Source organism: Stegastes partitus, unplaced genomic scaffold (genome assembly GCF_000690725.1).
Source record: "Stegastes partitus isolate 25-593 unplaced genomic scaffold, Stegastes_partitus-1.0.2 Scaffold70, whole genome shotgun sequence".
In the NCBI taxonomy this organism is placed as follows: Eukaryota; Metazoa; Chordata; class Actinopteri; family Pomacentridae; genus Stegastes; species Stegastes partitus.
In genome coordinates, this window is record NW_007577801.1 from 222,366 (window position 1) to 294,454 (window position 72,089).

A 72,089-nucleotide genomic window follows, 5' to 3' on the forward strand; every position below is an offset into this window, starting at 1 on the left:
GACCATCTGGGGTTGTTTGAGAATGGGTGGAACAGGGCAAATGTAACTGTGTGAAGGGCAAATGAACCAGGTCATGTACAGGGATACTCTTGAAAACAATCTTCTTCCATCAGTTGAAAAAACTCTTTCCTGCCTCAAATGACTGGATTTTCCAACAAGACAATGCCCCTTGCCACACGGCAAGGTCAGTTAAAGCCTGGATAGGGAACCAGAACATTCGAACCATGCCTTTGCCTGCTCAAATACCAGATCTCAATCCAGTTGAAAACCTGTGGAAAATCATCGAACACAGAATGGAGAACCACAAGCCCAAAAACAAAGGAAATTTGTTTGAATTTGTGCAACAGGAATGGGCTGCTGTGACAGCAGAATAATGTCAGAAGTTGGTGGAGAGCATGCCAAGACACATGGTTGCAGTCATCAAAAACAATGGTTATGTAACCAAGTCCTAACGCCTGTGTGTATCATGTGACTAAAACAGAGAGAGAAAAAAAACATGGAATGCCTAAAAGCACTGCTTCTGGCAGTACAATGCATAACTATTGATGTAAGAACAGAAGATTTTGGTTATTATCAAGGAAACCATGGAAAATAGATAGATATCCGCTCTTAAATGAAACTCTTATGAGCTTTTTTGTTGTCATCACTATATTTGTTCAAACAAATGTTTCGTTGTACCAGGCTTTAAGATGAACAAGCAACTGAAGAAAACAAGGGTGGTCTAATAGTTTTTTTCCATAACTGTACAAAATGTGTTGGAATTCTTGCACCATTCACCTAATTTGGATGTATATACCCTTAAGAACAGACTTCTCCCCAAAAGTCATCACCACTCTGAACTTACACATGCACTGACATCACAGTCCACCCCAGCCCCCCCAATCTACCTCACATCCACCTACTGTGAACTCTATTTAAATGTGCAATATCATCAATGACCATGCTGTGCAATATTTTTCTAAATTCATACTGTACATATAACTTATACTGTATATATAACTTATCTTATTTTATATGTAAATCTCTTCTATTTCATTTTTTTGCTCTTTATTTTGTTCTTTATTCTACGTTGCACTGAAGGAGCTGCTCTTAATCTCATTGTACATGTGTATAGTGACAATAAAGGCATTCTATTCTATTCTATTCTAAATTAAAGCAGAAAGTCTGCACTTCAAGCACATCTTTATTGCTTAATTTCAAATCCATTGCGGTGATGTACTGTTGAAATGCTGAAAATTGGGTAAATGTACAAATATTTATGGACCCGACTATATATTTGAATCTGAAATATTCCTGGTCAAGGTCTCCCAAATGACCTGATTAAAAAGATCTGAGTGATGGCCCTGATTTTAAGTCAGTGCAAAATGTCATCTTAAAATTTAGTTCACCCTGTATAATTGTAGTGCGCTACACACTATATGGGACCCTAATATTAAGGAAAATCTGATTTAAATAATTATAGATACACAATAAATAAAGGCCTCCTTCACCACAATCCCTCCCCAGCAGCATTACCCTGACTTTGGAACAATCCAATGTCTTTTACCAAAAACAAGTGTTTATAATGGAAAAGGGTTCTACATAAACACATTCCCTAAATAACAAACATTTATTGCCAAAAGTTTGAACAGCTTTTGTATAACACTAATAATAACCACCATTATTGTTTTAAAAAAAAACCTTTATTGAAACTTGCACACAAGAACAGATTGCAGAACTTAATACATTCATAGATATTTGATATATTTAACGCTTCATACTGCATCTCATTGAGGCAGGCCTGTGTTTTTCCAATCACAATGGTAACAGGTATACAAACATGTGATGCAAACCCCAGTTAAGGTTCTGTATAGTGAACTAAGCAGTGAAATCCATCCACGCAACTCCCTCTATAGAGCAATAGAAACTATGAGAAGCCAACCATTTACATGGGCTATCTGAAAAGGAAAAACCTTTGGCATTAGCACTGTTAGGGAACTTATTGCCAAGAATGACTGCGAGCTGCTCTCTACCCACCTTCATACAGAAACCAAAAGAGGAATTAGGCCACTTAGAGTGTACTTTCCCTTCTTCACTTTTCTTCTCAGTGAGAAACTAAAAATGACAATCAAACAGATTCTAAAAATGCTGCATCTTAGAGTTACTGGGAATTCTTGTGCATACATTTCTACCAAGAGTTCAGTCAACATGAGAGAGGCTGGCCAAGGCTGGCAGCTGATTGGTTGGTTTGTTTAGATGTCTTTCAGGGTTGCAGGAATTGCTTATTGTAATTTCTACATACAGACAGGGTGCAGCAGCACTGCCACAGTCTAAATCTGCATTATACAGTAATGTAGTATACCTTTCATTCTGGGCTTTAGCAGTAAGACATGTATAGTTGTTTTTTGTTTGTTTGTTTTTTTTTTGACATTTTCACATTTAAAGGAAAACAAAGAAGGAACAAAATACAAAAGTACAAATATTCAACAGAGGAAAAAGATATACATGACAAAATAAAGTGGTAAAAAGCGTAAAATGTTTTGGATGTTTATGGAAATGATACAATTTTGTATATACATACATATCACATGGAATTTTGCCTACCAAGTCCAAATGTAGATAGTAGTTAAGTGTCAGAGGTGCTTGCTTTGTAAATTTATCAAACAACACTGGTCTCAAGGACACACACGCACACACGCACACACTACTGTTTGTTGCCAGTCTGAGACATTTTTGGTAGGACTAAGTCCTCACAATGTCAGGATTCAAGCAATTGTTGGTTTTCCCAAAATGGGGCTGATATTTGCTGGTCACTGAAACACTGATGTTAGCCACTTAGTTTGGATACAAATAATAGGTGCTGCTTTACTAATTTACCTGTTGACATATACACCATCAGCCAGGCTCCAATGATGCATGCTAGTTAGCATGCTAGCACAGTGGAAAGTGAAGTATCGAGCTTCTTTTGCTATGTATAATCGATACAGTACCCAGATGGTTGCATACTGCACTGGACTGTATGACGGCTAATGCACCTAGCAAATTATGTCTCTGTATTAGAAATAAATAACGGCTGCCAACCACATTAAAGAAGATTAGGTTTCAGTGAGTTAAGGTGCCGTGAAGGCATGAATACTGTTTCATAAAAATATTCCAAATCTGTCAAAGAAACGTAGCTGTTGATTTTTTTGCCATGAAAATATTGTGATTTCAAGGTACTTCCAAGTCTCAGTAGTTCATAGATCTGACTTTTGGCCTTAAAAACCCTGCATCATTCAAACACCCCATGTCTCTTCCCTTTACCTCCCCCCAGCAAATAGAAAAGAAAACCTGACATTAAGAGCAAGCACCACTGCAAAGGCTCTCCATTAAGTGCAACAGCAATTTCACATCAGAGGAAAAGATGAAGAGTCCACTGAAGCTAGTGGAGAGCTGGAGCCAGCCGGAAGAGTAGCTCAACAAATAAAGGAAAGGTACCGTAGTAATATGTCGGAGGAGACAGGAGGGCTTAGAAACAATTTGACCTTACAGGTATGAAGGATGCGCTGGTCCCAGCACACTCATTTACAAAAGCACTTAAAAAAATAAATATGCACAAAATAACGGTGGTGGAGGGTGGAGAGAAGAACATGGCTCTGGGGTTTCTGTAAAACTTCAAACTTTTCCTGCTGTCCCGATCAATCTTGTTTGTTCATCAAAGTTCTATGAAAAACGATTTCTTTTAAGAAAATAAGAGATTCGTTGGTTTTTGAGCATGTCGCTGTTGAGACAAGTGCAGTTGGATTGGCTGGGGTCAGAATTAGATGACTTTGTAAGTCAGGTAGTCGCGGAGCGGTGTGGGAATGGCCAGAGCCTCAACCTGCTGGGTGGTCATCACCCGGCGGAGAGCCATCCTACACATGTGCTGCAGACTGGCAACGCTACGAGGACACTCCCAGAAGTGCACACTACCATCACGAGTCCTAAAAACAAGAATTATGACAAGTTATACAAGAGAAGGCAGAAAATGTGAGTTATAAATGCATACAGTGCTGACAGCCAGCTGTCATAACACGTGGAGTTTTCTTGGTTTGCCTGTTACAGGGCGGGATGTGATTGAGGAACTGTAATGTGATCTGTTTTGAGGAGGGTGTGTCTCTGAGCACGTGCTAATGTCTTACCCAGCAGCAAGGACACTTCCTTCAGCAGAGAAGGCACAGCAGAGGCCATTAGAGACAGAGGCAATTGCCTGTGGAGCCCTTTCCTCGATGCTCCAAAAACGAACCAGCCTGAGCAGACAAAAAAACACCCGGAAAACGATGTCAGAATCCAAATTGCATGCAAAAAATGGAACTGCCTTGTATTTCTAATGTTAGCATAGACTGAAAACCATTTAAAATGTGTCCAGTATACAATTAAACTACAAACTTGCCAGTGATCTCCTTTGCTACTAAATTGAGGCATTTGCCTTGACACTTCCAACTACACAGACAGTTTCTCCAGATCTGTTATTTTATATCTTTATGTAAAGTGAACATGCGATGTGATCTAATGCTGTCTCCTAATGCTGTCCTGATGTGTCTCATATTGCAATAACTTAAATTATTAGACCACATCATGTATGCAGTTTTACAGATAAATAGTTTTGTGTTTTTGGTCACTGGTTCAGTTGAAATTCCACAAGTGCATCAGGCACCATGCCAGAGATTTCTACTTTTCTCTTGTCAGTACGTACACAGGCAGCAGCTACCTTAGCTGCAAGTGAACTGATTTAAGACTGTTGCCATGTTGTCATTTCAGGAGACTTCCATGGTACAATACAGTTTTTTAAAAAAAGAAGTCATAAACAGACTGTTAAATTATATAATCTACCAGCAGCAAGCAAATTATACTGTAAGATCTAAATTGGCAGTTTCCATAAACTGTACAAACACAGTTGTGAGTTAGAGTATGACTGAAAACATTTGTAAAATAAGCCAGTACTTTGTTTTGAATCCAGAATCATTAAGAATCGGAATAGAAATCAGAATCATTAGAATCAAAATAATACCCAACCCAATACACAAAAAGTCAGTTTACTCCTCATGGCTACTCCTCGGCAGTCTGTGAAAATAATTCTGATATTCTTCTGTGGCTCTAGAAGAGGTTGGTCAAGTGCTAGAAAATGGTTTAACAAGTTTATGACAAACCAAAAAAAAATCTGCATTTGAAGCTTAAATCGTAATGTTTGAAAAACATGGAAATTTACTATGAGGTTAAAATATTTCAACTTGAAGGAGCAACTGACATTCAAATATTTTTCATGAACATGAAGTCACAAGTAAACAGAGTCTGTCCATCTGACAAATACTAGCTGTAGTTGAAACTGGAGGGATGGTCACTGGGCCATTTACACCAAAGGCAATTATTCCCAGGATACATGGCATGAATGTGATCAACAAATGTATAAGCATTCGATTCCTTAGATAATGAGACTTCTTGTGATAACACACTAGAAGATTCAGAGTAATCTACTGTACAATACCAATAATAAACATATTACTTAAACTTTATGACTGACAGTATCTTTGTTTAGTTATTTAAAGCATTCAGTGGAAGGCCTCTGTTAGTCTGCATGTTTTTACAGCCACCATTTTGTTAAGCTTACTCGATGCCTTCCCCTCAAGATAGTTTCTGCCAACAATTTGGTGCTCGGTCAGCCAGCGGTCAGAATGATTAATAGCTACCTTGTGACAGTCATGTGACCCACAAATGGCCAAGCAGACCAATACACAGTAGCTCTGTGCTCACAAGTCCCAAAACACTTATGACTCTGTAAGATTTTTTTTTAAAAACTGCATCTAAGAGTGAAACTTTTCTGCTGCGCTCTGCTGTTTACATACCAGTCCATGTGCACTAACAGGCAGTAAAAAAGCCTTCGTTAAAAACCATGCACAATCATGGGACAAACAGTTGAAAATACATGAGTTTGTCAAGGCTTCTTCTGTTTTGAACACTTAAAAAAAATGTTGCAAATGGTGCACTTGTTAATCTACTGCTAAAATGTGTTCATGCTGACATGTATAAGCCCAAACAGGCACTAAGAGGCAGAGAGTAGGAGAATTATTTTCGAACAGTTCTAAGATTTTACAACAAAAATCTATATGTCAACCATTTATACTTTTTTTTTTAATCTCTTCATTTAATGAAAGATAGTGTTCGACTAAAACAAGAAAGGCAATAAAAACCTAGCAAAAAAAAGGACACTTGAAGTAGATTTAAAAGGCAAACAAAAGTGAGGATGCTACATACAACTAGTTAAGGAATATTACTGTAAGTGACGTCATTCAGCTTCTTACCTGTCATCAGTAACGCTGGCAATGTGGCGGCCATCAGGGCAGAAGCTCACAGAGCGAACCCAGCGGTCATTTGCCCCTCCAGCAAAAATGGGTGAAGGAGGAGGGAAGAGATGGCTAGAAAAAGGAGAGAGCAGGAGTTCAGTAACTTCTCAGGCTAAAAATGAAAACTCACTCTTGGAAAAAGACTAACAGAACAATGGGGCTGACTATATGGGGAAAATACCTAATTGTCAATTTTCAAATATTGCAATTTAATTTTTAAAGTCAAGCCTAATTTCAATATTAACTGTGTAACACGTAGATTAAAAACACAATGGAGTATCACCACTTGAGATACATACCATATACAATAAAATGTAAAAGATATCATAAAAAGCGTTACCGTCACCCAAGAAGGACACCATGAATTTGCAAAACCATTGACACACCAGTTTAAATCCTTGGTCAGATAAAAAGATTTTTATATATTCTCTTTAAAATTTAAAAAAAAAACTGAATTGATAAGAAATTAGAGGTGCAAGGTGTAATCAACAGTGCCGACTAAAATCCACGACCAGATTAGCTGGCAACGAATGTATTTTTAGATTAGTTAGTGACGTCATCATGCCTGTTTTTTGTGTTGACTTGAAATGCTTTGATATGAAGGCATTACAGTTAGCTGGACTGAATAAAATATTTCAAATAGCCAATTATTTGTAATAGTACTTGAAAGAATATTTGACTACAATAATAGTTGTGTGTTACAACCCCATAACCAATAAAGCAACGTTGCTCAATTCAGTACACTCAGGGCCTAGCAGTTAGAGCCAGAATCATAGTAAGCTCAGGGTTCATTTACTAGCTGTGTGGCTTTCTAATATATCTGATTTTCAGCAGATAGAAACCATGGCATGGGCATGACAACCGAGGACACTCCATCCATTGACAACCGCTTTGACACGTGAAGGCTATGGAAACGCTTGTTAGGGGACCTTCAGAATATTTTTTTTTGGTTGACAAATGCAATACCTGTATTTTAACCACTGGCAAATGGAAATGGTCAAGATTCTCCACTCTGAGTTGTTATAAATATTAATGCATTCCAGAGCAGCCAAACCCTCATCCACTAGCCTCCATGTTGTGCGTCATTTACTTACCCCAGTTCCAGCAGAACGGTGGCCTTGTGGTGGTCCCATACGATGACCCGGGTGTCATAAGAGGCGGTGGCCAACAGTGCCCCATCTGGTGAAAACTCACAAGACACCACATCATGGTGGTGTCCCTCCAGCTTCTGGATCAAAGTGTACTTATCCATGTTCCATAAGAACACCTGCAAATTGAAGAAGAGACTGTTATAGCACGTGGAATGATTGGTACAGAGTACAGATGGACTATCTTAGACTATTACTAGATGCAAATTAGACATTAAATTAAGCAACAGGAATTAAAACAGAATTAAACAGTTATGCTCAAGGTCACTGTAATGCTTTTGTAACCTTAAACCAGGCCAACCAAACAAAAGAGCAAATGCTACACAAGCAGCAAGGCTATGTCAAAATCAACACTTGACCTATACTGGTCATTACAATAAAAGTATGAAACATTCTATATAGATAAACTACCACATCATAATTTAAATGTATACATCTTTTAATATATTAATAAATATAACAAAATACAAACTTCTATCACTAGAAAAAAGTCTACACAAAAAAAGTGAAAATAAAACAAGTAGTAACTTAAGGTAACATAAAGTTACTCCACTGGTTTCCCCTTTCAGAGTTTTAGTTCACTGTGTTTACAATAGGCTCGCATCTCCGGCAGAAGCCTACGAAGAGAGACAGATACTGCAAGAGAAAAGAATATTTTATGGCCAAAGGATTGATACCTCTGGCAAAGTACACAAATGCATATACACACACAAGCTCACACACACACACACACACACACACACAAACACACATACCATACATACACACTGGTAGAAAGTAGAAGCTTTTTTCTTGTAACAGTGAGACATGACCTGAATTTTTAGTACTAATATTTTTCCTCCAGGACAATGTATCATCAGAGAAGTATGCAATTACTAAATGCTTTCATCCTGTCATGTTTTGATTGTTAGAAACTGAAAATATTAAAGTGCTGCAGACGCTGCTTGTTAACACATGCAGTTAATGGTTTAAATAAAACTCTTATTTGCATGCAGACAAATGGTTCCGTTTCTTGAAGAGCTTTCTCTCTCTGTATGAGCTAGCTTCCTATTTTCCTATTTTCCCAATTTAACGTAAAAACAACATTTTTTTTCCACTAAATTTCTAATATGTGTTTATCATCACAACTATGCTGATGGAAAACACTGGATGACATAAAGTATTATGTATTGCTGTTATTCTGGTGCTGCCATCAGCAGGAATACTTCAGTGCTCTTTTAAAAAGCAGAAAAAGCCACAGAAGAAAGGCAGATGGAAACGTTACTGCATAACTTGCCAGTTTGCCATCCACTTCTCTCAATACCAGGTTTGCTCTTACACAAGTTTTATGGGAACAGTTAAACTTTATCCAACAGCTCTCATAGAATGCAAGTGCTCAAAGGCACAAACAACTTTTCATGATTGTGTGTAACAATAACAGTCTTAAAGCTACACAGTAATTCCATTACAATGGGGATTGGTGTAACATTTACAAAGCACTCGCAAGTGCCAAGGCTGACATAGAAAGGAGTGAAAGGTTAGTTGTTGGCTGGCTGTTGTTTCAGCTGAGCTAAACTGTTTTCTAAAATTTGCCAGTGGCAGCATTAAAATGTTACACTCTATGCTACAAGAGAAACACTTAAACTGAAAGTAACAAGAATCCCAGTAGCAAAAGGAGAAGCTAGCGTGTGCAGATGGTAGACGAAGCTATTTAAAGATTAAAAAAAGGGAGGTGTGGAAATGGGTTTGAAGGGGTGGGGGTGGGGAGTAGAGGGGGTATTTAACCACCAGTTAAATGACAGTTTTAAACTTAAATGAATAAAAAAAATAGAGGAACTGCAACAGCAGAGGTAGACAGACATGGAGCAGCACCTACGTACAGATTGACCTTGCAGGTCAGGTGCCAGGCTGCCCCTGGCCAGGCCTTTGGGCATTGTGCACTGTGCGTCCACGGTTTACACCGGCTGCTCAAAATGTCAGCGCGGCGCTCCTTTCAAAACCAATCACACACTGAGCTCTGCCACCACCTGTGACAGGGAGAGCAAGACACACACTGTAGGGACACACAGAGCCTAACAAAACTACCACCATGTCTACCATTACCACAAAATTCAGACTAATCTATGTCTCCAGCACTGTAGATAAGGTGAACTAATCGTGGCCAATCCATGGAATTTATTGTCAGAAACATGTCTGCCTTAAGGGCTGCAAAAATATGGGAAGTCAAGTCAACATGTGATACAGGAAGTAATTGCATTTCTTAGCTGACCTTTGAAAATATGGAAGTTTTACATAAGGTCAGAATTATTTTTTCAAACTGCAAAAGAGTTTTTTTGGGGGGGGAAATTACTTGAATTGAAAGATTTCTTTGCAGTAGAAACATCTGTTTGGTCTCCCCAACTTCAACATAAATACTGTATGATGAAACATGTTTACTTCAGCTACAAAACATTAGTGAAACAATTGTCTGCTCTGCATGCAAACTTTAGAACACCAAAAACCTTTTTTTTTTTTCCACAGCAAACAAAAGCCAAACAGAATCTAGATGCAGGTAACTCAACTCATAATGACACCGAGCAACAGTTTGTTCTAAGCTGGAAATGGGAGGGAAGGGCAGATGGGGAATGTTGTAATTTGAAGGTTGATTGAGCATAACTGGTGACAAGCAATTGCACATAGATTAGCTAGCAAACTCATGAAAATAAGTACAAAGGAACTTGTATACATACTGCTTTGCCTGCGCCGACTGAGCATAGGATGGAGGAGTCAGGGGAGAAGGCGCTGCAGTACACCCAGTTCTGATGCCCCCGCAAAACTTTCACCATGTTACCTGCAAGACATAAATGACGTGTCCTTTACTCTCAAAGTTATATTTCTGTCACCAGTCACACAAGTCATACTTGTGAATACTTCGAGGGCTTTTTCACCTTAATTTGACAGCAGACAATACAGAGGCAGACAGAAAAGAAGGGGAAAGATGTTGAGATAGGACATGCAATGAAGATCTCTAGTTCAAGCTGAACCAATGACACCATGCCCATACCACTGAGCTTTTAAAAACGTCACCCTGACTTATACTTACTTTAATTAAATACATTTGTCACCAAAATACTTCAGCTTGATATTTTTTTGGTGTTTGTAGAATAAATATTATGGTTTGCCTTTTACTGTATTTTTTCATTTGGTCAAGAATATTTTAGTCCAGTTTATGCTTTATATAGCTATGTGTTTAGAAAGTCTGAGCAATTTCATAAAACAACTGATCACTGTCATGTTTTTGTAAAAAAAGAAAATTGTGTATTTGTTAGGGGAGTTTTTTTCATGTAACTAATTTGCCATGACTTCATAAAATCATCCAATAGCTGGTTTTGGTCTTTTTATAGACACTTGTAAAAATAAAAATAAAAAATATAGCATATATAGCATATCAGCAAATGTGTATTTATATGCCGAGCTAGTAACTTAGAACAGTAAACCAATTATTACCAGCATACAATGATTTTAACGCATAAACAATTTATGGGAGGAATGTAGGTCACAGGCCAATTCTATGCAACCGGTATAAGGGCAGAGCTCACATGACATGTAAAAGCTTTCTGGAGTGTTCGTGGTTTGAAGCAACATTGAAGAGCTGCATTTGGATGTTGAGACAATATAGTGGATCTATGACTCTCATAATGTCGATGTGATACTGTATATTGTCTGTATAAAAAGGTGAAAAATGCACAACACATCACACTTAACATCAATAGCCTGGCCTAGTCTCTGGATCTTTTGTCTACTTTTCCGGTCTTACAGACGTCTAGTATTTCAACTATCAACATCATGCTCTCGGTTGGAAAAAAAAAAAAAAAAAGAGGTCACAGGGTTCTGTTCCTATAGGAAAGGCTATGAAAAGGAACATAAATGAAAGCTGGGTTGAAATGGCAACTTTCTTTCAAAGACAGTTAAATTACTTACCATCATCTTTAAGGTCCCACACACGAAGTGTTTTATCTCTTGATGCAGACACCAGCATGAGGCTGCCATCAGGAGCAAAAGTCAAGTCTCGCACTACATCAGTATGGTCCATCAGATTCAATAACAGTTTTCCTGCAACAAGTCAGAAAATCAAAACTTATGATTAATGAGAAAGTCATTGCGGTGTCAGTGGTTTAAGACCAGTGTTCAGAGTCCAGAGTGAAAAACACTTGAAGTGTAAAAATACACATTGGACCACCTTTAGGTATGTATGAGGATTGTAAAGTGCAAGTCATTACATGTCCTGTGTAAAACTGGACTGTTTAAAACAAAAGTCTGTTCCAATAAATGCACATTAGAAGACTGATTAATGTGTTGTTGTAGAATCAACCTACAACTTTACACAATTGGCAAACAGACTTATCTTTTGAGAAATTTAGCTTTCTACAGGGTAGAGGTCACAATACTTCAAGCAATAGAGTTATGATTATCCAGATAACACTGGTACTGTAAGCCACACGTTCATTTTTGTGTTTTCAAATGTAAAGCACTTGTTGGGTTTTCCCAAGTTAATAAGGTGGACTGAACCCGTGGACTTAATAAACACATCTGTGTCAAAAGAACAGCACAGCTAGTTTTAACTGTACCCATTTTGTCAACAGAAGTGGTCAAAGATACAACCAGAAGCTTGCCAGAAGCTTGTGAAAGGCTACTAAAAGCACACCACTGGGACAGAGGTGAAAATGGCCAAAGGATGTTTAACCAAATATTAGCCGTATGTACATTTTTGACGAAGCAGATTTTGTCATATTTCCAGAAGACCTACAATAAATCTATGAAAGAACCAAAATGCAATGCTGTTGTTTGTGACAAAGATGCACGTGTTCATCATAGAAGATAAAGAGTCACAGGAGTCATTGTCATGATATGCATAGTCTTTACAAGTGTGTGTGTGAGCTTATGTTCACGACTGTATATGCTGACACAGAATTTAGGTTTCTTTTTCATTATCTAATTTACTAACTTAGTACCTGATCTAATTATCGACTGATAAAGATGAAAAAGGAAACCACTTCTAAATAACAGAAATGTGTTCTCACCAGTGTAAACATCCCAGATCTTGATGCGACCATTGTTCAGGCCTGTTGCCAGTAGCAGCTGGTCCTGGCCAAACCTGAAGCGGTGCCACTCGATATTAACACAGCGGCTCTGCTTTTCTGGCACTGAGGACCCAAAGGCTACGCCCCAGACGATGTCACCGCAGTCTATGATGTGTTCGCGAGGCTCGCCAGCCACCGGGATTATACTGTTCCCATCGCTGTTCTGACGGGACAAGTGCCGGGGGCTTGATGCATTGGTGCCCTCTCCACCATGGCCCGTTGAACTACAGTTACACAGAACAGAGAATGACAGAGAGGGGTCAATAACAGACAGTGGCTAAAGAAAGTACAAGCAAACAAAAACAAGTTATTAAAACTATAAAGCATACTTAACAAAAACACAAATGCAGCATGCAATGTTGTATTAAATTCTATCCATTATTTTAACATAGGGGAATATTTATTTGTTGTTCCAACTCACAGCATTTCTACAACAGAATGCACATCATGAAACAACCATGTACAAATACATTGGAAAGCCGATGGAGAGGATGGTGTCTTAAACCAGAAACCACAAGTCAGTAACAACTGTGTCCTAATATTTGCATTGAGTAATGCCCCACCTCTACAAAACATACAGGCAACACAGTTGTGTACAGTCATGAACAAAAGTTTCTATTCACTTGTAATGATCATGTATATCACGGCAGTCTTAAGTGTTGAATCATTCCTACAATTTTGTATTTTCTTATGATTAAATCATTGAAACTCGTGCATATTTATAAAAAACAGTCACGCATTATGGTTCTTTTATAGATTTATTGTGTTTCTTATGGAAAGATGACAAAATCTGCTGGGTCAAAAATATACATAAAGCAATGTTAATATTTTGTTAAGCGTTCCTTGGTGATTTTCACCTCAACTAGGCACTTTTGGTAGCTGTCCACCAGGTGTTTTGGTGTCTCTCAGAAGCGAGTGATAATTTGTGTTTCCTTCTTGAGCATGACAGTGACACAAGTGCACTAAAATGATTTGGGGATCTGTAGCGGGTTTGAAATGGCTCCAAGTGACTTTCTTGACATGTTCAAGTCAATGATTTGCTTTTTCAGACCTTTGCTGAGCTCCTCAGACTTTCCCATTGTAGAGCTTGTGGCTGAGGTTAATGAGTGTATAAAATGGGCCCCATTTGAACTGGCTCAGAGGAGTCACCAGCTGTAGTCAATCATGATCACTCATAAGCAGTTAACAGGCCATGCCACAAATAAAATTTAATTAGCACAGCTTTCTACATCATCGGGAATGCTATTTCAAGGTGCTTTATGTGTATTTGACACAACAGATTTTGACATTCCTAAAACCAAAATGCATTATTGTTTTTTTTTGAGACATATGACATTTCAAAAATTCCCTCATAGAAAATTCAGTTACTAGAAACAATAGAAACTCAAAACTGCCCTGATATGCATGGTCTTTACAAGTGTATTGTTCACAATTGTATGTTGCACATACTAACAACTTCATCAGTAGTCTCTGTAGCACATTGCAAACAATTTCAGAAGGTTGAGTCAGATGTGATGATTTTAAGCTCTGACACTGGCACGTAGTTTATGGTCAGATGGCTGATTGTCTGTCGTACCATGCTCTCTGAAAAAACTTATCAGAAGACAAAACTTGTGGACATTCAAGTGTCCAGCCACACCTTTACCTAACATGCTATTTATGCATCCAGAATGCCAACAGCCTGTTCTCATCCTCCACTTGTTATATGTGGCATTGTGGAATTTGAATGAAGCTGCATATTTGATGACCATTTATACTCAGTGGTCAAAGGAGTGTCTGTGTAGTAATCACACTGTCTGATCAATATCCTTTAAAGTCACACCTGTCTGGAGTTTGGATTGGTCAAGAATGTGTCACCAGTTAAACAGATCAAAAACATTTTGTGCAAAACAGGTAAAATTGAACCCCCCTCTAATGAAAAACATAGAAATTACATTTGTAAACTTTATCTCTTAATCATAACAAAGACCATGTACATGGTGCATTTACTGTTTAGTTACATTCTTCCAAGTAACTGAAGGGGGAAGGCTGCAGCTAAACAGCCAAAGCCTGCTGCTTTGGAACAACAAAGACTTGTTCTACAGTCAATGTCAATGTGGCTCAAAGTCACAAGGCCCTATTAAGTGGAAAACAACTCTGTTAGGCAGAAAGCAAGCTGCTGAAGTCACGTGTCCTTGGCACTGAGGCGCACCTATGTCATCATTCAGCTTGTCTTAGGCAGAGAAGGATTCTAAGGGTCATAAAATGGCTGAGAATTTCTGGTAGCATACATATTTGCAAAACGTGCGCACTACACTGTATATGTAGATCTGCGACTTATTTGCTTGGTTATCAGATGATATCATAACAAGATTTCAAGCAGCATAAAATGAGGAGTTAAACCTTATCCGTGTTCAGTAGGTTTACAGCTATTTCTTTTGAATGGTAAAACTGCAGAATTAAATTTAGTAACAATCAAATTTTAAGGAAAAACACTCAGTAGTAACATTCTATACCTTCTGTGTTTTTCCTGTGGCTCTGCAACTTTTTTACACTTGTCCTAGTTGGTAAAATATCTAAAGATAAAAGTGTCCATAATCATGTATGAAAAGAAATCCAACCAACCCTCTACTTCCTGTTTGGACCTGTATGTGCATGCCCACTGTACTGAGTGCATTTCAGACTCAAATGATACTTACAAGTTCTTCAGGCATTTTGTCCACGGAATAAGCCTGACGAAGCGATGCCCCTGAGACCAGGCGAAGTAGGAACCATTGGGTGCAAAGGCAACTGTCCAAGCCTCACGCCCAGACTTCTGGTCGAAGGGAGCAACAGGCACCAGGAGTTCACCAATGCACTTAGCCTTACCTGGAAAAATAGCAACAGCGCTGTTACTTAAGCTTTACTGAGTAACACATTACAGCCCTTCTCCTCAGTCAAGCCAACCCACAGGAACTCTGACCATCCCAAAGTAACCTAACACATGAGAGGGCTTGTCACTGTTGCATGCATCTGATTGGTTTGCTGTGCAAACCAAACCGCTTCTACGAAAACAGTGGGTGGAAAAAAAGATTAAATGCTAGGGAATATTACAAATTAAAATAAGTCGCGAGACAAATATAACTTAAATGAAGAAACTGTCTACAAATAAACAAAGGAAAGGGAAAGAAACCACATATATCCACATCTGACCTCTTACTTTCTTCATTAATACATGTCCTTAGTATATTTGAACAGGAAAAGAAAACCTACTTTGCAAAGTAACATTTAGCATAAATTTCCCCCATATATCTTAAAAATCTAAAAAACGCAAACTGCAGATATGAGTGTAGGAAGGTATGAAGGGAGGTTGTCTTTTTTTAAGTGCAGAGTAATAAAGCTAAATAAATCATAAAGTTAAGCATTTGCAGTTAAGCAATGGTTGACTTTGTGTTCATTTGAAGAAAATATTTCTGACTCTGCCAATTAGCAACATGAAAGATAATTATAGATATATAGACAGTAAAGATAAAAGAATGAGCTGAAACACTGAGCAGAAGACCTTATGTTAACATTTAGAGCAGTGCAGCTGTAGTTATTAATACATGGTATTTGAAACAAATGAATAGTTTATGAAATTGTTGGGGCCTAACTAAAATTTCAGACACTAAATAAGTCAAGTAATTTGTTCGTTTACTGTAAATTAAACCTCGGTAGACTCCACAGCCATGCAGCGTTAGGAGTGCAAGTCTGCACGTACGTCAGTACTGAGCTATGAATCAGCCAGTGTGAGTCTGTGGGGGAGGGAAGGCCCAAGACCAGGTCTACATGAGCAAGCTACAAGGAAATGTCTTCAATAATTAACAAAACGAAAAGGGGTTTGGCGTGCAATGAAAACAAGCTGACTAACCACAACATACAATAATATAACTGGCTGTCGTTTACAAGTTTGTAAATACCAAAGAACACACGACGTTAACTCACACAAACATTGCAACATGTAGTGAAACTCTGACGCCACCTGTACTGCTTCATGTACAAAGCACGTAGATTGTAAGCAACGTTAATGGATCTGCGTATATTAGCTTACACTTATTTAGATGATTCGCTTCGCTACGGAACTGGTACAACAGATATATGTCGCTCAGCGTATTATAAAAAAAGACCCTTACAGCTAGAGGGTATGTTACACAAGCAATATAGCGTTCTGTGATCTTTCAGGTTATTACTGCAGCTTCAGAGGCGAACACAAAATGCCTGCAAACATTTAACGTTCTCACACCGCTCTGGTCCCAGGATAAAGCACTTACCTATATCATTTTCGTTTACAGAGTCTGGGAAGCTTGCCATCTAAATAAGGGCACAGACCTGAGAGAAAAGCCGAGCACAGACTGTAAAAAGAAGATATCTAAAGGAAAGAAGCAGTAGGTGCGAAATCAGACGGCGCCTCTGCCCTTTTCGGTGTCTGCTTCAGGGTCGGTTGAATCCCTCCGCCAAGCTGAACGTCTCGGGCGGATAATACAGTCCTCGCTAGGTTTTTTCCCTTTACTTTCTCGACGGTAGACTTTAATTACCGTACAGATGTATAGATATAATACTCAGATATTACCACGCTCAGTGACTAAAACCTGCCTTACGCGTAATTACAGTATCTAGTTCCGTAGACCTGACTACGATCCTATATCACAATGGCTGCTGTGTGCCTTGTATCCACTTATTTTCTCCCAAAGGTGGGCGGACCCTAACACCGAGGGAGGGGTTTCAGGATACGTCAGCACAGTTGCCTTGGTAACAGTGGCACCACCTCCCCCACTCCCTTCATTTTGCTTTAGCAACAATCAGCCAAATAGCGCACTGCTGCCACCAGCTGGTGGACAGTGTGTACTGCTATCCTGGCACGGTGTGTTTGTGTTATTGTAGCTCGTGTTGGCTCATCGCTGCAGCTCACTTTGAATTACGCCGCTACGCAGGAAAACAATAGGAAGGCTATTTTTAAAAAAAACAAAAAAACTTTCACCTCTCTTTCACGAGTTCTGTGGTTTCTTCTTTTCACCATTATATTTTTACTTTTATGCCGTTGTCAAGCGTGATAGTTGGAAAAGTAGACACAGCAGGAGGACTGAAGAAACTGGCCATGAACCGCACTCACGCCACCGCAGCAGCGGCTCCAGCCCGAGAGGCGGGCGTGCCTCTTGAAAACTTCTGAAGCATTTGGGAGTGCCATGACCTTGATAATAAAGATTTTTGCAGACAAAGGAATGTACTTTGAATGAGTAAACAAACAACAATCAGCCCCAGTTGGCAGTGGATGAGAGGCTTGGCAGTTTGATGGCCCATCTCAGATGAAAGCGAAAGAGACACACAACCACGCATGCTCACACCCACGACCAGTTTACCAATGAACCTACGATGCACGTTTTGGGATCTGGGAGGGAGCTCACCAAACATAAAAATTACATATATTAATAACTACAGTAATTTATAGAAAATTCTGACAGATTGCACAAAAAGCAGCTTAAAAAGTGTAGGTAAGTTAATAAAAACAAAGTCAGATTTGGAAGAAAATAATCTTGTCTGCCAAAAAACGTGCAGCCATACAATGTAAAAAAAAAGATGAAAAACCATCTGCAGTTGCCAGATGGACTAAGGGAATCCCATCATGTTCACCAAATGAAAAGATAATGTACCACATAAAGGGGAAGCCTGGAGAATCTAAGAAGATTTGGCGTAGTTTTCTAACATTTTTGGTCAATTAGCCTCTTGGCCAGACTTTGTAAGCCAGCAACAATGTTCTTTGATTAAGGAGGTGTCCAAGAATCAAACACAAATGTTGAAACAGCCACAGCAGTCCCCTGCAGAGATGGAAAAACCGGCCATAAGGACAATCATCTTAGAAGCACTTCATCAATCTGTTTTTATTGAACTGAAGTCGCTATTGAGTAAAAACATGTGGCAGCCTGCTTGGAGTTTGTCCAACTACATTTAAGCACTGAATCTGGTGAACATCAGCCAGGTTTAGCTGCCACCACCATTCTTAATGCAGGATGGTATATACTAATGCAATCCTGCATAAAGCACGGTAGCGGCAGCATCATTCTATGGGGCTGTTTCTCAGTAGCAGGGACACAGAATGCTCAGAAGTAGGGAAGGATGACTGCACCAAAATAAAGAGAGTTTCTTTAAAAAACTGTTTCAGATGATGATGACCTTTCAGCACAATAAGCCAAAGCACACAGTCCAGGAAAAAGTGTTACTTTATAGAAAAAACTTTAATAGTCATGTTAGTATATTTACAAACATAATTCACGAACAAATCAGATGGTACAACACAATTACTGTGATGACTAAGAAATGTTCTTGCATACAATAATACTTTAATGGAAAAAAGAACCACATTCATGAACAACCATGACACAACTGTGGGGTGAAACAAATCTTCTATTCTTTACCGTCTTTAAAAATGAAGTTGAGCCAAAAGTGTAAAGTTCCTTAAAAAACAATTTTAAATGCAACAATTCCATTTATTTATTTTTTAGTTAGTGTGTGTCGTGTTTAAATGGTCGGTAATTGCAACACACAGACTTTAGTTCCATATGAAACAGCTGGAAAGTCAAACCCAGGATGTGGTTCTGCTCTGTGGATATGGCATACAATCTTACAGAGGAGCAGAGCCCAAAGCTCATGTGCACTGTAAACAACGTACTGTTGCTAAATGGCTTGATCTCAGTTCATTTACATTCATGACACACACCACCAAATCTGCACAACATCTTTGTGTTTTGTTCATTTGCTCAGATGATTTAGCTGCTCAGTGGCACACAAGAAATTCAAGCATTGCTGCTGACCAGCTCAAATGACTGATGTGAGCTAGTCACACTGTGGGTATTTAAAAAGAAAATCGTGCCCCACATCATAATGCACCACTCAGTACATTGCAGGGATGACTTCTTGCACACTTTTCTCAGTCTGCCTCATTTATACATAGTCTCACCAATGCAGAAATTACTTATACATGGTTAAATTCCAATCAAATAATACACTAATGATATAAGTTGCACTTTAGTTGCATATCTTATACAAATTTAAGTTTTCATTTTGATTTAATCCAACACTGATGTCAACTGAAGAAAATGTTTCATTGCTCCAGTTGTTTAGATCTGAATGCTTTCCTACATTTTCCAGCACCTGTGACAAATTGCAAAGACAAACTCTATTCAAACCACAACACAATGTATGCCTGTAACACACATGATCGATGATGTGATCGACAATATGTTTGATCAATTCCACAAAATAAGAACCTCACATCAAAATGACTAAACAAACTTTTGGACATAAAGCACATCAATATCTGTGTTTGAGCTGTTGCTCAGACACTTTACAGTGGATTTTTCCTACAGTGCTGCATCAGTAGCGGAGGTTTGTGAGATGACAACACAAGCTAGTTTTTTGGAAGACTTATCATTATTGAGTATGGCAGAGCAAATGTTGAGGAGAAAAATCTGAACGTGGTGAAATAATCAGTCCAACATTTCAGAAGTCTAATTGGCCACCAGAGACAAACCCAAAGAGCAATTTTAGCTTTTCTCAAATTGTTAGCTGCTCACTTTAGATTATTTTACATGTAAAAAACGCACCTCTCTGTAAGTACTAAGACTTCTGAATGGTTCTAAATGTTAATAACAATATGTCATTTTAAGCTTAAGGAAATAACCTGTACGGTATCCTGTGTGGACAATTTGTGCTTGTAACGTGTGTCAAAAAATCTAAATGGAAGAGATTAATTGCGGTAGATTTCCCTGAGCGGAGAAACATTAACAAGTTTCCTAAAAATTAATCAAACATCAACCACTTACAGATCACAGCAAAGCCAGACAGAAAAAGGTTGCCCAAAACTGCTCTGGAAGCCAGCTCATCAAGGTCCACTTTAACAGACAACAAGGTAGTATGAACTAAGACATGCAACAGTGTACTGATAATATGACTCTGGAATCAAAACAGTGAACGATTAGGAAGTGGGTAAAAGGTCATTGACTAAACATAAAAGCGACCCATCTATTCTGACTTCCTGTGACTAACATTGACTGGGTTCTCAGATTGTTTTGAACATTTTGCCTTCGATGTAAAATCATGAAACTGAACAAAATAATGATTTTATTGCCATTTTCACTGCATATGCTTGTGCCATTTCTAGCGATTTAAATGTGTATATTTTTGAGGCCAGTTATACAAATCAAATCTCCAAAAGGCCAATAAAAGTAATTCATTTATAAACACATTTAGGTCTGACCTTAAAGTTCAATGTTAAAACAAGCATGTGCAAACTTGACTTTACAGTCAACGTCAATAAATAATCTTTAAAAAATGAGACAAAGCACACAGTCAAAGTGAGTTAACATTTCACTGTTTTCTGATGAGATTACAAATGTGGCCCTTGAAGAAACACCACTCCATCATTCACATAACCTGCTGACTTTACAACCCAGCAACATGACATCTAACCTTTAAGAAACAACGTTTTGCTTGTTTATTTCCATTTATTTCAGTTTTGATGACAGCAGCCACATTGGCATTCATTTTGGAGTTTGTGTCCACCTGATGAATCCAAGTTAAGTCTGATATTTTCCATCTTTTAACTTCTTTTTGGTCTCCACCAACTCCTGAGAAAAATATGATATTTTAGCTGCTAAATGCTCTCCTGTGTTCCCCTCCCGTCTCCTGTGTCTGTGTGTCGTTAGCTGCTGAGCTGGCAGTGAACCGTGGCTTTATTTAATATGTTTCGATAATACAGCTGCTCCATAAAGACTAAAATGCAGAATATCTAAATAATAATAAGGGCTTTGAGGTGAACTAAAGAGTTGGTAGTTTCATCATTACGAGTGGTGCTCTTTCCACAGCCATTTGATCAACGTCCATGTAAGAAGATTGGTAAATTGAGCTTTAAATTTAATATATGCGTCAATGGTCTGGACATGCATTTAACACTGAAATGGTCCTTTAACAAATTACCTATCAAATTACTGACATTCAGTCTTTGCTCATCACAAAATAAGCAAAAAAAAAAAAAAAAATCACATTTAAGTATTTTAATTAATGGGGATAAATAACACACAAAATGCAAATCCAGAAAAGTTCATTTGGGGAGATTTTCTGAACCCTTTGATGCACAAAGGGAGGAAACTAGTTGATTTCACTTTTTGTAAGTTAATTAGAGTTTCAAATCAGGGTGTTTTCTTGGAAGCCTTGCCTTGTAAAGTTTCGCATACACACAGCACACATTTCCTGCTCACAAAGGCTACATTAGACTATGACTACTTTTTACATCTATGCTAGTTTTACATGTACACATAGAATTAAAAACAACAAGGAAAAAGAGGCAGATCCAAACCTCGCAAGCATCTTTTGTGTTGTTTTGTCAATCAATCACAATTCACACATGTTGTCATCCCATTATTCATGTGGAAATCACAACCATTAATACTCTCGCGCCTACACATGATGCCAGGGTTCAAGTCATTACACACTGGCATTTAAAAATGTCGAATTGGGGAAAGACAGGATAACAAAGGTGTGATTTGCACAAAGACATTGCAACGTAATCTGAGTGATATCATTTTCATAACATCTCAAAAATGTCATTTTGGTTCATTGCAAGAATTCTGGAAACCTGACAAAAATATATGCGACATGGTAAGTGAAGCAGTGAATAAAACTCTGTGGACGTGTCTAGAGCAGTGAATTTGAGACTCCTAGTTTGGTTCAATAGGCGAGGTCAGAACAGAAAAAACATACAGAGAAGGTCAAAAATGCACACCAACATAATTCCAACCAATAAGACACGTTTTTAAAAATACAAAGGTGTATCTTTGTCGGCATTTATTGAGAAGGGTACCCAATTTGATGCTACACTTATTTTCAGCAAGCACTGTAATGCTGTCCCAAGGACGGCTGCTGTGTGAGATACTGTCTCAAGTCCAATTTTTTCTTCTGCAAAGTAACAGCAACAGGCTTTACCATAGGGTGGGGGGCTGTGTCTCTATGGTGCAAGAACCATCGACAACCAGCAGGAGTCACTGCTGCAGCAGCACAGCTGAGAACCTTCACTGGCTTCTTACCATGCCAGCACATACTGAAGAGTTTCTTCCCTCCCAGGCAGCCACAGGTTTGCAGTCATTACAGAACGTAGCCACCACAATAGGAAAATAGCAGGCAGCTAATTCAGCTAAACTGGGCATCATGCTCATTTTATTTCATCAAAGTAGGATTACTGTTGTGGATGTGAGCACCTGAAAGAGGAAACCATATGCAACTACTATTCTGAAGGCCGAACTATGCTTTACACAAAGCACTTGTTGAATATTCACCCAGCGTCTGACACTGCAACCAATTGCACCTTTGTAATGATAGCACTGGGCGGGCTGCATGTGACAGTATTTGAAACTCTCTGAACTAACAATCTTATGGTCACACTCACTTGACACAGTGATTAGTCAGCTATGTGGAGGAGAGGTCTTCACCAAAACAGACCCATGGAAAACCTACCCAGACCTGACATGCATGCATTCATTTATATAAAAAAAAAAAGAGAGAGAGAGACCTCATCTGAGAAGAACCTGAACACAGCCAAACCCAGAGAGAGAACATAAACAGCAGCAATATAATATTAATAATCATGAGCCATTATAAAGTAATAGAAATTCAGTTCTGTTTCCACCTCTTGTAAAAACAAGACCAGATATTAATGAATGATGATGATATTGAGCAAGCTCTGGTACATTCAGATGAACTCGGGTATTGGACATACTCACAGACCCATGGCAGTAAAATGAGACGCTACTTAACCTAATAAGAGTAAGAATGATTTGGACCGAGTCCAACTGAGGCACCAGGTTGGGACTTCTCTCTTCCTCAGCAATGAGCAGACCCAAAAAGACCTTTAAAGTGGAGGTGTTTTAAGCCCTCTCTCCAGCTTTCTCTTCTCAGACAACTACTTCTGTCCTTGTGCGTCAATGCAAACATAGATGCACAGGTCATCTCTTGAACAAAAACTTTTTCACTTCCACACTTTCAAGAAAACAACTACACACACGTTTGCCTTTAGACTTGGTCGGACAACTACCATTTCCTTGTGTACCAGGGCTTTAAAGTTATCCACTTTAATTCGGTTGCCTTTTGAAGTCAGAAAGTTCATATTGTCCTTGGCATGATAACCATGCTTGCTCAGTCTGTAATTCTGGTTCAACGTTATGACACACAGCTCATAACTGTGCAACTGTACTTCTAGTGCTGCTACAATAACAAACAATACAAATAGGATTTTTTTTTTTCACCTTGCCAAACAAATCAAACTAGTACACTACTCTAAACAACGCAGCATTCATGCTTTCTAAGTACACAGTCCATTAAATGTGACCAAATGGTTATAAGGGTCACGGTGAAGTGTTGACATTTGGGCAGCGACAGCTTTAATGGCCTCATTATTCATACATATAAGAAATTCAGTTACATAACCCCTAACATTCAAAAACAGCAAAATATTCCAATCTGATTAAGAAAACATGGTAAAAAAGCTCTACATGGTTTAGTGTATATAAAGGGGCATGTGCACACTTTGGATTTGAAATGCCCTGCCTGAGGGACCCCATTCAGAAACATGTAGTCTGCTACTGTACAGGTCTGGAAAAGTAACACAGGTTAATATGGAAAGATTATTACTATGCTAGTGTTTCTCTCAGTTGATTAAGGGAAGCAGTTACCAAATACTGTAGGGACTAATGCATTTTCCTTTACATTTAAAACTATATATCCACAAAGTGTTATAATACAGAGATAATGCATTTACAGACAATTAGCCCAATGCGGAGAACAGTCCAGTTCCTCTCCCCAGGAAGGAGGGTGGGGGGGTGTGAGTCTCAACTCATTGCTGAGCCTTACATCAGCTGGCTGGATTAGGGTGGGGTGAGCAGGTGGGGACAGGAAGAGCTGCAAAGCCACCACCCATGGGTCATGCTGTCGTGGCCATGGTAACCCTGATATGGTGCAGCAAGAGAGGATCTGAAATGCAGATGAGAGTCTAGATGATTATGGTTTTCATCCCAAAATAAAACAATGAATGAAGATAATGTCTGTGCTTTATTTAGAAGCTGCAAGAACTACAGACAGCACTGTGTTCAGGTGCTTGAAACACTGGAAAGGAACATTTTATTTTTAGTTTTGTTGAGAGGAAGATAGAGAAGTCTGTATACATTTAGTATAGACACAGCCTCTATCAGACACAGGGCACATGCTTGTTCATTTCATTAGTTTTTAGTCTCCTGGAATTAAGTTGTGCAAGTGACCTTTAGATAAGATGGAATCATGGTGAGTGGCACTTTCACTTGTACCCTTAAGTTCCCTAAATTTCTTTTACCTTATTGCAACTGCCATAACTCGATTTAAGTTTAGAACCTGCCTGTGGAAACTGGGGGCTGTAACATGTGCTGTGCCTCTAAGTGGTTCCTTCTGAGAGAGGATACAGAGGACAACAGAGAACTAGAACATCACGAGAGTTAATCGTATCAGCACCCTTCACAGATCAACACACAGCTGTACAACTTTTGTTTTTAAGCTGCTGTACATCACAGGTTGAGACCAGATTCTACAGGATTTCTGCTCATATCTTTTCAAACCTAATGTCATAAACTTTATTTGCTCAGATGACAACAGACAGAATATCAGGCTTCCAAGCCTTCCTCCTCTATGCAGTGACATTAAATCTGGCTCAGGGATCTTCAAAACACAATGTGCAAAAGTTTTAGGCACTTTAACCTTGGCCTACAAAGGCCTATTCCAGAAGCTTGTAGCCAGGCCCTGTGATTCTCTCAAGGATAGGCAGGGACGGTTAATAGATGGTTTGGGCTGCTATCTGCTACCTGCATGTAATAATATGCCATGTTGTTTTAAAAGAACTTAATGTGTTGTAGCCGCAGCATCATTCCACTCTAAACTAAACTAAACTAAACTAAACTAAACTAATCAACTTAATCATCTTAGAAGGTTTTGGAGGTAAAGATGGTAATTTTTCTTTAATTAACAAATTTCTCTCTGCCTCCGCCCAAAATGATTTGATTCCAATTTATATTCCAGATTCCACTTACAAGGCAAATAGCAGAATGTCTAATATGTAAAATTAGGACAAACTATTTTAATGGCAGCAAACCCAGTAATTATCAGCTCTATATATCTGAGAAAACAACAAATCAGACTGTGGCTTCCTGATAATTTGCCAGGAAATCAGTTTGGAATTCAGCAAATATTCCACTAACCTTTATTCTGGGATTTTGGCTCACTAAGTCACATATAACATTGCAGTTTTAGGGCTTTCAAAAATCCAAAACTTAAAAAAGCAACCAGAAACCCCCCAAAAAGGTAAATCACCCAGTTGGGATGGTATTGTGACTGAGCTTTATTTGAAATTCTAGGTTGAATTGAGGCAGTCTATGTTAGCTATAGCCATAAAAATGACAGTGCTTTCTGTTGAGAAGGGCTGTTTTGATTAAACTTAAGACAGTCCTCATTGTCCTTCCTAAGCCAAATGGCGACACAAAGGATTTTAAATGCAGAAATTAAAAATATATAACGCATGTCAGTTTGGGGATAGATTCTGCATCTGTGTGTAAATAAATAGTAATTGTTTTTAATTTGTTTGCATTTACATCCATTCTAAATATAGAGCTGTGTTCTTGGACAAGCTTCCCTAACTGCTTTAATGTGTATGAGAACAGTATCATCGATGGAGGTCATCACACACTGACCTGTAACCGGAGTGATGGGCATTGTGTTTGCAGAGCAACTTTAACTTTGCTCTCATATTGATGTATGTGCACTAATTCCAACATGGTCTTTATAACTTGACAAATTTGAAGCACATCTTTCAAATGACTGAGCAGTATTTTACCATGATACTGGCTCGTTACGTTGTTCAGTCTCTTCCTGAGTGTTTGCTCTTCTGGGTTGACCATCCTCCTCTGGACACACACAAGAGCACAAAAGTCCCATTTATTTTTATTTGTTGAAAATATTTTCAACAGTGGGTGGTTCACCTTAACAGTATCACCACACATTGACAGTGGAACAAATCTCTAAATCATCACTACAGTAGACTGTACCTTCTAGTATTACTGTTTGATTTTCTATTAAATAGCCTTTTGAGGTCAGTGTCCATGTCAAAATACTTGTCTTTATCTAGATACAGTATGTACATATTTATACTATGTACATAGAACAACAATTACAATATGACAAAATTAAAACTGTACACAACTAAATACCCATGTGAATTATCACTTAATGTGTTGTGTTGGATGAAAAATTGTATCAGCCCTCAATAACTGCATTATTTCCAACTTGAACAGCAGAATATTTCCTTTTATGAAGCATCAGAAACAAATACTTTAGATGGGCTATGTTGAAAATACAGACCTCAAAATAGACTCTCAATGCAACTCAAGTGATTACTGACACATAAGTGAAACTGAGTACATCTGATTTCCAGTGAGCCTGACTACATGAACAGGGCTATAAAGTGAGCTGTGAACACCAGAACTTTCTTAGTTTTGGACCTATTGGCTACATATGCAAATGACTTGCATTTGTATGGCTCCACATGGAGAAGAAAAATCAGATTGTGAAACTTCTGTGTTTGGTGTGGGTCTGATCAGGACTACCTCAGTAAATGCATAGTCCCAAGAGAAAAGTTGTAAGGTTGACGTGTGATGATATGGGACTGTATGTGTGCAAAAGATGTTGGGGAGATGACTTTTATAGATGGCACCATTAATGCCTGTGGATAAACCAAAACACTAGCACTGACAAGATGACTCCCAGTCTGCAGAAGCTTGGTAGAAAAGAAATATTCCAGCATTCTAAGCATCCAAGACACACTGCCAAAATCACTAAACAAAAAAACAAAAACAAAAAAACAACTATGACCTGGACAAGTATGTTAAAATTTAGAAAATGACAGAAATTAGTCTTCAAGGAATGGCAGGACATCTCACCAGAAACTTGTGCAACACTGGCCTCCTTCACGCAGAGGAGGACTGAGTCTGTTAGCAAAAAAAAAAAAAAAAAGGGTGGACATACGAAGTGATGAAAAACTAACATTTTCAGTTTCAGTAATTACTTTTGTTGCACTGAGATCAGTTACTACTGTGGGGCTTATATTTCTATCATAGTAAATTGAATAATTTGATAAGGGTGTGCTACTATATAACTAAGTAGTAATACAATTACTGCAAGGTGGTCCTTAATCTGGTCTTGGGCAGCACTCAGTTAATAGGACTGTGCTTAGCTCTGATCTTCAACATTACGCTAGCATGTAGTTGCTTGTGTGAACAAAGTTTTGTGCCTTTGGCAGTTCAAAATCTGTGCTTGAAGATACTGACAAATATTCAAGTACCGGTACACAAGTGAACAAAACATATAACATGGTTATATGGTCAGTTTTAGACATTCTAATGTAGAAATGTTACATATTATGTCTTACAATTATTTTATTCTTGATTAGGTTCTATGATTTTTTTTCTTTTCTACATCAAAACTGATGTGTAGCTCAGTGGTCAGCTCTTTCTTCATTGACTGAATGGATGGATAAGTGCTGACAGGGTGTTCGGTCTATGTGTGGAGTGTCACTTGACATCTGTGGGAACAGCCAGACCAGTAGGCCACTGCTGAATAAAATATAAAAACAAAACCAAAATGTTTGACATTGTGTAGTTGACATATCTTTCTTACCACAAGGGTTTCCCTCGACATCGTCTAGGAGATTGGCTGTAGAATTGGCTGTGCCCAATCTGGAAACAAGCTCAGTTAAGAACACTAGACGTCCAGCTTTGCCAGCCAGATCATTCTCACAAATCACAGACTCATGAATGTGGACAAATAAATCCCAGTTATGAATGCCATGGCTGGTGATGTATGCAAGCTTTAAAAAATCTCAGCAATAATGCTGTTGAGTATGGAAGTCCTTATGGAGATAATGATAATAATGGCGTTGCATCCTTTCATATGGATTTCATTTGTCCACCAGCAGTAAACAAACAAACCACACTAAGGCAAAGCAGGAAGGATTTTATATCGCCTGTTGTTGTGCAAGTGGAAGACTAGAATGTGTAAAGTTAGGTGTTAGAGCTGATTCACAAGTTGTTACTGAAGTGAATGGCTTTATTTGCCGAGTTAAAGGTAAAGTTAGTGATTATAACCTGATAGAGGTTTTTGCCAAATTCTGTGAATATCTTATTCCAGGCCATGAGCAGTCTGTTTTGCGTGTGCACTGATATAAAATCTTTTGTTTGTATAGCTGTAAATTGGCAGTTGCATTATTTCAGCGTGTCCCATGCAAATTCGAGCTTATGCATGTTAATGCACAGGAGAGATGGGAGGAGAACAAGCAATGGGAGCGAGAGGGACAGCAAATCTGATGCATGCCAACTATCGAAAAACATAGAAATCATCAAGTTTTTTGGAAAGAATTCTGGTTAACCATCTGATTTGCCTGAATATTTCTTAAAATACTGTAACCATCTGATTTGCCTGAACATTTCTTAATTCTAATCTATGGATACGTAAAATTGTATTTGTGAAATTTTAATTTGATATATCATACACCTTCTGAGATTAAAATTTTTAAAAACTGCCGGTTGACCCACTTTCGGCATGCTTTATTGCGCATTAAAATTTGAGGCAATGTTTAAACGACAATATCTCACATCATTTTTTTTTCCATATTTAAATTCACCCAAAATCAGAGACAATTTAATATGGTTGTTAAATATTGGAGCTGCATGGCGGCTCTTGTGGCTCGGTGGTTAGCACCGTCGCCTCGCAGCTAATCCCCGGTTCACATCCTGGTAGGACATCCAGGATCTCTCTGCGTGGAGTTTGCATGTTCTCCCTCTGCTGTGTAAGTTCTCTCCAGGTTCTCCAGCTTCCTCCCACAGTCCAAAAACATACTGAGGTTAATTGGTTATTCTAAATTGTCCGTAGGTGTGAATGGGAGTGTGCTTGTTTGTCTGAATGTGTAGCCCTGTGATAGACTGGTGACCTGTCCAGTTTGTCCCCTGCCTTCGCCCTGAGTTGGCTGGGATAGACTCCAGCCCCCAGAATCAGTGTGTGCTGCACGATTGTAAGTCTGATGGCCTCTTGCACCATCTTTTTGCCGACTTTACAACCTTAGACGAAAAAAAGACCCAAGTTGCATCAAGGATACGAATGATGCTTCAGGAGCGTCCTCCTTTTTGTCTTTCTCCTCTTCGTCTTTTCTGAAAACGTTCTGGCAATTTCAAACAGCTTCTTTCTTGTTGCTGAAAGTGAGAAGACATTACAGGCCTTTAACTACACTCGGCAGGCAATGGCCTTAAAAGCTAATGCAGTTATTTTTGAAATACCAGCAGCATCACAAATTAAAAAACTTACATTTCCCCATGTGTTTGAGTTTGTCTCTGAACAACGCGTCATCTGAGATGGCTTCCATTGAAGTGGCAGAGTACTGTTCTCCTGCACAAAGACACAACAGCACTGCCACACTGTACACTTACGTACATGCACATGTCAAACACATCAAGCACAAGTATTTATCGTGTGATGTCTGTAGCACAGATGCTTGACACAACCAACAAGTATCACAGTGAATGCATAGACGTACAGACCAGTATTCAGTAGAAATCAATGTGCAAAGACACAGTTGCAAATAGGTTGGCAGAGGAAGCTTGATGAGTGATATCTACCTGTGGAACTCTCCATGCTAGATGAATGATTGGACTTTGATTTCTTTGATTCATACTTCAAGCGATCTAAAAACAGAGAGCAGATGTTATGACCACTGATGTGTGGAACCAAGATGTGAGGAGCTCTGGCAATAAGGGTGTAATGACCAAACTTCTAAACCTCCACACCAGATCGTCTTTACCAGTTTCTGCTGAGAGGGGGCAAAAGTTAAAAGCTTTGGTTCATTGCACCTACATTTGAGTTTCAGAATAGCTAAAATGTAGCATTTTGACCATTGACACATTTCGTGGTAATTGAACGTTCTTTCATCAAATATCTAGTGTCTTGGTAGTGAAATGTAAATTGACTCACTGACAAATTACATTTGTCGTACTGTTCATGTTGTTAAATTTTTGTGCAAGTGGCACATCCACGTAGGAGTCAGTTATGTTCTTATAATTCTGGCGTTTTAATCCCAGAAATAAAAAAATCTTAAATTTCCATCCTTATGTTCCTCCTTTGTAAAATGAAATGGTTCAGGACCCCGAAATATACCTACTGAACAATGAAAGCAAGTGCCTTGATCATAGGGTGAGAGATGTAAGACTATGGCAAATGGAGACATACAGAATTAGGTTTGTCCAAGTAAAGAACAGCAAAGATATGCACAAGAACGAAAGAAAGAAAAAAAACAAAGCTTTACAGAGCTAGGAGCATTTCTAAATGTGCCAAGAATAGAATGTGAAAGGCAAAGAAAACACCTGAAAGTGGTACAGCAAAATTAATTTTCATGTCTCTGGTGACACAGACAAGTACCAGGTAATTTTTATTCAAACTACTGTTCAAAAGCGGGATTACGCATTCTATCTGTAAGGATCTGCATATATTCAGAATTGACAGTGTACCAGCACAACTGAGCACTGCCAATTCCAGCCAGGGGTGTTTCCAAAGTGTTCCATCCTTGTGCAATAATGGGTCCACTTACCCTCCATCCAAAAGTGTGCTCAACTTGTTTTGATAACTAGATAAACAAATACACAATGCATGATTTTGTTGTCTTGTTTTTGTGTGAACTCAAAAAAACTAATATTATGTATTTTCTGTTTTCACATTCCAATTATCAACTAGAAAAAAAGTTGAACCAAAACCAGAAAGCAACTTCTATGTTGTTTTATAGTTACAGGTCTATCTATGTTACTGGGGTTTCACTTAGGGACCATCAATAAATTACTCCTTATTCTTGATTGCTAATGTGTTATTAATTTATATAGTTATTTGAATAGTATGTAACTGCAGTCCATACGACTAGTCTACGCGACGTACTAACCCACTGGAAAAATAAGACACTTCTTTTTATTGGATTTTGCAATGTCTTCTATTTCAGATAAACACTTTTGTGGAAAACAGTTTTTCCCAATAGCTGCCATGTAATATGATCCAGTGACTTCAAATCCTTACTAAAATGTATCACCCTACAGGCCACAGAGGACACATCTCTGCTTCCTGGATTTACTCTTCATGTATTCTTGCAACTTAAATGAAGGAGAGTGCTATGTTGCCTTTCCTATATGTTTCACCGCCCTTTTATTTCAGTCATAGGAATACAAGACACAGTACAATCCAGTAGACTTGTGTTCTCATAATAACAGAAAAGACACAATAATCCAATAAAAAGATGAGTGCTTTATGTGTCCAGTATAGCAATAACAACTGGTACGGATTTAGTGACTAACAACATTGAACAAAAAGTGAAAGAAACTTTTTTTTTTTGTTTTGGTTTGTTTTAATTTTGAACTTCAGAAATTTAGTATCTCAAATTATTAGAATATTTCCTCTTTAAAAAAAATAAATAAATCCAAAGTTCAACCTCTGAAAAGTATGCTTTGAAAGCAGCCTTCAGCTTGTTTGTGTTTTGGTGTTGGGTGTTTCTCATCTTCCTCTTGACAGTACCCCTTATGGGATTCTATGAGGTTCAGGTCTGGTGAGTCGGCTGGCCAATCAAGCACAGTAATATCATGGTCAGTAAATCCTTTGGTAGTCGTTTTGGCCCTGTGGGCAGGTGCTAAGTCCTGCTGGAAAAGGAAATCGGCATCTTCACAAAGCTTGTCAGTGAATGGAAGAATGAAGTTCTCTAAAATCATCTGGTAGATGCTGCGTTGACTTTGGACTTAATAAAACTCATTGGACCAACACCAGCACATGACATGACACCACAAATCATCACATACTGCAAAAACTTCACACTGGACTACAAACGCCTTAGAGTTTGTGCCTCCCCACTTTACTTTCAGAGTGTAGGACCTTGATTTTCAAATAAAATGCTAAATTGACTTTTATCTGAAAAGAGGATTTTGGACCACGGCGCAACAGTCCAGTTTTTCTTCTCCTTTGCCCAGGTAAAAAGCTACTGATGTTGTCTCTGGTGATTCTTGATATTAAGAATGTGACAGCTATAGGCCCAGCAGCAGTTTTACTTTATGAAAAGACTGAGGAAGTTCAGCATGCCAACCAAAATTCTGTGTAATTTCTACAGCAGTACAATCAAGAGCGTCCTGAGCAGCTCCATCACTGTGTGGTACGGCAACTGCACAGCTCAGGACAGCAAGGCTCTCCAGCAAGTGATTAAAACAGCCCAGCTCATCTCTGGTGCAGCCTTTCCCCCCTATACACACTAAATTGGAATCATCTTACCAAACGCTATACACACATAATGTACAAGCGTTTACCTCAATGCAGTATCCACTTTATAATCCATACTGTAATAACTTTACCACTGCCACAGTCGCTTCATTCAAACCAGTGTTTACTAATGCTTTGGTTTTTCTGCATTGTGTATGTTTGATTAAGGACGATCAGCAAAGTAAGAATTTCATTGTACAGTGTAACTGTCTAGTTTTCTGTACACATGAAAATAAACGTCTTGAATCTTTTCTGAAGACATCTGTGCTTGGTGGCTCTTGATGCACCCACACCAGCCTCAGTCCTTGTGAGGCTCTCCCAAGTTCTTAAATCAACTTTTCTTTATCCTCCCAAAGACTGTTGCTTGTGCACCTTTTCCTACCACACCTTTCCCTTCCAGTCAGCTTTTTATGTTTTGATACAGCACACTGCCAATGGCCAGCCTTTTCATCTATTCTGTGGCCTCAACTCCTTGTGGAAGGTGTTGATGTTCATCTTGTGGACAACACTGACTGGACAAACTGAATAATCTAATATTTTAAAATTATTTTCAAGTGTAAGCCATAATTATCAAAATTGAAATAGAATAAATTTTTACTTTACACTTTCCTAAATAACTGTGGTGTTATACAAGTGAAACTATTATATTCTATCTAACACCTTGTCAGCATCTTAGCAGCTCTGGAAATACTTGACATCACATCCAAAATTCCACAGATTTTGTCAACTATGTGCAATAACTGAAGCTGTCTCTAGATGAAACCACGGTAACATTTGATGTCACTTCATTTTTTACATGTATATCTACGTCTGAGGCAATGGAAACCATTTGAAAACAACTGCAAGTCATCTCTATAAACAGGTGAACTATTACTTCACCCCAAACAGACATGCGTCCTGCTGAACCTCTCCCTGTCTACCACCTATTTCAAGTACAATGACGGTTTTTATAGACAAAAGCACGGCTGTGCCCCAGGCTTTCCAGTGTCATCCACTGTGGCCAATCGCTACATGGAGGAATTACAAAGCAGAGCCCCGAGCCTTCTCAAGTATTCAACTCCCAATTGCTGGTTTAGATATGTGGACGACACCCAGGTCAAAACCAAAACCCAAGAAGTAGATGAATTCACAGAATATGTCAACTCTGTGGACAGCAATATCCACCACCACCACCAACTGGAACGTGAGTTTGAGGTTATCTGAACATTCGGTACACATTACACCCAGCAACACTTTGAGACAAAAACTAGTTCACCCTAAGGATGAAACACACAAACTGAGCAATGTTGTATATACAGTGGAATGCACAGAACTTTATACAGGGATGAGTATCATTAAGATTTGAATAGTACTACTACTTTCACTGATAAATGCTTATTGATGCAGCACTTTGATAGTACTTGTATTAGTTAATTTTGTTTGTTTAAAATAACAAAGAATTAACATTGCTTTATTTTCTCTTGTTAAGCTCACATTTTTAAAAAAAAAAATATGTTGACTGTGTTGATAGTTTAATTTAAGAAAAAAAAAAAAACTGATTTTGAGTACTTCATCTATCACTGCCAACACCAACGCTTTGTTAGAGGGTGAAAAAAGCAAGATAGATTTTACCTGCAGCTTTTAATACCTAAATCCCCCTTGTTCTGAGCACTTTGAAACTGGAACTATATTTTTTTAACTACAGTTAAAAATGATGCCCTGACCATTTCAGATTAAATTTATGAACACATCTATTGCTAAATAAAACCAGCTGGCTAATGATTATTTTTAAACAATAAATCCATGTTCGTATAACTCTAGTGTTCAGGCTCCAGCTTACATAACACACGTGAGGCAATGAGAGATTAACTATGAATCAGGCAATGGAAAACTTAGCATGTCTCAGTCTGTATGTGACAAGCTTTCTGAGAGAGAGACAGATGTGAGATAACATTTATGTGGCAATAATATATAAGAAATCAATTTTCTGATCTTCTCCAGTACAGATCGTAGAAATGATCCTATCGCAGCTTAATGGCTCTCTCTCAGTTCTCAGTTTTGTTCGCCAGAACAGGTTGCCACAGTAACTGAGCCTCAACTATATTTAATTTGCTTTATGGAACCGAAATAACTTGAATGAATAATTGAGACTAACTGAAATAAGTCTGACTCATATTCTAAGCTCATTTTAGGGAACAGGCCACTAGATGATCAGGAATCTACACAAACAAAAACTGTTTGAAATTTGTGTATCTTATCAAACAAGTTGAACACAGCTTTGGATGGAAGGTACACAGACCCCATTGCAGTCATGTTGCTCAGGCTATTGTAAATGAGTTCTACTGAAATTAACTGACTGATCTGCCGTCTCACCTCTATAAATACAGGTGTGACCACACCTTATGACAGTAAGGAAGGTACTTCAAAAAGTTCTCCGCCTCACTTGGAAACAACGGCCATAGCTCCCTTTTCGGGGCATAACTGTAAAACTCTAAAGCCTTATATCACTGTCCACAAAAACATAAATGTTTGACGCAATCAAAGAATGAAGGAGATGAAAGCTTTGAGCTGGCATCCAGGACAATGCACCCGTCCACACAGCACAGGTGACAGTGGAAGAAGCAGCAAATGTGTTTTTGACCTGTTGCCCCATCTTACTCATCCGACCTGTGCTGCGTGAACGGCTGCACTGTCCTGCAGCAACATCACACCAGCTCAAAGCTTTCCTCTCCTTGTAAAGAAACAACGACAAACATTTGAGTTTTTGTGATAGTGATATAACACTTTATAGCATACAGTTATGCTACAAAATGGGAGTTACAGCCCTTGTTTCTGGGGGAGGTCGAGAACCTTTTGAAGTACTCTCGTATATCTGTCCTTTGAAACCTCCACTCCCAAAATATTTGTCCAATAAAGTTAAAATCACAAGCAAAAGTCAGAAACCTAAAACAAATGGGAAGCAATGCAGTCACACCCGGACCATGACTTTAAAAGACCAGCGTCTTCATTATTTACTTTTTAGTGTCAACATTCTCCAGTGGTAGTAGCTTTGTATGTGCTCACATTGTTTGGTGTGTGATTAAACAATCAAGTTTCATTACTTAGACAAAAGTAATTCCAAAGAGACAAGCATAGGACTTCAGCATCAAGGCAAATTATGGAAACAATAGCACAAAAAAAAAAGTTTTTTAAAGCTGCCCTGTGGAGTTTTCTTGTCAAAAAACAAGTCATTTTTACACAGTGTTACTCACCAAGACACACTGTGTGTATACTTTAGATCCTCTCACAACTGTGTTGAATACATTTCCTTCCTCACAAAACACCAGCAGCCAGTGTTTTAAAAAGCATTTCATCTATTTACATTCAGACTGGCAATCTATCCAGGGTGTACCTTGACCTTCACCCTAAGTCAGCTGGGACAGGCTCCAGCCCCCATGACCCTGTACAGGGTAAAGCGGTAACAGAAAATGGATTGATTCTTGATTACAAACTTGCAGTCATCTTCCCTGCCTTTGTTCGTACATGAATCATATTAAAACAAGTTACCACCCCCTGTAGTCCTGGCAAGAATGTGTAGTACCTTGGCCACATTTAAGCCCACATGCATGTGAAACAAATGAAACAGGACTAATAGAAAAGTAGCTCCATAGCAGTGCTGTAGCTGAAAAACTCCACAGGGAACCTTAAATGACAGCAACCTTAAAACGGCTTGACAGTTTCTCCATATCAACTGTAAACTAAAGCATGTCACAGCTGAAATAACATTTTAACATTGGGGTTTTTGGGCAGCTAATATTTCGTGAACAATATGATAACGCTAGAAACAATACAGTTAGTAACCTCCTCACAGCATTAGAAGCAGAATTTCTCTTTAAACTGGTGTACGTAATCATACCTCTCTCTAAGGCGATGAGGAACTCGCGGTTGCGCTGCAGCTCTCTCATAAACTCCTCGTTCTGCAGGAACAGGGCGATGCGCTCATCCTCAAGATACTGCTTCAGTTTCTTGTCTTGCTCTGTAGCTCCTGTTGACAAACCTGAACCTCCAGTGGTCCCTGCAGCTACTGACCCAGAACCAGACTGAGCTGTCCATTGGCTTATTGAAGAAACTGAGGAGGATGAGGATGATGAAGGCTGAGAGAGACTGGTCTGAGAGCTCTGCTAAGATAAAGACAAGAGAGCATTTTTAGGCGTCATGTGTTTTATCTACATCTGCTACCAGCTCCACATTCATTTCAATTGATACTGGTGATCTTAATTTTTTAAAACAAGTCAGGCATGTTCAGGCATTGTTCAACATTTGAAATATACACCAAGGTCATATAAAGATGAAGTTAACCTTACGACTAATAAATGCAGATCTTGAGTGAGTTAGTTTACAATAGCATTCAGATTGTTCACAGGGGAAAACAGCTAACGTGGATTTGATTTACAAAAAACCACAACAAAGGTCTGAATATCCACCAGCATCACTACAGCCTACTAAATACCATCAATTCCATTCTTTTTCACAGGTAGCACTGCGTTAGCCATTGTAATTGAGTGTAGTGAGCTACTTTTTCAGTTTACCTGACTTAGTTGAGATCTGCCTGCCGGCACTCTTCATCATCAAGTATGTCGAAGTCTGATCTTTCTCTCTCTACATTTTTCTTTTTTAAAAAGACCCCCTACATATTTTTCATGTTTAGCACAGTAACGAAATGGACTGTTTCACATGTCAGGCAGGGAGAGACTGACTGAGCCCATGAAAAAGAATTACTTTCAACCACAAACGCTAACACAGTAGTTGCCCGTGACAGCTGGAGCATTTCAAAACCAGCCTGACCATCATCACACATGCACAAATGCAGCCATGTGAAAGTTTGCACACCCTTGATTAATTCAGACTTGATGTTCACTATGATGGACTATGCCACTAAAACATGATTTAAGAGTTGACAGCTCTTTCAAACAGGCATTTTGTTCACTGTCCTTACACCAATCTTAGCATGCCGGAGCAAGTAACATTTCTATACCACATTCAGCTCAGAACAAGTCTGAATTTATGCAGTAACATTGATGGACAGATAGGCGCATAATAATTTATTGATGATGGTTATCTTAACAGTAATAAGGGAGCCAAAATTTGCAAAAGCACAAATGATCCCATTTAATAGTTATATAAAAAGGAGCCACCTAGAAACTCTTGGAAAAGATGCATAAATCACATTTTCACCTTAATGCTGTCTAACTGTTGTGGCAGGATCCGCAGAAAATCGTCTGGGAGATTTCCAAGCAAAGGTGGGTTCCAGTTCCGGTAGCTTCTGACTTGTTGCAGACCTGGAGGCGCTTGGGCTTCAAATCTTTGAAAGGCCATGGAGTAATAGGACACATTAGTAAATCTACCAACTGCATTATCAATTAATCTGTAGCTATGTCAAACTACTGTTAATTATTTATATGCTTTAAACTGCATACTAGTAAAGTCAGATGGGGGAGTCAGATGCAGGAATAATGTATTTGTTTCCCATATTTTATTGAGTGAAGAAATGCCTGATGAGTGTTTGCGAATAAAAGGCAGCCATTTTAAAAAAGGCAGAATGGTTATTTTTCATGAACAGTCGCATTTTTATTTATTTTTTTTCATGAACAGTCGCATTTTTATTTATTTTTATTTTTTTTTTTTTTTGGGGGGGGGGGGTTGTTTATGTTTTGGAAACACTGTCAGTGTGTGTGTGTGTGCGCGTGAATGCACTATCGGCTGCAATGCCACTCCAAAATGCCCTCAACAACAGTGGTGAACAAAAGTTTACATACACTTGTAAAGACCATGTATATTATGATAGTCTTGAGTTCCCAGTGACTCCAACAACTCAGAGTTTTTCTATGATGGAATAATTCAAAACAGGTTTCGTAGAAAAAAAAATCTAACCAAAAAAAATAAATAAACTACACAAAAATTTAATAAAATGTAAAAAGTGGCTTTTAGTCTGATAATTGCATTATCGAGTCCTCAGCTTTTCCTAGTCGAGAGATCAGTCCCTCTTACCTTGGAGGAGGGTTTAGTGGGGCCTCTGGATATTTCCTGTCATAAATGTGCATATCATACGTTGGTGGAGAGTAAACTGGAGGTGGTTCTTCATCTGAACTGTCAGGTTCCAGGGTACGCTCCAGAATCTAGAAAGAAACACAAGCTTTGTTTGATTGACAGTTTTCAATGTCTTACCCTTGTGCATTTTTACAAGAATCGCATTTTGATTCAACTTAGAGTTACGAGTTTGATCTTTTATTTATTCTGGTACAAAGCTTTAAGTTACAGTTCTTTGGGGCCCCACTCAGGAGTGGCATCCTTTCAGTTACTTAATTTAGATGTGTTAATACAAACAGTCACTGAATAGCCTGCATCTCCAAACAAGCAGGTTTCCACTGCTAAACCTTTGTGTGTGTGTTTTTTTTTTAGTAAAATTCAGACATATTCACTCCTTCACTCCTAATACTACAGACCCTGTCCTTTCATTTAACCATAAACTCCACAACACACACATGAACAAAACCATGGAGTCCATACAAACAAGTGACAAGTGCAGTCATGCAGTTGGAAAAAAAACAGAATTGCAAATTTAGTTGATACTCCATTAGTCTGACTAACCTGATGTAGGTATGAGCCTGCCATTGGCTGATCATTTCAGTCAGCATTCTATCCCGCTTCCACTATCTCTGTGTTACCATTTTCTTCACCCAGCAAAGAAATAACAGCAACGTCTGGGCAGCAACCTACCACACTGCTTATCTCTCTGCATGCAAATGTTTAACCACAAGAATTACATCCATCTCTGTTTTTGAGGGAACACTAGACCCACACGCTTAGCTTAGTCCTGCTGACAATTACTGTGATTGGTTTAAAGCAATACAAACAGGGCAGAGCACTTTCCCCCCCATAGCAGAAAGATTGTGTGGTGCAACCAGATCATTAGGTCCTCCAGAATGGGCTGCCAAAGTGAGACTAACACTCTGTTGTCAAAAGGGTAGTTTAAACGATTGCTTGAGCAATACATTTATTTCAGGGCCTATGTCAGTATATATTATTGGTGATTGAGAAAGGCCAATAACCAACATTTGGAATTAGGGACTGACCAATATGTTTTTTTAGGGCCAATATAATTACCAATGATTGGTGATCAAGGTCGATAACCTATACTTGGAACCAATACACACTAAAAGATATTTGTTAACAGCATGTTATAGCAGGGAGCAGGTCATTCATAACTAGGTTTGTTTATTAAAAAGGATTACTATTACTAGGCTCACTAGGAATGATTGTGGAAGATTGCGGTTTCTATTACAACTTCAGCAACAACTGCTACCTCACATTCAATGCATAGTGCCACTAATTTACCGGAGCATCTCCCTTCAGTAAATGTGCTCAATAGTCAAGGTCTATTCAATTGCTTTTAGTGACTGGCTGTTGCTTGTGCCATGTAATAGCCGATAGTGCAGTGGGTGGGTCATTGCTTGAGACCACAAAGTGATTGCGGAGAGCAAGGGCTGGCTGCATTAGAGCCAAGGTAAAACATTTACCTAATTTTTTAATAGTCAGTCAAGTAAAATAACAATACCTATAATGGTAAAAATGCCAAATATCAGCCTCAACAATCATTCAGGCCAATAATTAGTCGAATATTGGTTAAAACAAAGATTGTTGGGGTGAGCCTGTGAGTATATTGTATTAAGCAAAAGAAAATGTATTCTACAAAACTGGCTTTTGAGGGTAATTTGTTTAGTGTCATGGTAATGTTGAAGATCATCTGAAAAATACCGGCTCTGATTCCGCCTCTTAAATATTCCATTTTCTCGTTTTCACAAGTATCCTGGTTTACCCTCTTTTTAAACATGTTTGGGATATCCTGTTTAAATAGAAAATAACAAACCTGGTTATTCTCACATCTATGGATACATGTTAATAACAGTAACCAGGATTCTGATAATGTTGTCTAGTATGCATTGTTCCAACAAAGAACATTCAAAAATCTGGATAAAAGTGTTCACATGTCGTAGTGTTTGGAGTAGTCCAAGTAGCCTGTGAATGCTTCTTACAGCCAGAATGATGAAGTCTTATCCAGGTTTCCAAAACAAAGATAAAGTGTTTACAACCACCAATCATACCAGGATAAGCCAAAAACCTAGTCATAACCAGGATACTAGTGTGCATTTAAATGGACTTGCTGACACTAATGGTCATGATTATAATAAAAGAGGCGGCTTTGCTTCATGCTGTCAATAGCCAAAGCCATCAGGCCGAGCTTGTACTGGTGTTGGAGGCACTGGACCCTTTTTACTGACCTCTGGTGGGATGCTGTCATCCGAGTCGGAGCTGTCATCTGATCCCTGTCCATCAATGCTCATCTGGAGCAGCTGGTCGATGGTGGCGTCCACTGCTCCATTGTTTGAACGTAGCACACACTCAATCACCTCGTAGTCCATAGAGGGGAACATGGTCTTAAAGTCTTCCATGGCCTGGTTGAACTCAAGGCGTCTGACCTGCCGGTTGGGTCTGCTGTTGTTGAGCTGCCCCTGTCCACTGCCACTGCCACCTCCACCTCCACTTCCACTGCTTCTGGAGCCTCCATTGCTGCTGCTGCGCCTAAACAGGCTCGTCATCCTCAGGGCCTGACTGTCTCTAGCGCTGCCAACCTACTGACAGGATGGCTCTTCTTTTCTGTCGCACTTTGGCCCCCTCAGTCTTACTTACTATTACTACTTATCCTCTCAGTTTCTCATTGTAACACAAACATGTCAGTCTTCTGATAGGAGCTTAGAAAAACTAGAGTTTCCCACCCAGTGCTACTCACTATTGAGCTGCATCCAGCATGGCCAACTGTGTTACAGAGTGTGCACAGACTAGAATACTTAGATCCAAGGTCCTGTCACCGGGTTGAGATTAGGGTTAAACTCCGCCAGGGAACACGCATAGCTACATCAGTCATCACCTAAAGAGAGAGCATACAGTCAGTGTGTTAGGAAGAGCTCGTAACAGAAACTTTATTTCTACAATTCTTTAACAAGTTCAACAATTAAAGTACATCACTGTATTTCAACTGACACTCTAGAGTGCTGTTTTATTCTCTACAAAAAGCTCAATCAATGTGGCAAGACATTAGATGCAGTACCACTAATATCCACTAGACTCTGACTAAAATATTCAGCAGCACCAGAGAAAAAGAAACCCGTAGTGATGATTCAGGGCTGTGTAGTGATTTTGGCAACATTTGGCCAAACTGTGCCTCTCCAACTATTTTATTATTATATTCATCTTGTATATTATATAATATAATACTGGGATACTGTATAGGCCATGACATATAGAAATCAACATTATTTACTATGCATCAATATTAATTATAAAGAGTTATTCTCAGACAAGAAAAATTGAAGCCAATGTGTTAGTGCTAAAGCTGCAGTTCCTTTAAAGGCCGTTAGAGGTTGGCTCCAACAGTGATACCGATATACCACCATGACAAAACGGCCAACTTGACAGCAAAAACATGTTTATAACCAGGTACAAAAAAAAACAAAAGAAAAAACGGCTTTGGTCTCTAAAACTCATTTCCTTGTTCATGATAATTGTACAGGGAGTGAATTTTTATATAACTTGTCAATTTAAATTATATTAAGGCTCAAAGTTATGCTGGGTGGGAGTGTTTTGAGTGACAGGTGGGTACAGTCACAGAATAGTCCATGGTCCAGCAGTGTTTGCATGCTCCACCTCTTTGCTCATTTTTGGATTAACCGTGAGTTTGGAGGAGTCAGGTACTGCCTAGGTGGCCTGAGCCACCACACTGATGTTAAAAACCGCTGTCCAGGAGGCCTGTAGGTTACTTTATGGAGGGTTCTTTCATCTTTATGTAAAGTCAATGATTGACAATGGAACAGTTACACATGAGAAGCTTCTAAGTTACAAATAGGAAAGCAAGATGTCGCAAAAGACACAATAACACCCCAAAAGTCAAGTGCCAAATATGCCAAAGGCATATCACAAATCTACAACAAGTTTAGAAAATCACTTCAAAACTGCCAAAATTGAAAATAAATTGCACCCTGTCTACTATAAGCGGTTATCTTAACAGGATGCACTGTTCTTTGTGCTGTCTGGCTCCTCTCTCCACCCATGGACCTGGTGTCTGTTAGGAAAGAATTAACCAGATAGCTGGTTATTGTGGATGTTAAGCAGATGTTACTTGATGGCTATGCCTGTCAAAGGCACTCCTGCATCCTGTTAGCACATTCTGTACGTGTCAGTCATTGGTGCAGCACTCTGTCAGTCAGACCTACCCTGATATACAACATGAGACTGGATTGCACTTCAGAGAAAAATAACAGTCAAAAGCAAACTTTTGTCTTTCCCAGACATGTTTTGTAGTTTTAAGCTGGTAACCGTGTGGGCAGATCTCTGAAAAGCAGGTGTAATTCATCTCTAACAGAACAGTACAATCCAAGTGCATATGCACAGCTGCAAAAGTTTTAAAATAAAGAATTATGAAAGGGCCTCTGGCTGACAAACACAACCCCAGCACATGTGTAATAAAGGCACACCCCAGTACCACTGCCCGTTTATATCCTGACTCTCAATACAAGGAAGAAACATCAAAACCTCTTTAATTGCTTAATCTTAGGTTTTAAAAAGCCCTGGGGAATGTTTTTTTTCACATTATGCATTAGAAAAATGCCATTACAGTCTGTGGATATTGTTTTGTTATATGGCATTGCAAAAATGTAGACATATGGAGGAACAGCATAGTTGTAGTGTTCTTTTAATCTATGTGTGATCCCTGTCTCTCTTTTCCTCACCTCCCTTTCCCTTCTGCTTCACTGGGGGTTTATTGTGGCTGGTGATTGCCCAGTGCCACATGGCAGTGCCAGGCCCCATCCACAGCCTATAAACAGGCCCTCTTAGTTTCCCATTTACTAAGAGCCTGTCTTGGATGTAAACAAGATGTCGGTCCAAGCAGTCTTGATGCCACACTGTAACTTTATGCGAGTGAAAAACAAGAGTCATTGCAAGAGTATGGTACAGAAATAAGAGATCAGTCACAATATACAGCTGTGTGCAAACACATGAACATGAGAAGAAGGCCAGACAGACAGAAAGGGTGTGATTACACTAAGGTAATTTATAAAATGACTTGGAATTCAACCCAAGTCTGAAAGGCACTGGGGGCCCCAGCCACAGATTTTGTTACAGCTTTTGCACCAGATCACCCACATTGTTTAAGTGCAAAACTAACTGCTAATGTCCACCAGACGCTAAAACATTGTATTCTATCTGAACCACTGCTGCAAAGATCCCTTTTCCGAGTTCCACTAACTTCATAAACTTTACCAACTTTATAATACTGTTAAATATATTTTTGTAATAACTTATACATTCAAAAGGTAATCATAGGTATCTAATCATAGTTGAAACATACAAACTAGAGGATTGTCTTGTTATTTTGTCAGAACAAATATTTCTTGTGGTCAGTGTGACCACTGGGCTGTCGAGGCTGAAAGAACACTGTTGTCACTGTTCTTCTGAAGCAAAACTTCTAAAGTGCGAGCGGTTGCTACTTTGTGAAATACTTGGTTTGACTCCTGATCGGTTGACCAAAGTATTCAGAGTTGAAGAATGTATTTGTTTAAATCAGTATTCTGAATGCAACAGTTATTAATTTAGTTGAACAGCCGCATAATGAGTGGCACATCATGTGAATCACACAGTACCTATGACTTGGAACTAAACTTCTTGTCAATGTGCCCTACAAAAAAATCTCCTTACCCCAGTCATGCAGATCAGCCATGCTGCTTAGCCCTGCAGTCTTGTTTAGTCACTCTGTGCACTCTTTTCCAAGTCATTTTTCACATGTCAATCACATATCTGAGTGGCCTCATTGCAGTAACTGAGTGGCGAGCACAGACGCTTTTCTGCAAACAGCCTGGTAGCTAGGGTTTACCCTAACCTGCATGTGAGGTGTTGAGGGAACATCAGTAAAACGTAAAGTTTATTGTTGAGCAGATGCTAAGTGACCAAGTGGCATGCTATTGCAACCAGCTAAGAAAGTTGGTATCACCAGTGCAACCACTGAAAAAGCCCTGATTTACTTTTCTGATAACTGTGCCACTGTATAACTCATAAATGATGAGACAGGCTTATTAGTGGTCGTTTGTGATGCTATAGATCTAGCATATAGATATAGCATCGGCAAGTGCAGGTTGATCAACAGGTCTGCTCAGCCTTGTTTGAAAAATAAAATTAAAAAAAAAATTCACACATCATGTCTATAGACCAGGGACCAGTTATAGACGACTAAAAGCAAACAATATCTCCTTTAGAACAAACAGAGGAAACAGCTCAAACTGATTTAATTTCAATTCAATTCAATTTAATTTTATTTGTATAGCGCATATTTACAACAACAAGTCATCTCATAGGTTGTGGTTTTAAGTAGCTCAAAGATCCAGATCTGTTCACAGAATATAAGCTAAGAGAGTTTGGCTTCATATTATTGTTACCGTTTGTGAACTGTAAGTGTGGACTGTATGTTTTCACATTGTTCACCAAGCCCAACTTGGTCACATTTATAAAAATTGGATTGTCACAGTGCAGAGCCAGAAGTGACTGCTGCTTAACATGCAGTCTTAATGAGCTGTGTTTCAGTCTCCATTTCAGAACCATTACACAGTCTGATAACAATAGCAGAAAAATATGTTGTTGTGCTGTATGCTATTGAAACTTTTCATCATGTAAAAACCTCCTTTTTGTTTTGTGGTAATGTGAAGTACTTTTTTGAACTAAGTTTCAGACTGAACGAAATTGGCCTTAGGGGTCCGCCGCCATTGTCTAAAACTGTTGCACTGGTTACAGCTGACTAATGACTGGAGCCAAAGATGACATCATGATGCAGCAGTCACACAGTGACATGGAAGAAAAACATTTGTTACAATGAAGTATTTCAGAAAAATATTAAAACACATTTAAATATTTAAGTCAATGCATTTCTAGTGTTGATGTCATTGACAATTTTAAATTTCTTTTACAGGTAATTTTGTTTGAAGAAAACTCCCAGTATTCGGGCGAATATCTGAATATCAAAATTGCTACCCAGATACCACTACCACGACCAAATATTGGGATATTTGGGTCCAGCCCTAGATGGCCTCCTACTTTCTTGTGGGTGTTTACAATTGACTATCGCTGCTGACCCCAATGAGCCACTTTAAATAGGGCACATTTGATACTCTCCATTCCACCATAAACACCACAGTGGGAAAGTCTCAGCACTTGGCACAGATCTAAAAAAGAAAATCTTTGACTTGAGCAAGTCAGGAAAGTAACTTGGAGACATGTCAAAGATGCTTCAGATCCCAAAATCAACTATGCAAACCATAGTTTGTAAGTATTAAGTGCATGGCACAGGTGTGTCACTGCCACAATCAGGAAGAAAACACAAACTATCACCGGCTGCTAAGAGACAATTGGTCGGATGGTCAGAGTCAACCAAACATCACCAAAAAGCAGGTCTGCAATGAATTAAAAGCTGCTGCAACACTGACGTTAATAATTAAATTTTGGTGTAGTCCTACTAAGCCTGGGCCTTAAAACAATAACAACATATATCAGTTATAGACACTTTATCAATAGCACTAAGAAAATTGTTTGATAGAATGTTTAATACACATAAACACATCAGTTGTAAATTGCAATGAAAGCACATAACGAAACAAAGTTCAGCCGCATGAACAAAACCCAAACACACTCCCTCTGTGGCTCACAGCCGAGCATAGCTGATGGTAATGGGGACACTTCGCCCTTTGTTACTGTCCATGTGGCTTCTGTGCAGCTCAAGAGGCGCACGAGTCCAAGGCCACCTTGACCTCAATTCACACCCACAGACCTCCAATTTGTGTGGTTTTATTATTGTTACCTTTAAAATCATTATCTGTTTACCCTGATAAATATGCAAAAGTGGATTAACTCAAAGTTTACTGTCTCGTTAAAAATAGGTCAGAAAAAATTATGACGTTTGCACGCATTTACCGGCACGCAAATGATGACATCTAACTACGTCGTGAAGCGTGTAAACAAGTGTGACTGCAGTCACGAATTTATATCGTATCGGTTGATATCGGAATCGAAAATTAAGAGTTAGACAATATCGGCATATCAGATATTGGCCAAAAAGCCAATATCGGACATCCCTAAATACCATGTACAATAATGTAAAATTTACATCACATTGCAGAATGTACAAGTTCCAGCAAAGCAGGAAATATCAAATAACATAGTATAAACCTAGTCAGAGATGCATTTCATGTGCAGTACCATTCAAAACGTGCCTGTGTTGAAGGGCCATTTGATTGTCCTCCACTATTGCTGCTTACAGCTTCCTCAATCTGAACGACCAACAAAAAGCAAACAGACACGTCAGGTAAACCTCCCCCATGCCTTAATGGTTCATTCACAACCAGTAGGGATGAGATTGTTAATATTTTAACAGTACTTCTTGTTTTATCAATATTGCTTATCGATCCGGTACTTTAAAGATATTGGTATCGGTACTTTTTGATTGTTTTTGTTCATTCGTTTTGTTTTTAAAGAGAAAAAACTAAACAACTTAAGAGCAGAATAAAGATTGCTTTATTTCCTCATACGCACTGTATTTAAATTTAAATGTATATTGACACTAATGTTGTGTTGATAGGAATGATCAGAGCACTGTGGACAGTGTTAAAGGTTTCACTCACAAAATAAAACATGTGCAATGTGCTTCATTAAGCTAACCAACATTATATCAGAATTAAAAGCTCCATCTTTAACAGATAGAAAATATCAGCACATTGTGAATAAAACCTCTTTCTCTCTTATTTTTTGAATATAAAATTAATGCAGTTAATAATAGTTTAGTTTAAAAAAAACAAAAAAATGGTTTCAGTTCTTCTTCTACCACCAACGCCAACATTCAGTTGGAGAAACAGTGAAAATAAAGTAAGACAGTTTGTCTGCAGCCTCCAAATCACTAAACCCTGCTGCACTGTGCTGTGAAAGTGAAACTAAAATTCTGATTATTCACTGAATTTCAGAGCAAATTGATGAACTCAGCCACAGTGAAACAAACATCTTGCGGATACTTACTTTATTCAGTAGTCTATGTTTGAATAATTTAGCTAACTCTGTGTATGGGCTGCTACCAGACATAACATACCTGGTTAGTGAGGGATGAACTAAGAGCTCAGCGGTCAAACATTTCTGAGGCACCGGCTGCAGTTTTGCACTTAGAAAGCAGTGACGGAGGACACCATCAGTCTGTAAGTGCAGAGAGTACCAACAGTTTCAAAGGGAGGGACTCGTATACATTAACATGCTTGCATGGCCAAACAGACGACCAAATATAGAAGACAGAAGCTCAGATTACAACACACACAGCTTGACTACATTGTCTGCTAAGGATGCCATTATAGCCCTATATCTTTACAGAGCAGATACTTGTTTGGGGATATATTTTTGCTATTTTTATGCTTAAAATTGTACATATTCCATGTTTGATATAAAAATTAATTTATATAAAAATGTAATTAAAATGAAACATGATTAATTTTAATCACCGTATGTCATAGCAAGTCTTTCCTTGAACTTGAGAATCAGTGTTTTTTCTGAAGTACTTACAGAAAATCCTTAAGACATGGGTTCACCTAATCACTGGAGTAATATGCAGTAATGACAGTCGGTCAGTGGCAAATGTAAGTTGCATCAGTGTAGTGCAAAATAACTATTGAAATGATTTTGACTCTAACAATAGTCTGCAATATTTATTTAAGTCATGTTTTCATTTATACAAGGCTGGTAAAATAAACAAAATACATAAAATGTCTGAATAACTATGTGAGGTTCCACATGATGTAGCGAGAAGTCAGGGGTGATAGAGGCGGGGATTTGCTGATGTGCAAAACAGAGTGGAGTTACATCTACACTATTTTGATACTGAATTAAAAAAAAACTTCTAAATATGTAACTTTGATTTATGGGGATTCATTTTTGGGGTTAAATCAACGGCCGGAGTGCGCATTTGTATCAAAGTCTACATCAACTGTGCCATGTATATGACCAAAAGCAATGAAAGCAACATAAACATTCAAGCTGGTCACATAACAGCACAAGGAGCCATCTGGCACATGAACCTGAGCACTTACACTGGCACATGAACCGGTCACACATACAGATGGGGAAAGCTAGATTAGGACAGACAAATGCAGACTTGATCCTTATGCTGTATAGCTGCACAAGATGTAAATTAAAAAAGGGATCATATCCTGCTGCAAGGACAGCCAGATGTTCCATGCTCATATAAACAAAAAAGGCTTGTAATGACGGCCTAAATAATGATTAAACAAATACAATTATATCGGAAATTTTAAGAAATACTTTTGTGCAAGTGTTTTCTCTAATTGTTGCAACATCATGTAAACTCCACCAACAACCGAGACCATAAACTTGTTAGGAATTTCTTATTATCATTTTATTTTTTTTAATCAAGGGAGAGCTCGGGTCACTGTCTCATAGATTTTTTTACAATCTGATGTTTGTTGCAGAGGAGCTACTTCCTGCTGGTTGTTAGAGAGAATGCAGGTTTAAAGTTGCAGTGGGCAGAAATATTGAAAAGACCATCAAGATAAATAAAGATGCACCAGAATTTGAAAATATACAGCCCTCTTCCTGTTGCTCTTCCTTTTGCCCTCTCTGTTTGAAGCTACTTCCACTAGAGGGCAGTAGTGTGAAACAAGTTTGACATAGCCAGGCTTTCTTTGTGTGAGTCTGCTTGACAAAAACTAAAACCAGTGAAATCAATGTTACTGATTGCTTATTTTACTGCTATTTATTACATAGAATACTCAATGTTCTTATCTGTGTTCTATCAGCTACAGTACCAGCAGTGTAAACAGACATGACAGCAAATCAGGACCAAACATAAAAACCTATTTATGTGATTTCTGCATCGCTAACTTCATACATGTCGGGTTCCCATAGCAACGCCATACAGTGTGCGGTACCGTAACTACACGGCTTCATTCACGGATATATTCATAGGGCACAACTCAGCATTTTTGAAGATAAAACATGTTCTCTCAGCTGAAAATCTGTATCGCTCATTAGGAATCACCAGGAAATGATTTGGTTAAAGGAAGACGCTTCTTACAGCCGATTTAAATCCAAAACTCTGAACATAACCTGCTCCCGACCAGCTGAGCTCCACAGCACAAGTTGCCATGGAGATCTAGTAGGTTAAAGAGACCCACCTTCATGACACTGAAAACTCTGACTTCAGGCTTAACATACCTCGCTAACCCTCTAATCTCGCTTCATAGTACCGCCCTCTGGTCTGCATCTTTACAGGCTCACTAAGAACCGCAGTTGTTTATTGAAATGCTCCAACCATCATGCATTAGCAGCTCAAGCTGTGATCTCATCTGATATCTTCTTCTGTGGATTTTTTTCTGTGACCTGTTTAGGAATTATGGCTATTTTAGTTTTATTACACAAGCATCAAGTTTCTTTTTCAAATCACAGTCATCTCTTATATTTTGATGTTTGTGACCAAAAGAAGTTCCGACAAATAGATCACAAAGCATCACAAATGTTGACGGTAATTAACAATGACAGAAACTAGTGACCACTAGTATTCTTTAAAAAAAAAAAAAAGACAACAATGAACTAGTTTACATTTGAAGCAGCTGCACTGAGAAGCTGCAATAGTTTGTGCCGATCATAGACAATACTGCAGTATTATTATGGTATTTTTCTGTGTGTAGTGTCTCTAATATATACATATATATATTTGGAGACAGGCTGGACCATGTTAGCATGTTAGTGTGTCTGTTTCATGGCGTGTGGCTCAGCTGACAGCGGACAGCAGAAGGTTCTTCTGTGCATGTGCTGTTATCGGACTATATCGTTGCTAACTGGCTAACGGTACTCTTCAGCTCTTCAGCGACTCAAAACTGTGAAAATTTCCTCTAAATATCTGGGTTCGTCACCGGAACTAAAAAAAACAATACCGTGGTCTTTATGACAGATAACAGTAGCAGCAGCGGCCTTTGGTTAAACTAGGTTACGCACCGATAGGTTAGCTGTTCGGCTAACTAATCACAACCAGGCACATCAGGTCCCCCGGGCAGAATAGTCAAGGCCTCGGTCAGTGATAGTCAGTCGCAGCATTCAGTCTGACATCGCTTTGTCTAAATGTCAGCAAAATTTCACACACTACTGACACAAACTGTGCGTTTTTCGTACTAGAAAACATAACAATGAAAACACTCGAAGTGGGTAAACTGGGGTACAATTATCACCGAATCCAGCAGCTCAGGCTGTGTTTTGTTAAACTCGTCATTCGACCTGGAAAAAACAACGGAGCACTGCTCCGATACTCACTGAGAGAGGCAGCCAGGCTCCGGCTGAGCTGATAACATCCACACGGTGCTCAAATGTTGGGAAGAAGCAGAGCTGAGCAGCGGGACGGTTGATGCCAGCATTGTACAGACAATCAGAGGGAAAGAGTCGCTCCACAGCAGCAGCAGAAATAGCACAGAAGTGAGCAGGCAGGGTCAGGACAGCCACAACACACAGCTTCACAATAAGACACAATCATATACACTCAAAACATTTCTAAACTAACAATTTATTCATAATGAAATAATAATAAATAACTGGAACATTAATGTTCATGGAAGATGTACCACAGATACATACGTTTAGTGATAATAAATACATATAATCTGAGGACCAAGTGCAGTTTTCAGTAACTAAAATGAATATATGTGAAAGACAAAATCATGTTATTGTATAGAGAGCAGTCCAGTAGCAACTATTTATTATATGCAGAATAATAACATATAACAACAGTGTAGAGTGTGTAGACCTTTAAAGCCTTTAAAAATGAGGGCAAGTCAAGATTAAGGTAAGGCCAGTCACTGACTAAAAAACACACACACACACACACAAACAGAATAATATGTGAAGTTTAAATTGTATTTAATATATTAGTGATTATTTGAACTTAGGCATAAGCAACATTTTAAAATGTTTTTATTTTTTGTGGCATGCACCTTTTCAGTGGAATTACATTTCAAAATATCCAGAATAGAAACAAAAACTGTGGAAATGGAGATTCTGAAGTTTCTAAAACATATGTGAAACTGATGTAATACAAAAAAAAAGGAATATCTTAATTTTATGAAATGGTAATGCCACAAAACGTGGCATCGTTAGGCTGAAATGAGTGTAAGCACAGCAGTATAGTCACTTGAAGAGGAGGAAAACATTTTTGGGATCATCTGCTGTCATAGAGTGTAGAAGGATTTAAATGTTTAAGCAGTAGATAGTACATTTGCTTTGTTCACTAGATCACTGTAGAGATTGTCCAACATTTATTTTGAAGAGCAGAATAAGTGACTTCCTGCGTGGCTCCATGACCGTCTGAGCTGAATGAAGGCAAAGCACACTAGTGTGACAGCATCACAAACACAGCAGCTGTGTGAAGCTCCTCACACCTCTACTTATTGCATTTCAGGGTGACACCTACAAATACCAAGTATGTAGTTTTTGCAAGTTCTTGAAACTTCAAAGTCCAATGTGGAGAAAATCTATGACTGTTGTGATTTAGTTGTGGTTGTTAAGAACCTGGATTTGTAAAATAGAACCTGTTAAGGTATGAAGACGTTTACTTCTGCCATTCCTCAAGCCCTCCTACAAGTTTAGCTCCAATGGTAATCTAGCTCAGAATTTGTATAATCCTTCCCCCTCACAGCTGTCACACCCCTTTCATGTAATGGCCATGGAAAAAACTTTGTAGACCAGAAAGCAAGGATCAATCTGTGCATCCTCACTCATAACACCTCCACCAAGACTCCTCAATCTGTTCCCCTCAAAATGCATTTTAAGAATTGAGATATCCCCAATGATAGTGCGCCAAGATTGATTTCTAGGTCATGGGCATGAGGACAGAGGAGAGGAGGAGGCTGAAGTTAGTGAGGTGAGATAAGCTTTTCCTAGAACTGCCTCTGCTAACTCTAAAATGTCTGAACAACAACCTAAACCCAGCCAGAGTCTCTGTGCTCACATATAGTGTCTTTTAATACAGCTGAATTCCAAATAATATGTTTTGTCATAGCATCGAGTATGAAATGATGACTGAAACGCAGCCCATCCAGACGACACATTAGTCCCTTCAGAGTGTTTCCTAATCTGCAGCTGACATGTGGATTTAAACCGCAACATTGTCTGACTAACTCTCCATATACATTAGTTTAAAACAACAGCTATGCTGTGAATTCTGAAACATTTCCATGTTGAACAGGCACTCAGAGATAAAGTTAGAAGCAATAGAAAGTCTTCATCTCACACACTTCTTTGGGTGTTAGCAGTTGTATGGTCAACTGTTTATCTTGGTGCTGTCAATGACAGGTGTAGAGGGAGTGTTATTCAGGACGGGGGCGTGGACAACAGCAGCTCAGCTGTTTCAGCTTTAAACACTGAAACAGCCTGTTTAGAAAGATTACAACCAGTTATAGTCATTGTGAAAATAGCAATCTTTGGGATATTTTGAGCTGAAAAGTTGAAAGACAAATTCTGCAGACATGTGAGACACTATTCAGCTGAAAAGGCGCACAATATGGGACCTTTACAATATAAATGTCAGGTATTCAGTTCTAAAAGAACATTTACTGAAGAGGAGTAGCAGATTTTTCCTGGAGCTTTAGCAAGTAAACGTATGTGGAATGTTCCATTGCTTGCTCGGTAGGATTTATTAAAGCAAGATTTATCTGAGGGCTGTTAAACCGGACGGGAACATACAACAACAGTAATATATGTAAATGATACAACAATTGCTGAAGTACAGGATTTAAATGTTCCTTGGAGAGCTGTGCTTTAAGCTTCGGTAACTTGACGCCACGATTTGTCACTAACTGAAATGGGAAGAAGATATATCACCCTTAAAATACGAAAGCCTGCCAGAGACCTTTCCACCTGCAGCAATGAAAGGTTTGCTGTATCTTTGGTGATCTGTTCTGTAATTACATGGTTTTAACTAGAAGAAGAAGAAGTTGTTTGCCTATATTTACATGCCTAACTGGAATGGTTTTGGTTTGCTTGAAACAGGGTACAAAGTTGATGTGGTAAAATCTGTGCAACTTTGGTGACCACAGAAAAAACAGGTTTAATGTGGTGCAACATGAAGAAGAGTCTGAAGAAAACTAATGATGGTAGGGATACAGAATAAGCAGGTGGCATCTACATGAGCTTCAGTAACAACTGATGAAGTACGTTTTCTCATCCGCTGTGAAAGTAAATGGCTATCAGGTGAAACAGAGGAAGAGACTGAGGCCTAAAATAAAATGAGAGGAAAAGAAAAAGTAAATCAACATGTAGGCATCTGCAGCTGAATGAAGGCTGCACACTGTTAACTTTAGTGATCACCCAACTAATCCTCCTGAGCTACCAGTAGTGTTACACAAAAACTACCACGGCAAGTTTCATGAATTTTGGTGGAGAGATAACGTGGACAGAGGGAGAAAACAATAGATTTTGGTATGAATCCAGATCACTTTATTTACAATTAGAAGACAGAACATTGGCCTTGGCTTTGCGCTCTCCCAGTGCACCTCTAGTTACTTAAATGTCTCATCAACATTGTTTACTATAAAATTTGGTACCAATGTCAGTGGCGCTCCGTGGATAAACTTTATTGACTGCAGCAACCCCTTAACTTGAGTTGACATTTGTGATTCTGGGTTAAAATGTTAGTTGGACGACTGTGAAATTTGGCTCAGACAGTGTTTCCTTTGCCATATATCGTAATGTCTTACTACAACTACCAATTGAATGTATGACAAAATCTGTCTTGCATTTTCCACTTTTGGTATCCTCATGGTATACTTTGTCAGTGTAAGGTTACAAACACTCCAAACGTGCTCATGTAGGGAACTGGGGCACAGCTATGGTGCTGCACAGTGGGAGCCCCCTGTCATCTGCTGTTATGCCCCACTCACGGAAGAAAATATTCTGAAATACTTTGTATCAGTCACTTCAAGGTCAGATTACAGCGTGAACTTTAGACTCCATAAAGGGTGATAAAAGCTCTGAACTGTCTATCAATCGATTTGCTATTCAACACAATTGGGAAAAAAGTACCAGAAACACTTTCAATAACTTTTATTTTTTCCTAATAGATCTGTACAATCAACAAATCAAACTTAAGATGAGCCTAGCAAAAACTGATCTGTACATGTTAAATGCTTTTGGGCACAATAGCTCAACACCCATTTAAATAATCAAATGATGACTTGTCTAGCTATGCAAACACTTAACACTCAGTCCAACAGCTCGAGAACACCGAGTGGCTGAAAGAGGTGAGGCAGGATGAGCCAGAACAAACCAAACAAAAAAATGTTCCCTTTATATCTCTTTCTCTCCAGTGTTATAGAAAAGTACAGTCAAATATCTTATTTACAGAGAAATGAACAAAACTCTAGTTTGAATTTTTAAGGTGTGGTGAACGTTTCTGGGCAGCAGGGATTGTTGTTAGAAGGGGGAGAAAAAATACTAGCATAGCATATGTAATCTGAGTTTGTTTTTTGTTTTGCTTTTCTTTTTTTAAAAAAAAGGAGGAACAGACTAGAGCAGACATTAGGTGAAACAAAGCGGAAAGATGCACACAAACCAGCAACAGACAATATGGCTACTGCTCCAATTCCAGCATCAACATGTGGATACCTCCTTCAAGAGCTCATACATGTCTTGTAGGTTCATCAGTCAAAATGTGTAATTTCCTATAGCACAGTTTTATATATATATATGTTTTAGCACAATCATGTCCTTTTCCTCCATCAGCTGCCCTCAGGCAGGTTGATTAACAAATCAACCACCAAATTACCCATTCCTGAGACACATTCTTGAAGGTCTGCATTATTGTGGTTTTTTAAAAGTGTTGTTTGACAACAATTATATAGTTAACTTTCCTGGTTCTTAATCGTGTTGAATGTAACACTTAAAGCCCCCCTTTTCCCATTGTCCTTCAGTTTGTCAAAAATAAAGCTGCCTTATTGCTAGAGTAACAGTGATTTCATTTCCACTGAAAATAAATCCCTCACAGGGTTCATTCAGCCCCTTCAGGCTGAATCTAACATTGCAATACAAGAAGTGCAAACACAGGAAAGTTGGACTTCAACAACATTACGAATCAATGTCTGAAAAAAAAAAAAAAAAAATCCATACCATGATGACAAGACACATTCTGATGCAAACTTAAATGAAAACCCACTGTAAATGCTGTTGCAGCCTATCGCACAACTGCTCAGCAGGACTCTGCCCTCCAAATGTTGTTTAACTAGCCCAGAAAGCAAGACTGCTCGGTAAAAACAGAACAAAGTGTTCCACGTTCTTAAATCATGTTTCAACATATGAGTTGAGTTCATGAGCTCAGATCCACGCTAACCATTAGCCAGCTAAAACAAATCTTGCTATTTCTCATCCAGTAGACTCTGTCAAGCATTGTTCAAGTAGTAATAAAGACAACAGATTTTTGTGTATCCTCCAGCTGGCACGTTCCCATAGAAACATTTACTGCATAGCTACTTGAGAGAATCAGTCTAGAGTCTGTCTACAGCCCTTCTTTGCCCAATTAGCATTTAGATTATGTAAAGTCTTTCACTGTACAGAATTCTTGCCAGTGTTGTTATTCCATCAGTGCCAATCAGTGATGCAAGTTTAGTGAGAATTGGTAACAAAAACATATACTGTTGTCTTAAACTACAGTTGTAAATGTAATTTATGGCCACAATTCTACTATTATTCTGTCCTCCAGTTTCTTTGGCTGCATAAGTCTTACGATTAAAATTGTTATACGTGTGTGTGTTTAACATCTGATTTTAGATGGCTTTGGGAGTGAAAAAAAAAGAAAACATTTAGGGCATATGGTTTTTACACTTATAACCTGTTTTGCATTTACCTTTTTCTATTGTTTTATATTCCATTCAAGTTGTGTTTATATTATATAAATCTCCCCTTGCAGAAAATCATACTTTGCTGCTCCTGTAACACACTGGGGTGTCACAATTTCATAACATCTTAAGATTTCCACTCCTGACTCTGACAATTCTGAACTAAACCAAAACTAAGAGAGCAGCAATTGCTAGCTTCAAGATACCACCTACTCAGGCTCCGTGAAGGCATGGACACATGTGGCTTCAATCAGACTAGAGGACAGATCATATCCAAATAAACTTATAGCCAGCTTTGAGTTAGTGGGAAGCCCAGGCTTATGCCAACTCATCAACAAATCAACTCCAGTATTTACATGTAAAGAACAAGGTCCTGCTTTGTATCACAGTGTACTTTGACAGGCTGATGGTAATCTATATACTACAGTATACAGATTGCCAATGCAAACTCATGACACAAACTGAATTTAGTTTAATAATTAACATTGGGTCTGCATTAAAGGGCAGCACATGAAATCTTGTGTAGTGTCTCTTTGCCATGTCAGTCTAAGTTTTTAGTAGTTCACTCATTGCAGAGCTCAGAGCTTTGAATTAATAGCAGCACTCTGCATTGAAACATTGAAATTCTCTCTTGATCAACTCTATCACAAACATAGTGTATTAATCGCAGCTCCAAACATCCTGTTTTCTTTGGAATTACTATTAAACCAAAGGACATGCATCAGACATACAGTAATCTCACCAACAAACAGGTCAACACACTACTAGCAGCTTTGTTTCCCTTCAGATTTAGATGTTCAACCATTTGTTAACAAGTGTTTCTATGGTTTGAAAATGCACTCCAACTCTGTTATAGGGGCTGTAAATTAATAAATCTTTTATAGAGTTCCCACAGTCCACAGTTCCTTCTTTTATTATTTTTTATCTTGAGAGCAGATGACCTATATTGTGGACAAAACAAAAAAAATAAATAAAAAATACAGTTTTCAGGACAGTGGGAAGACTAGATTCTGGGATTTGGTGTGCTATAACAAAATCAGAGTGGATCTATACAGTTATATCAGTCTTTAGAAACCTAACATATGTCATTGAGGATTACAAACAAATGATTTTCCCTACAGTTATAAGACTTAGGTGCAGCGCCATGCCAAATCAATGGGAAAAAGCTATGCAGAGAGTTCTTATTTTGGTGTCAATATGGTGGTGCTGCAGCCCACACATAGTGGACAGCCAAGAGGACACAGTGGAGACCGTGAACCCAGGTGAAGTGAACACTTGACTCAAGTTGACAAAAACTATGCTAGTTGCAATTAAATATGAAATTAATTCAGGACATGTAGCAATTGCTTAATTCACCACCGTTGTCTTCATCATAACCAGTTTGTTTGGCCTATTTCCTTGTTAAAATCTGACTGTGCTGTGAAAAATCTGAACTTATGTTGTCTTTATATAAATGTTTTCATGATGGTCCAAAATGATGACTAAAAATACATGATTTTTTGTCAGATAACACCTAACCACATGTGAGCCCAACTGCTGCAAACACAGCACCGAAGCCCTTCAGACCCCCAGGGAAAAAATTCGCAAACGGGACCCACAAAAGGACTTGTCTCCTCAGTTGTATGTGGCCTGGCAGACATGCTTTAGGGCACAGGGCTGAGTAGACCAGCTGAGTGCTCGGTGCTCCACCAGGGACCACCATCTGACCTCCTCTGCTCTTTCCAGTGCTATGGCCTTTCGGCTTCCCACCTGCTATCCAGACAACAACCCAGTCGACTCTGAAAAGAACCGACCAACACATGATTATATCCAAGGTGTCACGAAAACGCAAAACGGTTGCGTCTACAGTCTGGTAGAGATGACTGTCCTTCAATGCAGCATGACGATCCTCAGTCAGTGTGCAAAGGCCCAGAGCAAAAATTAAGGTAGGATGGGGGGGAGGGGGGGTGATGAAAAAAATATTGAACCTTTATTTAGTTACAATATAGATTTTCTTTTTTAAAAAAAAAAAATTACAAGTACCTTTGTCTTCCTTCTTGATGTTCTTTTTGTGTTCAAGAACTACAAGGAAAAGTTGTCTTATTTTGAAGCAGTGTTCTCGTAGATTATGCCTGCAAACAAATTTTAATTTCTTTTCAAATGAAATGGAGGAGGGGAAGAGCACATCTGAAAAAAAAACTAACCCCCCCCAAAAAACAAACAAAAAACAAACAAAAAAACCCAAAGGAAAAACAATCTTCTTAGATCCAGTGTTGTGCCTGGTGGGGTTGGGACCGTCAGGATGATCCAGGTCCCAGACTGCTGACAACATTAAAAGAAGGGGGGAGGGTGGCATGTGTGGAAGTCAGAGCATATAATAGGTTCAAAATCCATCCACCCAAACACCCAGGCCCCTCTCTGCCAGCGTACGGTTCACTGAAATCACCTACAAGAAGAAAACCAACACTTAGATGATGGCAACAAAAACAAACTAGCAGTTTACATACTCTGCACTGTGCAACTTTACGCTCTCCTAAAAGAATTAGGTTTTCATTCAACGATTATTTTCTGTTCCCTCTACATTCTCCATGTCAAGTCACTATTAATGAAGTCACCTGCAGATGTTTAACATGAACAATCTGGCATGAAAGAAGGAATTTATGTTCTCTGAGGCACTCAACGTTTAGTTTTCTTTAGCTGTTTTATCTTTCACACCATCATCAGCATTAAGATTCCTTAGCAAGCCTCAACATTTAACACTTCAAGAGGGAAATCCTAATATTGCAAGAAAGAAGAAACAAAAGTCAAGAAAAGGAAAGAAAACAGAAACTGAGAATATAAATAAAAACATAATATAATAATAATATAATAAAAAAGAATTTTAAATAATGGAACATGTGAATGCAAATTAGTGCAAACACTCAACAGGTAGCGTTCTTCTTTCTGGTAGAGTTCCTAATGGCCAAAACTAAACTAAAGAAAGAGTGCCTGGGTTTTACTGGGCCAAATTACCTTTGACAGGATGGTGTGTTGACTGGGGTGCATAATCACAGAGATCCCATTTTCATTCATAACTGTCTGTCACGTTTTTCATAATACATTGTCCTGGAATGCAGTATTTTGAAAAACAATCCAAATATTTTGACCTCTCATGTATGTTTGTGGATGGATAATGTATTAAGAACCCTGGTGAACCTTGTTTGGTAAATCCAATACAATGCTCTAAATTCAGTTGTATTTTTTTCACTCTCCATAGTATCATGTGATCTAACAGCACCACATATATTCAACTAGTCTAGGCTGTCACTTGCTTGTATCTTACATGACCGTAACATAACTCATGCAGTAAGAGGTCTGAGGCAGCAGTAATGAAAGCAGAGGCTAACAGATCAGAAAGTTTAAACTACAGCACACAGAACTCGGAAAATACACATCACATGCAGTATGAAGTACTGTGTTGTCAAAGTCATTGGTAAACCTGGTGAATCCAAGCATCATACCTCCTCTCCGACCATATTCCACAGGTGGACCAACGGGAGGCCTGTGTTGTTATCATAATTTGAGACCTATATAGAAAAACAAATGGTTGGTAAGTAATAGATATTGTCAACCTGGATAAGTTTAGAAAAGAAGGTGCTCGTACCTGTGCAAGCAATGCCACTCCTCTGGTCATCTCCTCCAATGCTGATGTGGCCTCAGCTGAAAAACGATCCTCTCCTAATGCAACATCACAACAACGTTGCAGGTATTATTTCAGCCAAACAGTGTTTTAATCAAGCTGCCACTGAACAAACTGGCACTAAATCAGCTAGATACACTCCACACACAAGTGGAAGAACTGACACTTCTTGGAAAGAAGTTGTAAAAAAGGGTCTAAAATCATGTGTTAATACAAACAATGTTGTACCTGGAAGTGGGGCGATGTTGTCAAGCAATACCTCAGCGCCTTGGAAAGGTAGTGTTACAAAATCAGACCTGAGAGAGAGAAAAAAGGGAGCAATTTGTTACGCATATGGACATTTTGTATGCTGCATAATGTATACAGTTTTATGTATATACAGAAGACACATGAAAGGAAAAGTCCAACATAAAGTGCCTTTAGTGAGGTGTTGGGCCACCACATGCTGCCAGAACAGCCTCAACCTGCTGCACTATTGATACTTCAAGCCTGTACTCTACTGGAGGGATGAAACATCATTCTTCCAAAAGATATTCTCTCATTTAACACCTCAGCATAAAACACCCATGACTCATCACATTTTCATTCTTATCAAACCATTCAATGACCCCTTGTGCCATGATGAGAGCACTGTCAACCTGCACAGAACCACTCCTATCTGGACAGAAATTTGTATTGATTTGTAGTGACCGCTCCAGTTAAGTTGACAGATGGACTCAAACTACACCAGCAAATTGCTCCCCACCGCATAACAGTCACCTCATCTACTCACTATAGGAGTCAAGGGTTCAGGTTTTTCTTTGAATTTGTCACCCATCTATATGTAATCCATAATGGCAAGTAAAAACACTTTTTATAACCAGATTCACAATCATTTACACTGCCTCTATATTCAGTACTTCGTTGATACATCACAGCATAAACTACTGCTACAAGTCTGCCCGGGTCTGCCTTGGTTAATTGAATAGAATGTGAACTGAACCATTTAACCTGATGTCATCCCTACCAGTATAACCACAGATTAATTCTCTGGAAACATTAAATATCCACTGCTCATTTATTAGAACCTGATCCAGTGCTAAACTAGCAGGTACAATATGATGAAGTCCTTCTGGTACCATGCATAAGCCAAAAACAAATGTTTGTTACGACATTTTCATCAACTTCTAAAACTAAACCTTACATTTCAGTTTTGAAGTGTAGTGTCTGAGTCACTATGTTACTGCTCTTTAGTTTTAAGGAAACATTAAACATAAACATGCAATATATGAGATTTTAACATAAACATAGAGGGCAAACAACTTGCTGCTGTATGTAGTCTTCCAAGCAAACTACAGGGATGATAATCAAGGCTTTAGTCCTGCCCTGACAAACACTTCTTTTTATCAGCGATTAGCACTTGGCCATTTTCAAATCTTTACTCTGGTTGCTTTAATCCAGACTTAGGCATTATAAACATAATTAATATGGCTATAAGTCTGAAACCACTGATTCATAGGCAGCAGAAAACAAAGGCGTCTTGTACAGACATCTTGGGGTGTTACTGTGGGATTGCTCTTTCCTTTTATCAGGCTTAATGACCTAACAAGTCCATGGAGCACACAAATACAGCAGTTTTCAGTTGAAATTGCTTTAGGCTGATCTGGAAGTGCTTTGTTTAGAAGTGCTGTTGTGATCTGTTCTAAAAGGCCCTGCTGTAATACACAGACAGTTATAATACAGCAAGACTTTGTCACTCACCTTATTTGCCGTAATGAATCGATTTTAACTCTGTCATAGCCTCCATAGTCAACGTATCTAATCTCCACTTCCTTAGTCTCTTTATAGAAGGTGATGACCTGAGCTCTCCACCAGGCTCCTTCCACTGCTGGAGCAGCACAGATTACACCAACTGGACAGACAAAAGACAGACAAAGTCTTTCTCTTTCATCGTGACAAGATATAGTCCTGCTGACTTTAATGCAAGTATAATATTTCCAAGCTTTACAAGAAAGTTTAAATCCAATAACAATCTACGGGTTACAAAATGATGCTGCTCCAAGAAGTCAAGTAATTCCACACCAAAATACTTAGCCTCAGGGTACAAGACAAAAAAAGACTAAAATCCTGCGATTTTCTGCTTGAGAAATGCATTTTAATGCATATTGTGGGATCTCTCTTGTTACAGTGAGGACAGGGCCACTGATCCCCGTCTAATACAGGAAACCCACTTATGTTAAAAGACTGCTTACCAGATACAATGACAAAAATATGGTTATATAGATCAAAGCGAAAAAAGCAATCTGGATAAGTGCGAAGTTTTGATTTTGCTTTCTTATTTTCAGAGTTGATGAGAAATAAAAATCTAAATTCAAAAACAAACATTTTAAATTTTCCCCACCAACCAAAGGTCAGTACGCCCTGTAAGAAACCTCTGTTGTGGTTGCTCATTTAATCAAAGGTTTACAAGATGAAGGATGACAGAAACTGCAGCCATTTTTAGTCATGTTTGCAGAGCGAACAAGGTTACCTTCAGCCGGTGAGGGCAGGGCAGGTGTGCCCGGCTGGGAGTAGCACAGGAACATCTGCTGGTCAAGGCTTCGCAGAGCGTGGTAGGTGGGGTGAGTGTGCTGCTGGACAAAGATGTGACCGGCTGACACAATGTTCACCACTATCACTTCAACGGTCACTCCACTGGGGAGCAAGAGCTGTGAAAACAAGTACAAGATAATGTATTAGTCTTATGATCTTGAGTCAAATTACCTAAAGATAGTATCACATGTCTTGGGTAATTCATAGCCCAATATCATTAACTGTGCCCAGACATCATATCACATATTTTCTCATTTTCAAACATTTCCAAAATTCATGAGTGTACCCTGCATTTTTCTTACCACACATCCTCCAGAATTAGATATGAAGATGAATATCTACTTCGTAGGAATAAGCACCATATTTTCCAAATTTTCATACAGCAGCCAACTGTATATTGTCGCATCTATAAACCATTCTCAAGATACCAAGCCCATCCTTACCCAGGAGGTCATGGGAAGTGATGGCAATGTGAGTGGGGGAGGTGGAGGTGCATATAGATTGGTCAAGTCCAGGTCTTTAAACTTCTTCCCAATCAGTGACAGCGCTTTGTCAACCTGCTGCTGCGTACCTGGATAGAGATCAAACACAAGTCAAAGTTTTACCTGTGGTCCAAGTCAGCATTAGTGTGCTCTGATGTTTCTCTTGCAGTAAGCATCTGGAATCTCACATCAATCAGTCCCATCTCTAAACCCTTTCAAAAGATGTTAAACAGGACTGTTTAGTCCCTGTCACATTCAACTAAACATTTTCATTGGTCGCAGCAGTGCACCTGACATTATGCAGGTCTGTGTGGTTAGCATTTTTCCACCCGCAGGCATTTTACACTACATTGCAGATCAGTACTCGCTGCCTTTGTGACTTGCTGCAACTGATTCCTCTGCTCCTGTGGACACTGAGTTCCTGCTGGCAGTTCCATTCCTCTGGATTACTATTGCCGGCATATTCACTTGGAGGCCCATTGGACTGAGTCAGTGCAGTTCTGGTGTTCCATTATACCATTGTGATATTTTGGGGAACAGCGGAGAACTGCACCTTTTAGTGATACTTGATCCATCATATGATAATAGTGAATTATAAAGTGTCATTTTGGATGTTTTCTTATCTTTTATACACATTACATTATGGTAATGGTGTTTATTTTTATTGACTGAATTGCCGTGTTATGGCTGCTGTCCCACAGTATCATCACTGATGGGTAAGCAAAACCATGTGGGTCATCTAGGCACTTTTAGTTTGGCAAGGGGTCAGTGTATTGTTTAATTAAGAAGTGGTAGGCAGGTAGCCCCTAGTAATTATGAATGCACTGTTGACCAGTCATTAATAAACCCACCACTAGTCCCTGCTGCCAGCTCCACAGCCGCTGTTCGTACACATTCTCCACCCTTTGTACTTTCCTCCTGTGGGAGTGGAACTGGAGCTGAGCAGCATATTGCATTGCATGTTTGGTTTTTTTTAAAACACTTGTTATTCATCACTGTGCATCCACAGCAAAGTGCTGATACTTACTGCAGTATTAAGAAGTGCAGTGAATAACTTTTGGGTGCACTTAATGTGCTGGTGCACGAGAGGAAACAATGTCAAAACTTAGTCTAGAATCCTGTTGAGAGATGTGGGGACATGCATATCTGGACTCACCCTCTATGTGACAGATCTGAAACTCCTGTGTATAAGGCAGGGTGGAGATGTAGATCTTTGCACCAGAGTTTTGCTTCAGGAAGCTCACGTATCTCCCCTGCTTTCCTATCAGCCGCCCTACAAGATGCTGGTATAGGAAGACACACAGAAAAGACAATATGTCAACAGGACAGTTCTTTGAAAGGAATGCGATCCAGACCCACAATCTAGACTTTTCAAATGGACAGACACACACAAATACAGATCGATATGTTTCTGTATACAATGGCAGCTACATGGTTATGACGCTCCATGTATGCCGTTATGTGCTGTACTGTCTCAGAGGCATTTTTGCACGGCCAGCACCTGGGGTGTGGTTGATCCTGGGCTTTACTGATCTTGTGGGGCTTGTCCTCCCATTATGGTCCTTCTTCCTCTTCCTCATTATTAGGTTTCTGCAGCCCGAGGTATTCACGTAGCAGGTCATCGCTGGCGGCCATCTTCCTTATGGTTTCCTGGATCTTTGTTGTTTTATCCTGGATAGTGGCTGTTATGCTCATTAGTTGTTGGCCTCCCTTCCGCTTTGTGTACAGTCTCAGGGTACTGAACCTGGGGTGAAACACTCTATGCATTGTGAGGAGCTTCCTTGTCTTAATATCAGTGGTCTCTATCTTTTCCTTTGACCAGATTATTATACAAACGGGGTATCTGATCACCAGCAGGGCATGTGTGTTGATGGCTTGCATCTTGTTCTGTCTGTTCAGCTTACTTTTCAGGAACTGCCTCACTCTATGTAGGTATTTAGCCGTGACCGACTTCCTTGCAGTCACCTCATGGTTTCCATTTGCCTGTGGGACACAAAGGGATCTGTAGCTGTCCTGAACATCTACAATGTTACCTTGCGGTAGTTGAACCACCTCAGTGGTGATCATCTTGCTCCTCTTTGACATCATCTGACCACATTTGTCCAGTCCAAATGATATTTCGATGTTGTTGCTATAGATCTTGTTGACATGGATCAGTGGGTCAATGTCTCGTTCATTTCTGGCATAAAGCTTGAGGTCATCCATGAAGAGGTGGTGGATGATGGTCGTTCCACTTGGGTACATATTTTCACTTAACCATGTCAAATGGAGTTACAGGTATTTAGCTTAGTTATGATCTTCAATCTCAGGTCAGCTGCCCTTGTGTTAAGGTTATATGGGCTTGAATCCCGATCTCAGAGTGTGGGGATGATGATGATGATGATGATGATGATGATGATACATCTCCCCGTACCTGTCATCCTGGCTCCCCCTTGCTGTCGCATCTTGTTTTTGTCCCTAGTCAATCTCCAGTTGAGATAGAAGTTTGCTATTATGGACATTGGAACACTGAGCGTAGTGCTAAAAGTATCCGTAGATCCCACATTCTCTACATCTATCCCCCCATCACTGTTTAATGATTAAAGGCATGGATGTTCTCAGATGAGGCCATATATTCAAATCATATTTTAGAACTATTATGAATGCATCACTAACAACAGAAAACCTTCTGAGCAGACTTTTCATGCTCTAGATTTTCCTTTTAACCGATGCGATTGATTAATGGTACAAAAACAATTCCCTTATCAGCAGTCTCAGCTACATTTCCTTCTGCAGAGCTGCTCTCTTCAAAAGTATATTCACTCATTCCAAAGAGCAAGACACTAGTTCCACCATAAAGTCAAAATGAAAATGATACAATATCATTTGCATCTGCCATACCATAAGGAGGGAATAAACAGTGCATGACTCTTGTATATGTACATACATACTTAATACTTATGTACATCAGTAACAACTTTTAGCTGACTGTGTTGTGAGAAAGGAAGAGACAGGAATTACTCTATTTTTTTTTTTTTGTACAAGTGTACAGACCATTTACAGACACAAAACCAGCTGACAAATGTACAGTGCAGGTCCTACTTTTTTAAAAAAAATGCTCAGTATATTTTCATTACTAGCTGGTCACTAGATTTTAGGAAATATGACTGAAACAAGAGGATAAAGTGCATATATTGAGAACTATTTTTTAGTGGCAGCTTTAATGTGATATACCTCGCCATTTTAGAGGATGAAATCAAATGTACCATTTTAGCAATGATACTTTGTAGCTACTGGGGAATGCCCACTAAGCTGCTAGAGAACAAAGAGGGCAACCTGCCAGCTTAAAACTGAAAGAGACGATATGAAAAGGTTCTGGTTGAAGTGTAGGTGATCTTAGACAGAATCTATGTACAGACTTTGCCTCCTCTAAGCATTTCCCTCCGTATGATTACCAGTACATGGGACAATATAGGTGCCAATCCATGCCCTCAGGCCTTGGAGTTGGACCCAACTGTGAACATTTTGTGCCCTGACTGAGTTAGAGCTGCTTAGTACTATAACTTTTTCTAACCAGTGTCTACACTGGTGCTACCATTAGGTGTCACCAGAGTCATAAACATTTTTAAAACTTCCACACTGAAACTAGTGACTGTTATAAATATTGATATTTTTGAATTTAAATTACAACTAGCATACATTTTGCGTTTACGTTGTATTCAATTAACGAATGTCTATCAAATATAACCTTGTTTACAGCATATATTAGCATTTTACTTGGATGTAAACACAGGACATTAACACATTCCACTGACAATGGGTATAAAGGCTTAGAAATGACTTCTAAGGTGAAGCATTTTGGGGTATGAAGAGACTCCGATCATGTCACATGCATTGGGCACAGTTTAATTTTTCACTTCAGTTGTTCTGACTCACCTTTGGCACCTCAATCTCCCAGATGATGAGTTCAGAGCTCGAAGAGGCAGCGTGGTTGCTCTGGTTCTCCCCAGCACCCATAGTGCAGCCGCTGTCCACTGAGTCCATACTGTTCACATCAGAACCTGTGCACAGAAACACAGAATAATCACCCTTTCCAGCAATATTCACATTTAAGGCAAGCATTGTAGTTCAGGTTCCTGAGGGCTGTACAAATGAAGCAAGTTTGACATAGCCAGGGTTTCTTTATGTAAGCTCGACAAATACGAAAACGCCAGTCAGAGATAACAAGCACAACGAAGGTAGTTATCAACCTTTTTTTTGTTAACTCAAGACTTTCCACTTCAGACTGCATGTTCCATAAAAGAAAGCGTTGAGCACAGTCATGCGACTTGTGACTTTTTCTGTCGATGTGCTGCCTAATTCAGTCAACAGGTTGTTTTAATGTGGTACAACAAGGGATGCAAGAAATTATACTGACAAGTGCTCCTACAGCAATGATGCACACAATACAGGAATGCTGGTAGAAAACTGTTTGTGTGTTAATATATTTATTTTACCGATCAATACAGCTGCTAATTTCTAAATGACAGCTGCACATTAGAGTTGTAAAACTCTGAACTTTCTATATTTAGTCATACTGTGTTGAAGTGTATTTAGGTCTGACACTTTGCCATAATGCATGATATCTCTTTAATTTTTGGCCAAATCACAGTACATACTAATAGTATAATCCATTTTCTCATCTGTGTTCTATCAGCTGCAGTAACACCAGTGTGAATGGACTTGGCAGCAAATCAGGACCAAACATAAAAATATATTTATGTGATTTCTCCATCACCAGCTAAATACATGTCAGGTTCCCATGGCAATGCAATGCATACAGCATGCGAAACTGTCACTGCACATCTCCATTCAGTGATATTAGGAACGTACAGCTCAGTATGTTTGCAGATAACGATTTGGTTAAAGGGAGATGCTTCTTCCTGCCGATATAAAGCCGAAATCTGAACATAACCTGTTCTGTACCATGCTAACTTTACAGCATCAGTTTCCACGAAGATTTAGCTAGGTTAAAAGAGAACCACCTTTGTGATACTGTTAACTCTGACTTTAGGATCAACATACCTGGCTAACCCACTAACTTGGTTTGTAGTACAGCTCTCAAATTCTCATCCTGAACAATTTGTTACTGCAATGCAGAGCTGCCAGTGGTACAACGGAAACCACCGTTTGACATTCATGAGGTGTGACAAAAAAGAAACAAAACATTGGTTGCTGATCACACAATTCAGCAGCCTCACTGTAATGGAGTATATCATAGTGTTGCCCAACATCTCAACACTGCATGAGAAAAGCAACGCTTCCACTGACCCATTAACTTCTGTTTCACAAGTGGGTTTCTAGCTTCAGTCAAGTGCCCTCTGCCACAGAATGAACCTTGGGCAAAGAACTAACATTAAGTTCTTGGCTAACTTGGAAAGCCTCCAGCAGAAATCCTTTTTTAAATTTCCTAGACGTCACAAATTGGACTTTGCGACAAATGTGCAAAGTGTGATATACGACAGACACAAATCTGCCACCTCTGGGTTGAAGGAACACCTACTCTGTTCTCCCTTGTCAAAGTAAGCTCTCATCTTCTCATATCTTCAAATGTAAAACACTTCCTTCTGCACATATTAAACAACATAATGTTCAGCAATGTAGGAAGTACGTACTTACTGCACAAGAATAACTGATTCTTATTAATCTAACTAAAATGTTGCTGTGTACAAGAACAGTTGTTCATTCAACTGTGGGAAACTCTTTATGTTTTATGAGGTGAGTCAAGTCCTCTCCCTGTCCACCAGCTTCCTCCTCTCTCTTCTTTTAATTATTTTTTTTTAATGAATAGCTATAGATGGTTACATCAGACAGTCTGGAACCCTGATATTAAAAACAAATTTTGACATTTTGCATTGTTGTTAGGACTTCCTAACTATAGGTGGCAATGCGTTCTAGTAATACAATTATTTTACATGTCTTGGATGCATTCACTGACTACAGAACAGGCACATGGTGCACAAGCTCAGGGACCCAATGGGTCAGGGGGCCCATGAGCCAAAACCTTAAAATGACAGTTGGCATTTTTTGTTTAAAAGTCACTGAGCTCAGTTAAATAATGACAAATGATAAATGACATACAAAACTATTACAGAACAATCACAAAGAGACGTAAACCAACCACAAAGACCACAAAGTCCATTGTTTCATAATCACAACCTGAAATTTAGGGGCCTTTTGACGAACGTGTATTCAGTACTTTTAAAGACCTGTGGATACCCTTGTATCAAGTTGTTTAGTAATGTTATGCGTTTGTCTAAGAAATTACAAAAAATCTTAACTAGTAGCAGATAATGATATACCTGATATATCTGCAGTTATATATCCTTTTTAGATTTTGAAACTCAAATATGAATGTCAATATTGGCCTTAAAAATTCAGGTTTGGCTACTCTAAAACACTTTTTACACGAAAACCCAGAATGAACAGATTGATGTCTCACCTCCAGACTGGTCTGTCTCCACCTCACATGTTCCATGAGCTCCATTCCTCAGGCCCATTCCATTGAGCCTCTTTATCTCACACACAGCAGCCACTGAGTTATCTTCAGTTACATCCAAAACAGTCTCTGTAATGGTCTCAACCAATGACTGAGGCTGTGTGGCTTCGCTTGCTGACAAGTCTGTAACCTGGATCACATCAATTTGGTTGTCAAACATGCTGTTCTGGAGGTCCTCACTGCTGACGCCATCTTCAGAGTGGCACGTGCTGCAGGCCGAGTCCTCGGCTAGTGTGGCGGGTTCTTCACATTTCAGTTTAATGTTTAGCACAGGAATATTTTGTGCTGCTTGGTGTGATGGAGTTGGCCAGTGGCCTCTCTGTGCATTATTTCCCTGATGAACTCTGTGACTGACCTCAACAGGTGCCCATACTGTAGCTGAGGAGCATCCATTAGGCACTCCTTGCTCTTCTGTCTCTGTTGCCTCTTTACACTCACAGCCAACCTGAGAGGGGCTTGTCAAGAGATGGTGATGCTGTTGTTTCACTGTGACTGGATCCTGTTGCAAGCATACCCTGCTGCTAGTCAGCAGCATGCTGCTACTGCAGCTGGGCTGGCTGTTGTTCGTGACCTGGCAGCTAGTGACACCCAGGACCTCTTGGGTGGCTGCTGAGATGACCTCAGTGATGAGTCCAGCTGCCAGAAGTTCCAAATCCTGCTCCTCTCCAGTGCTAATGTGTGCCTGGACGTCCTGTGAGGTCACCGATGTGATGGTGGAATCTTGGACGGTGGTCAGAGCTGTGGAGGTCAAATCCATGGCGGTAGGTGTGCTCGTTAGAATGTGTTGTTGTAAATCCTGTGCTGATGGGGGTGTCTCCAGAGAATCGGCCTCTGATGGGATTAGATTCTGCACTTTGGCTGGGGTAAGTGCACAAACAACCATCTCATTTTGTGCATTAATAGTGCTATGGTACTTCGCAACTTCCCCCTCTGGCTCCGGCCTCTCTGCATCAGAAAGGTATGCTGTTGTAGGGGAGGAGCTTGTGACTTTGGTGGACTGGCAGGGTAAGATGAGCTCGTCTACTGTGGCTTCCAGAGTACCTACTAGATTTTTGACTGGGTGTTTCTCGAGCTCTGATGAGCTTCTCTCTGGGTCTTTGTGGCCTTTCAACGATACTGGTGGGCTGTCTTCTTTATCACGTGTTGGTAGAGTGGAGTCCGAGGGTTTATAGACTTTCTCTCGTCCTATTTTGCCAAGGTGAGGGGCACCTTCTTCAGATCTTGGTTCAAGTGACTGTGTTGCTTTAGTGTCCTGGACATGGGTCTGTGAAATGTTTTCATGGTGTGTTCTCTGGTTACTGACCGTTGGAGTTCTTGGGATAGGGCTTTCTGATTCGTTTGTGGGGGACACAGTGCCTCTCTCAACCAAACCATTGCTCCCTTCAGCTGAAGATGTTCTAAGGCCCATAGCAGTTGGAGGCCCGTCTGGGCTGTCATGGCTGATGAGCTGCTCTTTCTTCCGCGAGATGTACCACCACCAGCCAATCAGTGCAAGGACTCCAGGCAGTGTGTAGGACATAACAGAGCGAAACCTCAGCGGCATTTCCTCAGGACACTAGCAGCTACACCTGAAAGTTAGACACACAAAAACACACACATTAGTTAAGGGATTTTTTTGCACTGATTACAACTTATAGGAAGTGTGTGAGAATTGGCCTAGATCTGCTTGTTGACTGCAGGCAATTTGAAGGATTAGGTTTAATTTTACCCTGATCCTCAGAAATATGCTAGATCCCACGTGACCCAAAGAAAGATTGAGATACAAAATGCATTCTATTATCAATCAGATCTTTTGAGATCCATTCCGTTTGCTCATTCACTCAAAGTTTCAGAATTGCTGAGGTTAGGATATTTAAAGAACATGAATGTGAGATTATGGCACACAGGAATATTTTTGACAGACTCCATAAAAC

General features: G+C 39.1%; 3 protein-coding genes across 8 annotated transcripts in view; all 3 read right to left on the reverse strand.

The window, feature by feature from the left end:
• Positions 1-1,660: 1,660 nt before the first annotated feature.
• On the reverse strand, positions 1,661-17,230 carry wsb1 (WD repeat and SOCS box containing 1). The gene is made up of 9 exons (XM_008276367.1): positions 16,854-17,230; positions 15,264-15,432; positions 12,526-12,809; positions 11,426-11,557; positions 10,195-10,295; positions 7,433-7,605; positions 6,297-6,410; positions 4,140-4,247; positions 1,661-3,941 (listed from the first exon to the last, which is right to left on the reverse strand). The coding sequence occupies exons 1-9, from the start codon at positions 16,891-16,893 to the stop codon at positions 3,779-3,781; spliced, it is 1,284 nt and encodes a 427-aa protein (XP_008274589.1). The 5' UTR covers positions 16,894-17,230; the 3' UTR covers positions 1,661-3,778.
• A 1,563-nt stretch (positions 17,231-18,793) lies between these two features.
• On the reverse strand, positions 18,794-51,536 carry cuedc1b (CUE domain containing 1b). 6 transcript variants are annotated; one of them, XM_008276369.1, is made up of 13 exons: positions 51,382-51,536; positions 48,161-48,261; positions 41,265-41,911; positions 38,974-39,101; positions 38,161-38,287; positions 36,842-37,106; positions 30,309-30,374; positions 29,998-30,078; positions 29,792-29,885; positions 28,318-28,376; positions 27,582-27,629; positions 26,480-26,549; positions 18,794-24,597 (listed from the first exon to the last, which is right to left on the reverse strand). In XM_008276369.1, coding segments are annotated over exons 3-13 (1,257 nt in total). In that variant the 5' UTR covers positions 41,583-41,911; positions 48,161-48,261; positions 51,382-51,536; the 3' UTR covers positions 18,794-24,596. The 6 variants fall into 6 exon arrangements, with proteins under 6 accessions (XP_008274591.1, XP_008274593.1, XP_008274590.1 ...); XM_008276371.1 differs by lacking the exon at positions 48,161-48,261 and having other exon boundaries at positions 36,842-37,103; XM_008276368.1 differs by lacking the exon at positions 48,161-48,261.
• A 3,608-nt stretch (positions 51,537-55,144) lies between these two features.
• The window catches only part of akap1b (A kinase (PRKA) anchor protein 1b), a 23,387-nt gene continuing 6,442 nt past the window's right edge, over positions 55,145-72,089 (reverse strand). The window contains exons 2-11 of the mRNA XM_008276375.1: positions 70,120-71,744; positions 67,575-67,699; positions 64,816-64,942; positions 63,621-63,748; positions 63,116-63,293; positions 62,347-62,497; positions 60,835-60,902; positions 60,571-60,644; positions 60,428-60,493; positions 55,145-59,373 (exon numbers count right to left, since the gene is read on the reverse strand). Of these exons, the coding sequence (XP_008274597.1) occupies positions 59,311-59,373; positions 60,428-60,493; positions 60,571-60,644; positions 60,835-60,902; positions 62,347-62,497; positions 63,116-63,293; positions 63,621-63,748; positions 64,816-64,942; positions 67,575-67,699; positions 70,120-71,719 (2,580 nt within the window). The 5' untranslated portion in view covers positions 71,720-71,744 and the 3' untranslated portion in view covers positions 55,145-59,310. The remainder of the gene's footprint in view (positions 59,374-60,427; positions 60,494-60,570; positions 60,645-60,834; positions 60,903-62,346; positions 62,498-63,115; positions 63,294-63,620; positions 63,749-64,815; positions 64,943-67,574; positions 67,700-70,119; positions 71,745-72,089) is intronic.

What these genes read in the sequence shown, in the direction of transcription:
- wsb1 (XM_008276367.1), bottom strand. Translation starts at nt 16,893, where the DNA reads ATGGCAAGCTTCCCAGACTCTGTAAACGAAAATGATATAG. An exon ending in GATCTGGGATGTTTACACTG is followed by an intron (nt 11,558 to 12,525) that starts GTGAGAACACAT and finishes GACTTGTTGCAG; the next exon opens with GAAAACTGTTATTGAATCTG. An exon ending in ACCGTTCTGCTGGAACTGGG is followed by an intron (nt 6,411 to 7,432) that starts GTAAGTAAATGA and finishes TCCTTTTTCTAG; the next exon opens with CCATCTCTTCCCTCCTCCTT.
- cuedc1b (XM_008276368.1), bottom strand. Translation starts at nt 41,582, where the DNA reads ATGACGAGCCTGTTTAGGCGCAGCAGCAGCAATGGAGGCTCCAGAAGC. An exon ending in ATGACAGCATCCCACCAGAG is followed by an intron (nt 39,102 to 41,264) that starts GTCAGTAAAAAG and finishes GTTTCTTTCTAG; the next exon opens with ATTCTGGAGCGTACCCTGGA. An exon ending in CCACTAAACCCTCCTCCAAG is followed by an intron (nt 38,288 to 38,973) that starts GTAAGAGGGACT and finishes GGCCTTTCAAAG; the next exon opens with ATTTGAAGCCCAAGCGCCTC.